Source organism: Ambystoma mexicanum, chromosome 11 (assembly GCF_040938575.1).
Source record: "Ambystoma mexicanum isolate Mex_15411 chromosome 11, UKY_AmexF1_1, whole genome shotgun sequence".
NCBI lineage: Eukaryota > Metazoa > Chordata > Amphibia > Caudata > Ambystomatidae > Ambystoma > Ambystoma mexicanum.
This window is the reverse complement of record NC_090934.1, coordinates 487,132,491-487,204,579: the sequence shown is the minus strand read 5'-3', so window position 1 is coordinate 487,204,579 and position 72,089 is coordinate 487,132,491.

Genomic DNA, 72,089 nt, shown 5'->3' with positions numbered 1-72,089 from the left:
TCTAATAAAAGTACAGAAACATTCCCCACAATGACTGGCAGATGGTAAAATGCCATGTGGCAGCACCATTTTTCCGATTATGTTAACAAAACATGGCATGTGCTTTTCCAACGCAGTGACACTTTAATTTACAAGTGAAATTTTCAGGCCAAACTGCTGATCATATTTTCTCTTTTTTAGCGACGACATATTTCTCTCGGATTTATTCGCTGACATATGTTTTGCGTGTTATGCATGTGCGATTTCTCTTATTTTACAATGAAGAGTTTTTTGCTAGCTCCAAGTGGATTCATAAAGGTCATACCATGACACGTTGACCTTGCTATCTGTTCCAGAAGTGTCCTTATGGCGTAGCACCGTGCACTACGACAGCATGACAGCGACCTAATTATTCTTGAATTCCTCATTTACCTAAAGTCTCATTGCTCATGGTTGAGACCGCAAATCTACTTTATTTGGATTAGAAAGGGTCTCCACATATCCCTGAAAGGCATCCAGATTAAGGAAAGTATGCAGTATGGGAAGGTCCCTGAAATTCTCACCCCTCGACCTTGTGAGGACTGAGGTGAGAGGTAATGCTCTGCTCTACATAGACACCCCATTTTCATTTGACTTCCAAGAGCACCCTCTGCTTGCGAAAGTCCATCATCGATTGAGATTTTGGCCCAGTGATATATGGTTGGCTGTAGAGCCTCGACAACTGAACTCTAATTTTGGCCCAGTGGTTATTTTCCTTCTGCAGTGCCTGTGCACCTGAGCTCTAGTCCTGGCCCAGTGGGTATTGTTGGCTGTAGAGCCTGGACAGCTGAGCGCTAATCCTGACCCAGAGGTTATTGTTGGCTGTAGAACCTGGACAGATGACCTCTAATCCGGTTATTTCCTTTCTGTAGAATTATGCACCTGAGCTCTAATCCTGGCCCAGTGGTTATTGATGGCTGTAGGACCTGGACAGCTGAGCGCTTATCCTGACCCAGAGGTTATTGTTTTCTGTAGAACCTGGGCAGATGAGCTCTAATCCGGGCCCAGAGGTGATGTTCTTTCTGTAGAACCTGTGCACCTGACCTCTAATCCTGGCCCAGTCCTTATTGTTGGCTGTAGAACCTGGACAGCTGAGCGCTTATCCTGACCCAGAGGTTATTGTTTTCTGTAGAACCTGGGCAGATGAGCTCTAATCCTGACCCAGAGGTTATTTTCTTTCTGTAGAACCTGTGCACCTGACCTCTAATCCTGGCCCAGTCGTTATTGTTGGCTTTAGAACCTGGACATCTGAGGTTCTAATCCTGACCCAGACGTTTTTTTTTCTTTCTGTAGAGCCTATGCACCTGAGCTCTAATCATGGCCCAGTGGTTATTGTTGGATGTAGATCCTGGACAGCTAAAATGTAATCCTGGCCCAGAGGTTATTATTGGCTGTAAAACCTGGACGTCTAAACGCTAATCCTGACCCAGAGGTTATTGTTGGCTGTATAACCTGTGCACCTGAGCTCTAATCGTGGTTTAGTGGTTATTGTTGGCTGTTGAACATAGAAAGGCAGCACTTGGACAGCTGAGGTCTAACCCTGGCCTAGTGGTTATTGCTGGCTGTTGCACATGGATAGCCAGACCCTGGACAGCTGAGATCTATTCCTGAGCCAGTGGTTATTGACTGTAGAGTCTGTGCATCTGAGCTCTAATCCTGGCCCAGTGGTTATTGTTAGCTGTATAACCAGTACACCTGAGCTCTAATCCTGGTCCATTGGTTATTGTTGGCTGTTGAGCCCAGATAGCCAGACCCTGGACAGCTGAGATCTAATCCTGGCCCAGCGGTTATTGTTGGCTGTATAACCTGTGCCCCTGAGCTCTAATTGTGGTCTAGTGGTTATTGTTGGCTGTTGCACATAGATAGGCAGAATTTGGACAGCTGAGGTCTAATCCTGGCCTAGTGGTTATTGCTGGCTGTTGCACATGGATAGCCAGACCCTGGACAGCTGAGATCTATTCCTGGGTCAGTGGTTATTGTTGGCTGTAGAATCTGTGCATCTGAGCTCTAATCCTGGCCCAGTGGTTATTGTTAGCTGTATAACCAGTGCACCTGAGCTCTAATCCTGGTCCATTGGTTATTGTTGGCTGTTGAGCCCAGATAGCCAGACCCTGGACGCTGAGATCTAATCCTGGCCCAGCGGTTATTGCTGGCTGTAGAACCTGGATAGCTGAGCTGTAATCCTGACCCAGTGGTTATTGTTGGCTGTTGAACCTGGATAGCCAGAACCTGGACAGCTGAGGTCTAATCGTGGCCCAGTGGTTATTGCTGGCTGTAGAAACTGTACGGCTGAGCTCTAATCCTGGTCCAGTGGTTATTTCTAGCTGTAGAACCTGGACAGCTGAGCTTTAATTCTCACCCAGTGGTTATCAATGGCTGTACAACCTGGACAGCAGAGCTCTAATTCTGGCCCAGTGGTTATTGTTGGCTGTAGAATCTGTGCAGCTGAGCTCTAATCCTGACCCAGTGGTTATTGTTGGCTGTAGAACCTGTGCAGTCGAGCTCTAATCCTGGCCCAGTGGTTATTATTGGCTGTACAACATGGACAGCTGAGCTCTAATTCTGGCCCAGTGGTTATTGTTGGCTGTAGAATCTGTGCAGCTGAGCTCTAATTCTGGCCCAGTGGTTAATTTTCGGCTGTAGAACCTGTGCAGCAGAACTCTAATACTAACCCAGTGGGTATTTCTAGCTGTAGAACCTGGACAGCAGAGCTTTAATTCTCACACAGTGGTTATTGTTGGCTGTACAACCTGGACAGCTGAGCTCTAATTCTGGACCAGTGGTTATTGGTGGCTGTAGAATCTGTGCAGCTGAGCTCTAATACTGACCCAGTGGTTATTGTCGGCTGTAGAGCCTGTGTAGTTCAGCTCTAATCCTGGCCCAGTGGTTATTTCTAGCAGTAGAACTTGGACAGCTGAGCTTTAATTCTCACCCAGTGGTTATTGTTGGCTGTACAACCTGGACAGCTGAGCTCTAATTCTGGCACAGTGGTTATTGGTGGCTGTAGAATCTGTGCAGCTGAGCTCTAATCCTGACCCAGTGTTTATTGTCGGCTGTAGAACCTTTGTAGTCCAGCTCTAATCCTGGCCCAGTGGTTATTTCTAGCTGTAGAACCTGGACAGCTGAGCTTTAATTCTCACCCAGTGGTTATTGTTGGCTGTACAACCTGGACAGCTGAGCTCTAATTCTGGCCCAGTGGTTATTGTTGGCTTTAGAATCTGTGTAGCTGAGCTCTAATCCCGACCCAGTGGTTATTGTCGGCTGTAGAACCTGTGTAGTCCAGCTCTAATCCTGGCCTAGTGGTTATTATTGGCTGTACAACATGGACAGCTGAGCTCTAATTCTGGCCCACTGGTTATAGTTGGCTGTAGAATCTGTGCAGCTGATCTCTAATTCTGGCCCAGTGGTTATTGTCGGCTGTAGAACCTGTGCAGTTAAACTCTAATCCTGGCCCAGTGGTTATTTCTAGCTGTAGAACCTGGACAGCTGAGCTTTAATTCTCACCCAGTGGTTATTGTTGGCTGTACAATCTGGACAGCTGAGCTCTAAATCTGGGCCAGTGGTTATTGGTGGCTGTAGAATCTGTGCAGCTGACCTCTAATCCTGACCCAGTGGTTATTGTCGGCTGTAGAACCTGTGCGGTCCAGCTCTAATACTGGCCTAGTGGTTATTTCTAGCTGTAGAACCCGGACAGCTGAGCTTTAATTCTCACCCAGTGGTTATTGTTGGCTGTACAACCTGGACAGCTGAGCTCTAATTCTGGCCCAGTGGATATTGGTGGCTGTAGAATCTGTGCAGCTGAGCTCTAATTCTGACCCAGTGGTTATTGTCGGCTGTAGAACCTGTGTAGTCCAGCTCTAATCCTGGCCCAGTGGTTATTTCTAGCTGTAGAACCTGGACAGCTGAGCTTCAATTCTCACCCAGTGGTTATTGTTGGCTGTACAACCTGGACAGCTGAGCTCTAATTCTGGCCCAGTGGTTATTGGTGGCTTTGGAATCTGTGCAGCTGAGCTCTAAGCCTGACCCAGTGGTCATTGTCAGCTGTAGAACCTGTGTAGTTCAGCTCTAATCTGGCCTAGTGGTTATTATTGGCTGTACAACATGGACAGCTGAGCTCTAATTCTGTCCCACTGGTTATTGTTGGCTGTAGAATCTGTGTAGTTGAGCTCTAATTCTGGCCTTGTGGTTATTGTCGGCTGTAGAACCTGTGCAGTTGAGCTCTAATCCTGGCCCAGTGGTTATTTCTAGCTGTAGAACCTGGACAGCTGAGCTTTAATTCTCACCCAGTGGTTATTGTTGGCTGTACAACCTGGACAGCTGAGCTCTAATTCTGGGCCACTGGTTATTGGTGGCTGTAGAATCTGTGCAGCTCAGCTCTAATCCTGACCCAGTGGTTATTGTCGGCTGTAGAGCTTGTGGGGTCCAGCTCTAATTCTGGCCTAGTGGTTATTATTGGCTGTACAACATGGACAGCTGAGCTCTAATTCTGGCCCAGTGGTTATTGTTGGCTGTAGAATCTGAGCAGCTGAGCTCTAATTCTGGCCCAGTGGTTATTGTCGGCTGTAGAAACTGGGCAGCTGAGCTCTAATCCTGGCCAAGTGGTTATTGTCGGCTGTAGAACTTGTGCGGTCCAGCTGAAATACTGGCCTAGTGGTTATTATTGGCTGTACAACATGGACAGCTGAGCTCTAATTCTGGCCCAGTGGTTATTGTTGGCTGTAGAATCTGAGCAGCTGAGCTCTAATTCTGGCCCAGTGGTTATTGTTGGCTGTAGAATCTGTGCAGCTGAGCTCTAATCCTGGCCAAGTGGTTATTGTTTTTCTGTAGAAGGTAAGCAGGCGACCTCTAAGCCTGCCCCCTCCCACCTACCACCTTCCACTTGGTGCTGCAACTAAGCGCTGTGCAAAACACCTTTGACATTCACCATAACCTGCAATATGTCAAAGCCTTGAGCCCTGTTTTGCAGCATTCCCTAGCACTTGGCGACTCAGCCTATCCGATTGCTTGAAACATGGGCTGTGTTCCCAAAAAAGCCCATTCTGAGCGCTCTGACATCAGGACTCCTCCCCCAAACCCCTACATACCATGTGCTCTATTCATTTTGTTTGAGAAACTGATTTAACTTATCTGTTCCCATGTTTTTTCACGTACCTCAGGCTTCCCGCCTTCTGGCCATCATAGACATAGAAAGCGGGAAGCGGGGGTCTTTCTTTTATGAAACAGCTCTCTTTTATATATTCATTGCTACATATTTTCTTTTCATTTCTGAACTGTTTGCACTCCAGGCGCATTGTGCTGGTAGCATGGAAAGCTTTTAAAAATTAATTTCATCATGGTCGTCAGATAGCACCACCAGTGGCAGGCTGCTACTGCCGCTAACCACACCACAGCCACCAGAAAAAGAGAATTACCTCCACATCCCTCTTCCTCATTCCAGTACTTACGTGAGAGGTGTCCCACCTCCCCAGGAATCCTTCTTCTATGTCTAATTTGTAAAGACCCATCGCGCCCCTCCCCAGGAGGTATAATACGTCTCCCACCCGACAAGCCATAGTTCAAAAATTGTCCTAGCCCGATCAGGAACTCGCATTCCTTACAGGAAATCTGATCCTCAGCTGCCCAGGTTAGAAGGGGCAGCGTTCCGGAGCATAGCTGTCGGGGCCCAAAGGAGACAGGACATCACTTGCCATAGCGACACAGTGTCCCTGCTAAGCTTCGAGCACAACGGGCGTGAGTGCCTCGACTGGGAGCACCCTGCTGAGAGGACCCGCTTCCGGTTGTTATGTTCCGCCCTGCGTCCCGCTACGCGGTGACGCAGGGCGTGCTTAATAAAAGCCCCGCCCCCGCGTTCGGGAGGCAGTTCCGGGCAAACCGTTATCCAGCGTGGGTGTGAGTCATTGCCAGCTCCCGCTGGAGCTGCGCCACAGGCCGCGCGGCCTACCCGCGTAACGCCAGCCCCCGCGCGCAGGCCGCGAGTCGGCATCACAACAATGGCGACGAGGAGAGACGAGCTCCACAATAAGCTCGGTGCTCTGAAGGCACCACAACGACATACAGCCATCGCGGCTTAATTTTTGGACACCCGGTGGGGGTGCCATCACACACGTGACCCCCCACCCCAAAAAAAAAAAAAAAAAAAAAAAAAAAAAAAATTTTCTCTTTCATCTATTCATGCGCTCTGCCTCCAAGACCACAGCTCTTCCCATCCAACACAGGAGAGCAGCACCACAGAGTGTGGGGAGTGCCAGGCCAGGAGTTGCAACACGGCGCCTGGGCACGGCGGCACCTCCAAGGCAGGCAGACGACGCAGCACAGCATTGGTGGCCGTCGGAGGCACCTACGACAACACGGATCAGGTACACGCCAGCATGGCGGCCGGCACATCCACGCCTGGGCCCTCCACGCCGTCCAGAATTGCGGCAAACCTGTCCATGACGCCGCCTCCACCTCGAACTCAAGGCACTTCGTCGACACTGGTCCAACCGTTTGACCCATTCACGGATCCGTCGTCATGCGGACCCAGATGGCAGCTATGGATCCAGAAGTTCGAGATGGCGATGGAGTGCAAAGAGATCACTGCGCCCAGGAAACTGAAGGCACACCTGCTACTCAGTGTGGGTGATGAGGTACTGCGCATTTTCAATTCGCTGAACGTTGATGATGGCCTGGATGGGTACCGAAGCGCGAAAGACGCCCTCACCGATCACTTCCTCCCTCAATTAAACCCAGACTATGAGACGTTTCTCTTCTGCACCACATTACAGACAGCGGAGGAAACCCTTGATGCGTACCACACCCGCCTGAGGAAGTTAGCCATGTCCTGTGAATTCACAAATGTGGAGAGGGAAATCAGGAGGCAGATCATCAACGGGATTCATTCGGAAAAACTGAGGCGCCTGATACTCAGCGAGAGGGGTATCCCCCTACAGCGTATCCTTGAACTAGGACGTCAGAGGGAACTGGCACACACCAGAGCGGCCAATATGGAGGCCACGCTACACAGGCTGCAACCTGCTCTCAACACGGCTATGGTGGCCCGCATCGCCAACAAACAATCCTCGAGAGACGACAACAGTGGCGGATACGGACAAAACAGGTGGCAACCGCGTATTCCGGGACCCACTGAGTGTGGTTGGTGCGGTGGCCCACGACATGGCCGTCGCAACTGTCCTGCTCAAGGCACCACGTGTGGGGCATGTGGCCGGAAGGACCATTACGCGAAGGTATGCCGATCAACGGACACCCCCATACAGCCTCAGCAAAACCAGCCGGAGAAGATCGCGACCAAGAAAAAGAAGCAAGCCAGTGCCAGAAGGGTCGCAGTGGCCAGCTCCTCCACGGAGGATGAAGGGGACGATGTCTCGGCAATGCTGCAGGCCCCCTCCAAGGACACAGACAGGAAAGGAAGGAAGGTATACCTGGTGTCTGCACTATGCCAGGACCGTGGACCTCGAGGAAAAGCCACCCGAAGGCGCAAATGCGTGGTCACCATCCAAAATCAGTGCGTTCAGATGACCATCGACACAGGCGCTTCGGTGAACGTAATGCCTGAGAGCATTTTCCTGACTCTAAGTCCTCCACCAGAGCTGAAAAGCACCGACACTCTGCTCTATGCATACGGCTGTCGAAAGCCCCTGCCGGTAATTGGCAGGTTCCGCACCACGCTGGAACACGGGGAAAACAGACTATGGTCCAAAGTCTATGTTGTGAAGGCAGGTGTTGAGAGCCTCCTGAGTGGGGACGCAGCGGAGGACTTGGGAGTGGTCCAATTCATCTGCCATGTCAACGAAGAAATGGAGATCGAGCAGATGCTTAACCAATACCCTGACTTGCAAGAAGGCATAGGCTGTCTAAGAGGCAAAACCATCAAACTGCATATTGATGAGACTGTGCAGCCGAAAGCCGTCCGGCACCGGAGAACGCCGTTCCACATGAGAGAACAAGTGGAGCAGGAACTCAAGGCACTGGAAGAAGCGGGTATCATTGAGGAGGTCACAGGGCCCACACCGTGGGTCTCCCCAATGGTAGTCACACGGAAGCCCAAGCAGCCTGGAAAGGTGCGGATCTGCATAGACATGCGCCTCCCCAACACCGCCATTAAAAGGGAACGCCACATAACCCCAACAATCGACGAGATTGTGGCTGACCTCACAGGGTCGAAGATATTTTCAAAGATTGACCTAAAGGCGGGGTATCATCAACTCAAACTCCACAGAGACTCTCGATACATAACAACATTCTCTACGCATCTGGGGCTGCGGAGATACAAACGCCTAAGTTTCGGAATATCATCAGCTGCGGAGGTGTTCCAGCAGACCATCCAGGAGGTCATCCGGGGCATCCCTGGTGTCCTCAACGTGAGCGATGATATTCTGATTCACGCCCCCGACAAAGAGACACACATCAAGAGGCTTCACGCCCTACTGGGCCGACTACAAGAGGTTGGGCTCACAATACATCGGGAAAAGTGTGAATTCCTCAAAGCGGAGATCACGTTCTTCGGATACAAGTTTGGCAGCACAGGCATCTCCCCGGACCCGCAGAAGGTCGCAGACATCCAGGCGGCTAGCCCTCCGATGACACCCACGGAAGTGCGCAGTTTTCTAGGCATGGCCACCTACTGCGGGAGGTTCATCCGAAACCTGGCCACACTATCTGAGCCGCTGCGGGAACTCACGAAAGCCAACGTCAAGTGGGAATGGGGGCCAACATGCCAGGACTCGTTCGAAAGCATCAAGGACTCCCTCTCAGCTGACACCAAGATGGCCTACTACAATACTGAACTGCCCACAGAACTATTCGTAGATGCCAGCCCCGTGGGGCTCGGAGCCATCCTAATGCAAGTCACGAGGGAAGGGGAGAAAAGACCGATCGCGTATGCATCGAGAGCCCTCACCGAGACCGAACAAAGGTACTCACACATCGAAAAGGAGGCCATCGCCGTGCTGTGGGGGTGCCGGCATTTTCACCTCTACCTATATGGACGTCACTTCACGACGATCACGGACCACAAGCCCCTTCTACCAATCTTCATGGGAACCTCAGCACACCCTCCGGCACGAATAACCAAGTGGTTACTGCACCTCCAGCAATATGACTTCAACCTCGTCTACCAACCAGGCAGCGGGAACCCGGCGGATTTTCTATCCAGGCATCCGCGAGAGGCCACTCAACAAGAGATCCAAGTAGCGGCAAAAACAGAGGAACACATATGCCAAGTGGTGCGAGCAATGAGGCCCAGAGCGGTGAGCATCGAGGAAATCGAGGCGGAAACGCACCAGGACCCGTGTTGCGACTTGGTGAAAGATGCCATCCTGTCCGGTGACTGGAAGACTTTCATGAGACATACACACAACAGAACAGCGGAAGCAAAGGGGTTTTTGTCAGGCATATTCACAGTGCGGCAAGACTTGTCAGTCACGGAAGGTGGACTGTTACTTCGAGGAAACCGCATCGTGATCCCTCTCAAACTACAGGACAGAATAGTGGCCCTAGCACATGAGGGACACCAAGGACTGGTAAGGACGAAAGCCCGCATTCGGCACCGAGTATGGTTTCCCCAGATCGAGGAGCGGGTCGAGACACTCATCACCACGTGCCTAGCCTGTCAGATAACAGGGGGGCCGCCAGACCCGGAACCCATCATATCGGCAGAACGGGGCCGCTCTCGCTGGGAGGCCATCAGCATTGACTTTTGCAAGCTCCGGGAGGGCCTCCACTTGCTGGTCGCCGTCGATGACCACTCCCGCTACCCGGAAGTTGAGATAGTTGAGTCCACAGCAGCTGAAGTGGTCATTCCGGCCCTAGAGAAAATGTTCGCAACCCATGGACTACCCATCTCAATCAAAAGCGACAATGGCCCGCCGTTTACGGGAGAGGATTTCAAAAAGTACCTACAAGATCTCAATGTGAAATATCACCACATCACTCCAGACACCCCCAGGCAAATGGGGACGTAGAACGATTTATGCGGACTATCAATAAGGTACTCCGAGTGTCTAAGGCTAACGCCAGCCCCTGGAAAGTTGACCTCTTCCAATTCCTCCGAAATTACCGGGTCACGCCTCACAGTACAACCGGCATACCGCCTGCGGACCTCATGTTCGGCACCGTCATCAGATCCTCGATCCCGCATCACCCAAGCAGAACCCCGGACACGGTGAACGAGGAACGCACCGAGAGAAGGAGGAGGGATGCCAACGAACACATGAGTGGCAAGCGGAGAGCGAGGCCGTCCCATCATCAAGTGGGTGACCAGGTTATCATGCTACGTAACCCTTCCAAGTCAAAACTTGACACAAGGTACGAGGAACTTCCATGGACCGTCAGCAACCGGCATGGAACCATGGTCACTGTGACACGAGGAAACCGCCAAGTGACGAGAAATGCGTCATGGTTCAAAGCCATACCCCGTACACTATGGACTGATAAGGAATGCCATCGGGAAGGCATGGACAATCCACCCAGCGAAGAAGAGCCGGAGGCCATCCCTGAGGAGGATGGAGCGCGGGATGGAAGCTGGGAACCGGTGGATGAACCTGGCCTCGAGGACCCGAACAGCGACGATGGAACCGAGTCTGAAGCAAGGGGGAAGGACCCCCGCGAAGGACGATACCCACTGAGAACAACGACGAGACCGCCAGCCAAGCTAAGTGACTATGTGTGGCAACTGGTGCAATAGTGCCATGAACCCCAATGGCAAGGTGGCTGAGTGTTGAAGACTGAGCGCTTATGCTGGACTTGGCCGTTGTTCGGCTGTTAGAGTTATGTGTTTTGTTTTGTTTTATAATAAAGGAGGAATGTTATGTTCCGCCCTGCGTCCCGCTACGCGGTGACGCAGGGCGTGCTTAATAAAAGCCCCGCCCCCGCGTTCGGGAGGCAGTTCCGGGCAAACCGTTATCCAGCGTGGGTGTGAGTCATTGCCAGCTCCCGCTGGAGCTGCGCCACAGGCCGCGCGGCCTACCCGCGTAACGCCAGCCCCCGCGCGCAGGCCGCGAGTCGGCATCACAACACCGGTGTCCAGGATGCCCGGAAGCATGGGGCTTGCATAAGGAGTAGGGGGCGGTGCACAGTGTGCTCTGTATCCATGTTGTCATAGAGTCAGACCGAGGCTTAGAACCTTTCCATGGGTCCTTTTTTTCTCTCCAATATTTATTTTCATTTTATTCACAAAAACAAGTAACAAAGTCAATTCATATAAAAACAAACAAATATACATAATAAAAATAAATCTATCCAAAAGAAGTGACACAAACTCCGACTTTGACAAAAGAAGAATTATATACCGTTCAAATTCCACCCCTTCAGGCCCCCCCCTCCAATCAACCCGCTAAATGTTACAAAAAATAAAGGCAATTAGTATTGATCAAAGAAACAGATAATAATAAGAGAATTAACGATACATTTTCCAACTTTCCATGGTTCCTTAAGGCGCTCCAGTCTCCCGCACGCATTTTAGGTGCGCTGCTGGGCCTGTTCAGGCTTGTGTGTGTTCATGTGCTGTAGCCATGCACACGCACGGCAGGATAGGAAGCGCATTGTGGGGCCTCCCCGGCTTCGTCCTCTCGGACAGACCCTCTGACATGAGAGTGGCATGGGCTGAGAAGAGATTTTTTTATTGTCTTTAAACAGGCTATGCAGGTGGAGCAGTCGAGGGGTTTTAGGGGATGCAGGGCCGCTAGCCCTTGTTCCTCCTCCTCCTCCTCCTTAGACTCGTCTGTATCCCCAAAGTCTACAGTGGGGGAACATGGAGATGCCTATTTGTATATGGAAGCAGTAACTTTAGTTCTACACTGAGTGGTCCATCCTTTGGGGTTCGCAACACCAGCCCTGCTCCTGTTGCTGCGGCTAGGGCACCTCAATAGGAGGTAGACAGCCTCTGTTCCAGGTCTTGCCGTTCAAACTGTTGTCTGCACCCAGGATTTTACGGAGAGCATGGGGCCTTTGGTGGAAATGTTACATCTCCAGGGAGTCTGGGTTCCCCCCCCTGGACGACTGGCACCTCAGGGCATCCTCCGGCTCAAGTTTACAGACACATTTATGGCTGACCTCCAGGATGTTGAAGGACTTGGAGTCTCTACTGGAGCAAGTCACATTTCTCTCTATCCTAGTTTCCCTGCTTGATAGGGGCTCGGTTTCTGGCCAGGGCGGGGACAGGGCTCTGTTACCCTGGGATAGGGCTGACAACCTGATGAGGACACTCAGGCCTCTATTTGGGGGATCAGGGCACCAGTGAGAGTGTTCCTAAGGTCTCTGGGTCGAATGGCATCCTGCATAATCCTGGTACCATGGGCCCAGTTCTGTCTGCTGCCAATGTTGGATCATCTTCATCGAGAGGGGACGAACTGCACTTTGACAATTGGATTCCAGTAGGGCCATCCTTAAGGCAGAAGCTGCAATGCTGATTGCAGCCTGAGGTCCTGCTGAATGCTTTCCCCTGTCTCAGGCCTGGCTGATCACGGTTGCTCCTGATGCGGACATGTGGGGAATGGGTGCTATATTGGGCGGTATGGCGGATCTGTGATGCTGCTATGGCCTCTGATTGGTGGGAAATGGTGGCAGCCTTTCCGGCCATCAGGACGGCTTGGCCTCCTCTGAGGTGGTGCTGATGGACAATGCCGCAACTCTGTCATATTTCAACAGACGTAGGCGTTACCGATCGCTGTCCCGTGGGAGTCTAAATAGATATCTGGGGTACTGGGTGGAAAGGAATCTGTTGTCTCTGTAAGCGGTGCATGTCTAAGGTCTGGGCTACGCTGTGGCAGACAGGTACTGTGGATGAAAGTCTTCATGGGGGTTTACATGTGCCTATCGCATCTGCCAGATGTCTGGGGAGACATTTGCCCACTATTGTGTAGGCCTCCATATTTGGTGGTCCGAGGCGAGGCTCTCTCTTTCTGGTATGTTCCTTTTTTTGGGGGGGGTGTCCTCCACATTCCATCGTTCTCAGCAAGTGGTACTTCCTGTCATTTGTACCAACCCTGGTTCATCTGGGGAAATTGGATGGAGCCATATGGGTGTCAGTGACTGTCTTGGTATATTTGGAACGTTCACAGGCATTTTGTGAAGCGAACAGCCTCTTTGGCGCATTTGGAGGACGTTGGCTAGGCCTGTGAGCCTCAGTCCCAGCCATTGGTTATTGGATGTGACAGGTGATAGCACTGACCTATCAGTCCATGGGGTTCCCTTATCCTGGAGGCATACAGGGCATTTACTCAAGCTCCCTGGCTACTTCCTGGGATGGAGACTCGGGAGCTCTCGATTGGGGAACTTTGTAGGGCCACCACATGGACCACTCCAAGAACCTTCTCCAGCATTTTGGGTTGGTTTTGCACAGGATGTGTGCAGGGACCTTCGGTTCAGGGATACTGTGGGTTGGTGCCTTATGACCCATGTTTCTGGTGCTGGGAACATGCATGTCTTGTTGGTGAGGTTCTGGCCCATTCAGCATACTTCATTTGGTATACTGCACACGTAACTACTGGGTTGAGGAATAGGGATGTGGAGGTAGTGGGGGATTACTTACCGGTAATCTTCATGACTCCTAGTTATACTCTTACTAGTCCCAGTACTGTAGTTCAACCTCTCCCTCCCCTCCCGACTTGCCTGAATGGAGTTGTGCATTGGGTATGGTAACTGTGGCATGCTGGGTAAGAGATGTATGATTGCTCCATGGGAGAGGCGGGACTTAACAAATTACAGCTAGAAGAAGGATTCCTGTGGAGGTGGGATTCTTCTCACGTAAGTACTGTGACAAAGAAGAGTTGGACTAGGAGTAATGAAGATTACTGCTAAATAATCCCCCTCATTACGCATACTGCCTTCAACATATAAGAGATGCTAAAAGTTAATTTGTCGATTCTTGTCACTATATGTAACCTGTCAAAGGTACGTATCTTGTCAACGTCAATAGTCCGTGTTGGATTTATGAGATTTGAACCAGAAACCTGCAGGTTACACACATGATATCTTTAGCGGTTCTGTTTTATGATACTCGGAATAATAACCTGGACAATAAAAAATAGGTAAAAGTGAAGGGGACAAAATAAAGTATTTTCCATTGTAAGTAATATAAAGATTATAGATTTGGACCTTTCAAATGAGGAAGGCAAAAAAAGTTGTGTTTTAATTATTTTATAAAAAAGAACATTTTGTCCAAACATGTGCATTTGTTTTTTTTTAAAATGAGCTTTTTTGGTTTCTTACTGATTTAGGGGGAGTACTCATACCCGGCATCCAGATCAATTGAGTACTGCTTCATTTACACGAATTTAGTTTCATACTTAAAACTATAGTTATACCATGGGTAATGCCCAGTGTCCCCCCACCACCTCCCGCAGAGCACACTGCTACCATTTTCTCGCCCGGCTCTAAACAACACTGCTTCTGACCAGAAGTGCTAGCCCTTCCTTCGGTTTACGTTATTTTGTGATTTGACTTTTCATATATTTTAAAGTTGCTTTCTTCATTTTCAGCTGAGTTCTTTTCAGTAGACGGTATTTTTGCCGTAACGTTCTTCATTTCTTTTTACTGTGCGGTGTGTATCAACCTGCTGAGCTGTTCTATGGCTTAGTGTTGTTGAGAAGAATGCTGTGGGAATAATGGATACTGAACTTCCTGCTCAAAGTTTAAGAGTTTCCACCCCAGATTCCTCAGGTTAGCTAAATTCTCAACCACAAATCTGGCCACTGGGCAGCACACACCAAGCAAGTGGCTGAGACCACAGTATGGACCGACAGTGGCATTTGGCCCCAATACATCTTTTGACCTTAAATACAAAAAAATGAAATGACTAAGGACCTAATTCACAAAACTTTTAGTGCGGAGCAAAGTGACTTTGCACTGCAAAAATACACTTTGCACAGGGCCTAATTCACAGAGCGTAGCAAAGTGACTTTGCACTGCAAAAGCACTCTTTGCCCCATGCTAAATTAGCCTAATTCACAAAGCAGTAGTCACTTAAAGCTTTTTTTGTGAATTAGACACATTTAGTGCGGTGCAAAGAGTACTTTTGCAGTGCAAAGTAACTTTGCTCCACTCTATGAATTAGACCCGCCCAGTGCAAAGTGTCTTTTTGCAGTGCAAAGTCACTTTGCACCAGGCTAAAGGTTCTGTGAATTGGACCATAAGTGGGTTTATTTCTATAGCGCAAAACGCAAAACAAATGCTATCTAGCCGCTCCATCACAACAAACGTCATATAGAAGCAACAACATAACGGCCCATGCCTCGGCAGTCAGACGTCTTTTAGGTGTCTGAATATTGTCAATACAGAGAAACTCATTTGAGAACTCTGTATCCACTGAAAAACCACCTGCACAGTTCCCTCATAACAGATGTGATGGCCAAAAATAGCACTTGTTTGATCCCAAGGTACAGACATTATCACACTGCACCATGGAAAGTAGCTACATGAACTAGTGTTTCATGCAGCGCTTGCTGCTAACCAAAGCTTCAGTCATTCAAAGAGCTGTAAATGGCAGCTGTTACTATTATGCACCACAATGGGAGGCATGTGGTGGACTGCGAAAACGTAAAAGGTTACGTCAATAGACCACTGAAAAATTTAGTCATGCAGGCCAGACACAGATTAATCTCTCGGGCGCTTTAGCCCACTGAGCTATGCACGCCTCTTGGCTGGATGCATTTGTAGACTTTCAAAGTAATTCTAGGATGAAAGCGACAGCCACCCTGGAATTCCAGAAATGGTTGTCTTTGACTCCCGCGCTGGTTTCTCCCGGATTAGTCATAGCTTAGTATTGTCTGCCAGGAAGAAAGGAAGTCTTGTCAATTCAACATGATTAATTCATCCTGACACTTGCACAATGTATATACGAACAAGCCGAACATAATGGGAAAATGAGAGACACGCTGTAGCAGAAAAATCATCTCGAGGATGCCTATCACCCTTGTTGTTTGGGGATTGTGAAAGTTATTAGTTTTAAATTCCAGAAATGTCTGAAGAATGAAAAACATATTAGCCTCTGTCAATTCTGAAAGGATGCTAATGCTGTAGCATTCAGTGTACATTGTGCCTTCCAATAAGGTGAAGCGGTGTTGCGTCATTACACGGCAGCCTTAATTTTCAGGCTTTTTTATATCGGCTTTTTTGTCCTCATTTGTTTATTGTGCACATTTGTTGATGCTTATGACTCTTATGATTTTCGTATGTAGTGGGTCAGGTTCTGTAGGAATTGTCCCACTATCAGCTTATCAGCTTACATTCTTCAGAGAATACACCCATGTCTTTACAGTAAAAATTAAAATGTGTACTTGATATGACAAGTAATGCATTCATACAGAACACAAGAGCTCACACGATATAACATTATTTGCCCAAGATCACAAGGTTGTTCTGCAATGAAATCCCTCCACTTGTGTACAGTAAATATTAAAATGTGTATTTGATATCACAAGCAATGCATTCATACAGAACACAAGAGCTCACACTATATAACATTATTTACCCAAGATCACAAGGTTGCTCTGCAATGAAATCCCTCCACTTGTGTACAGTAAATATTAAAATGTGTATTTGATATCACAAGCAATGCATTCATATAGAACACAAGAGCTCACACTATACACATTTACCCTAGATCACAAGGTTGCTCTGCAATGAAATCCCTCCACTTGTTTACAGTAAATCTTAAAATGTGTATTTGATATCACAAGCAATGCATTCATATAGAACACAAGAGCTCACACTATACACATTTACCCTAGATCACAAGGTTGCTCTGCAATGAAATCCCTCCACTTGTTTACAGTAAATCTTAAAATGTGTATTTGATATCACAAGCAATACATGCATATAGAACACAAGAGCTCACACTATACACAGTTATTTACCCAAGATCACAAGCTTGCTCTGCAATGAAATCCCTCTATTTCCCATTCCTGATTCTTCCTCCCCCAAGGGCTATGTGCAAAGCAGCTTCAGAGACATTCTGTGTGAGCTGTGTAGAAGAATGGAGAAAGGGCCCGCATCAAGCACTGCTTAAGTGGTGGTCATTCTGACAGCACCACATCCTAATCCCAGCACAGTCTCGCCCCGCAGGTCCTTCATATGCAAACATTGGTGGGGTTCAAGCTGCATGCCTCGCGGCAGTGCCGCCCATGATGGCAGACTTGTGCATTCACTGGGGCGCAAGCTGCAGTGCCGGGGTCCTCTTGTGTATGCATCTCTTCGTCACGGACATGCAGTACAGACACAGAGGCGTTTAATGCTTGGAGCAAAGCTAACCGCTTTGTTCACATAACAGCTAAGAAGGCCAGGCCTTCTTCCCCTGAGCATCAGTCGTCACCGCCTCCGCAGGGTTCTCCAAAGCGACGCGAAATGGTGGCCTGAAAGGAGAATGTTTCAGCGACTAATGTATTTCCATTATGTTTGAACCGCTTATCGTTGCTGGAACCTGTCTCTAAGCAGACAGCCCACACTGCCTGAACTCTCCTTATCAAAATAGCATTTTGTAACATTTGGTGAGCAACCGTGTCCAAAAAATGAATATAGCTATCTGTGGAGAAGAGAAGGAGGCCGTGCAGTCTGCCCCCAACTCTTTCTGGGACTCATACTGGGGTCAATTTAGGCAAATTCACCTTGGTAGTGGATCGCTGGCGGGTATGTGACTCAGCATATCTGGTTAAAACAGTGCATCATTACCAGTTAAACATGGAGTCCAAAGAAAGCAGTTGATTTATAGAGGAGTTCCCCAACTTTGATATGAACGAGAAATGTTAATGTTAAAGGATATTTATACCGCACACTATCACCACTGGAGTGGTCCCCTGGTGCTCTGGCAGCTCTGAAAGATAAGGGGGTGGGGTTGTTAGTGGGGGAAAGCTGGACCAAAGTCTAGCGAAGAAGAAAGTGATGTCCTGTCCGCAGCTTCAGTTAGGTTTGGCACCATTCGCTGACCATGCGTGCAGTTCATGGATCGGTAGATTCTCATGTGCTGTTGTGTGACTATGTGTGACTTGTTTTGTTGTTGCAGTGTAGTGAAGTTAGTGCGGATTGCTGTGCAAGGAAGTTCTTTGTGTTTATTTAGCGTTTGAAAGGTGTATGCAGAGAGGGGAGTTGACGTTTTGGCAGTTGGGTTAGTTGCACAGACTATACTTAGCAGAGCAATCCCCCACCGTACCCCCCTTACATTATGATCAAAGCCTGAAGACCAGGGTCAATTGTCCTAATAATAACCACAGAAACAGTTGTAAAGTTTGGAAAGACAAAGATCACCGTTTAATGGACAAACAAATTGGGGCGGTCCCAGCCACATACACGAAACAAGTTTCTAGTGCAAGGGTGACCCATGCCACTCCACGTTTGCCATTTGCAAAGTAGACGCTGTCCGCTTCTGATTATGAACTGCCAGTCAGTATATATCGGGACCACTGACTTCAGATGACCGAGTCTTAACTGTTCCTAAGGGGGAGTCAGTGCTCGCCATCCGGATTTGACTGAAGTGCAGCCATTCCGGAGCCATTCATGGCCGAAACCGCAGCGTCAAAAATCTCCTCTCCGGCTACCACCATCCCAACATTCTGCAACACTTTGGGGGTGCCCCCCACCACCCTCAATGCCCCCATACCATTATGACATACTCCCAAGGACCTAACTGCAACCTGCCCTTTTCAACGCAACGTGAATTGCTGTGAGGATGACAGCTGTTCCCTTGACGGATAAATACTCCCAAACTGCCTCAAAACAGGGACGTCATTTAGGGGTTGCCAGAGGTCGCAACTGCGACCTCTAAGGTCTCCCTAGCGACCTCTGTGGTCTCCCTTGCAACCTCTAAAAAGGTAATGCAAGCTCCTGGCCTGTGGCTCTTTACTTCTGGGGTGGCTGGCTTTCTTGTTCAGGCCCCTAAACAAAAAGAAGAAAAATAAGAACAGGAGTGCCACAAGTCTAACACTTTCAGCACTGACCCTAAATAAGAAAGAATAGGCATACCAAATAATGTGTCTTTCTGGAATTCTATACAATATTTGCTAGGCTCATTAAATGTTTATTTCAGGCACACTTAATGGGTTGAGTCACTGATTTAGTCTGTTCTTAAACGTCTCACTCAGCCTTTCATCCTTCTGAGGCTGATAAATGAGTACCAACACAGGTTGGGTGATATTGGGCGTATATTTTGTCTATATAAAGCACTTAAGTGTAAGTGCTATATAATAACACATCATTATCATTTGGTCATGGACGTCTGCTTGCATACACAGTAATTTGGTAATATGGGCCTACACACACTGATCTTAATGATACATATGATGATCCATTCTTGTATGAAATGTACATCACATAGTGATATCGTAACTATATTTTTCGTAGTGTACAATGCTATGTGATGCAACTTCCTGTTTTGTCAACGGGTGAAATGTCGTGTTCCATCGCTACCTGCGATATCACTTCGGGGCGGGGTCAAATGACACCACTTCTTGTGATGTCATCAGGGGTCAAGGGTTGTGTGATGTCACTTCCGCTACCCCTGGCATTTTGGTGAAATGACGTCCCTGCCTCAAAATGGGACGGGAGCAAATTTAAACAACAATATGCAATGAATCCAAGTCCTTCGGTTTTAGCAAATTTCTCTAAGCTCCTGTTCAGGTGCCTCCTAGATGTTTCCATCCCCTCAAGGGAGAAGGCTCCACGCCAAAGTTGCCTGGGCGTTATCTCAGACCAGAATATATCTGTGCCAGGTAACTCCTGCGCTAAGATCTGTAATCCCACCTGCATCTGGGCCAGTAAGCGGCTCCTCCCCAATTTGTCGAGGTCATTCCCGCCTAGGTGTTTGACCAAAAATCTTGGGGCCGGCCCCCATTGCAGATGCCAGTGCAACGTGGGCAACATAGAGTGCATCCTCATCCCTGATGTGCCCAGCCAGATCATCTTTGTTTCCCTCCCACTGCTGCGCCTTCTCCTCAGACTCCCATCTGCCAATTCACATGATAGCTGGCGCTGTCATCGCTTGCATGAAGGCCGTGGTGGCAGCCCCAATCCTAAAACTGTGTGGAGTCCAACCCTTGCCATGAATTCCCACCACTCCCAGAGAGGCTGACAGACCTTTCCTAAACTGGAAAATGGTCAGGGGGAGGCATCCATTTACATTAGTAGCAGCCCCCCCGCCCACAGTCTGGGGATTGTTGGCCAAGAACAGCTTTAAAAGATGGACCGGTCAGCTGTCTCTGTGCGGGAACCCATACATCTTGACCCGTTTACCTTTACCTTCCTGATCAGTTTTACACTTCCTCAGATTGATCCTCAATCCCTGTCTCAACTCTTTGGTGAAGAAGAAACACCCCCAACTGCGAGTGCCCTCCCTGACCTGTCATTTTTGCCAGCAGACTAGTTCGCTGACCCCGAAAGCCCCAAAGAATGCCAGTGCAAATGCCACCATAAATAAGGACAGCTCATAGGTATTGAAGCATACTTCCTCCATGGCTTTGAGTAATTTCTCTAGCAAGTTGAAATCAATGGGTTAGTGCGTGTCCTGCTAGGGGCCCTCCCCCGACCCCACCCTTTCAAAGCCGTTATCACTAAAAACCCCTTAGTAGGGTTGCTTTTTCCTAATAATTTGCTGTAAAATGCAACTGCTGCCAGGTGGCCTGTCGCCAAGGTCCTGGTTTTACCTTCCTTGTGCACCCACACCACAAACGTGTGCACCCGCTCTTCTAATGCAAATTCAGTGCAGTCCAAAGCCTGTGATACACTCAGAAGCTTACTGTAGCAATGCTGATATCTGTACCTAACACCTGGTGTGAGTGATCGCTCCCCTAAGTGCTAGAGCGCCTTGTCCACGACACCAGCTGCCACCACTCGCTCTGGAACTGTGCCCCTTTCTCCTTGGCTGCAGGACGGGCCTTCTGAAATTTGCTCCACTGAAAATGAGAAAAAGCATCAGCAGCAATATTAACAACACCCTGCACATGCTTAGCCCTAAACTCAATATTTCTGTGCAAGTAACTCTCCACTAGTTTTCTCAACAGGGTCAGCACTGCCGGGCAAGATGCAGATTGTAAGTTAATGGCTTGCAGCAAGGCCTTGTTGTCAGACCAGAAACGCACCCTTTTGTTTCCAAATTCCTTTGGCCATACCATGAGAGCTACCACGAAGGGGAAGGGTTCCAGCGCCTTGATATTCCTGGGGCTACCCTTCTTGTGCCACTGGTTCAGCCATCTCTGTGCACACCATTCCTGACCCAGATTGACTGCAAAACCTTAGCTCCCTGATGCTTCTGAATACATCTGCAGCTCCCGGCTTGTTTCCCAATGGGTTCTCCATAACTGCACCCCATTCAGTATTTGTAGAAATGAAAGCCACATTTTCAAGTGTTCTTTTAAGCCGGAGATGAGACGGGTATGGTGGTGCTTCTGCTTAACCCCTGCTGTCACCCTTGACAACCTGCATGCAAACACCATGCCCACGGGGGTGATCTTTGAAGCAAATTCAGTTTCCCCAAAAGTTATTGAGATGCCCTCTGCCCTTTCCTCCCCCTTCTGATTTGTAAAATCTTGAGACGGGGTGTGTACCGCTGCATTTTGCGCATTCATGTGCATATCGACACCTTGGTCCCCAGTTGCAGGACCCTTTGTTAAAATATCGACAGCAGTACCCGAATGCTTTATGACCCTCTGCGGCTGATTGCCCAGACCGGGACTCGCATTCTTGTGACCTCACTCTTGTCCCCTCTTTGGTGAAAGGGCCGCCCGTTTGACTTGTGGTTGTGCTCGTACTTACTGGTACATGGTTTTTGTGCACCCTTTGCCACCTCTCCCATGACCTGACTGGCCCTTTCCTTACCACCCATGAAGGAAACCCAACCCTCCATGTCCTTTTGGTCACAGATCATATCAGGGACCAAAGCCATCTTGGATCTAAAATCACGGTCATAATCAATCCAGCCAGTGGAGCCATACTTGCTTTGTTCATTAACAACAGTGTCCCTATACTACCATACGGCCAGGCCCTGTTCTGGATATTTTACCATCAACACTGCTGTTAATAAAGTAAATGCCTTGTTCCAGTTAAATATGTTTTCATCAACCCTATGTTTTTTCTGCCTTTTCTTGTCCTCCTCTTTGCTAACTGTAATGTCTGTGCCCGCCGTTTCAACAGACAATAATGAAAAAATGTCAAACAATTCCCTTGCCCAAATTCGCTCCTTTACCTGCCTGGGAAAATGCCATGCCAAGGAGTATCTGCCAGACAATCTTGGTGCGATGGTAACTAAGGGGGGAGGGTGGTGCTAACATCCATCCCCTTCTTTGGGAACACTTTGTGCCAACCCACCCATCACTGTATTTGGCTGTTCTGGAGAGAGGGCCCCAAAGGACCCTGCAAGAGTTGATGATTCCCTTATCCCTTGTTCATGTATAACCGCAGCACAATGTGACCCATGGACCCCTGCTGCTGTCCCAGTGTCAGTACTTACGGTGTGCCTACCATCATTTGAGTATCCAGAGAGGGCGGTGTACCCCTCACCCCTGGATCGCGGCGTGTTCAGTGGGACCTTCCCAAACTCCCCTTGCTACTTGGATGGTGTCCCCTTCCTTAGGTGTCTGCACCACACCCCGTAGCAACCTTAGCATCTCTTCCAATGCCTTACCAGTTGTTTTCTTTTCAACTTTGTTACCTGTAGGCCACCCAAATGCCATACCCTCTGGCCCTCCGACCATATGGGCAGGTGCCGGCACTACTGCCACCACACCTGTTGCCCCCAATCCTGACCCGCCAATTGCTGCCATAACTGCCAGCTGTTCAACCACCGGGGGTCCCGCAGGGCCGCTAGCTCCCTGTGATAATATTTGTTCCTGACAGTTAACAATTCACTTCTTACCCCTTGGCTGACGATTCCTTTTGGTTTGGGCCTTTGGAAGCATCTCGCTTGGCGGGGGTGTGACCATTGTTTTGGGCGGGCAGATCTGTGCCTGAACAACCTGCTGGTGAGAAGGTAACACATGCTCATCCCGCTGCGTCTTTTTTGTCCAATCTTTTCTTTTACTGTGCATTTTCTCCTGGAACAGTGCCCATAAATCGCCCTCCTCATCCCCTTCGTTTTCACTGAGAGTGTTGGAGACAACCTCGATGCTGTTGAACATGTCCGGCGACCCTTCTCCTGTCATTGCCAGAACTGGAATGTTGGGGGAAATAATTGAACTAGTATCATGCCTATCCCACTTTACTGTGAGCCCCAGTAAGTAACTTCTATTTAATCTCCAATCACTGTTTTATCTTTCAGTGCACTCTGCACACAAATTTTTCACGTCGACCCACACAGCAAACCTTTCCAATGAACTCCTGTTCTTCCTTAGTGTTGTGATCGGCCTGTCAAGCATCCTTTACCCTTCAACAGTGACTGGCACCTATGTTCAGTACATAAAACCTTCCTTTAGCTGTAACTCACAATTTACCTGATGTATACGCTCCTTATAAATGCCCAATAAACAAATGAAATTAATTCACAACAAACTGTGCTGCAATGATCTTCAGAGGAGGATCGTACTACAAATGTGCCCAACTGCAATGAAATAAGAAATTGCAAAAATTGGTCCCCTTAGCTGTGATTCACAATCTACTTGGTGTATATGCACCTCACAAATGTACAATATACAAATACAATTCACACCCCATCCCATTCAAAACCATCCAAGGCTGGAGGCTGCTTGAGGTCATACCTGTGTGCAGTTTCTCATTCATCATTGTGCACACGATTTACTTTCCGTATTCAAACCGCCAGGGTATCGTGCAGTGTTAGACTCCTGAAGTAATGCTGTGAACCAAGTGGGATATTTTTCAATAAAGCTAGGCCAATCCGCGTCCCCGCACCCAAGCATGGCCTCTGTGCACCGTCCCCAGCGGACCTGCGACAGCACAGTGACCGATGAAGCACAGAAAAGCCCCATCGTTTTTCCAACACCCACGTGCTCCCCATGTGGAACAGCGACCATGTTTATGATAAAATGTTTCTGCGAGCTCACGGCCACTTGAAGAAAGGCACTGTAGAGAAAACATTGGCTGTGAGTGCACACAACAAATCCCACAAACCGAAATGTCTGCGAGCGCCCCCAAAAAACTGTAAATACAACGCAGTGCAATGCAAATGCAGCACAGCGGCTGTAAAAGATAAATCAGTGCAATGTAAAAAGCAGCAATTTTGAAAAGAATCCCCACACCCAGCGTGGAATGCTCATCATGGCCACTGTGACGTAACCCCGCCAACACCCTAAACAAGCACTTCCCTAGCAACAAAGAAATACACTTTTTGGATTGTTTTGGGATTGCTTTTGTCTTGTTTTCAAGCTTTGGATTTTTTTTGCATTTATTTTGGATTTTTTGGGGATTGTTTCAGGGCAAGGATTTATTTGTCTTTGGTTGGAGGATTTATTTTGGATTTTTACTGACTTGTTTCTCAGTAAAAACAATCCACTAACACTAATTGGCAGGCACACATTTTTACTGGATTTACTTGGGATTTTTTGACAAGCAAGGATTGTTTGGTTTTAAAGTGGAGGATTTTGGGGGATTTTTTCAACTTGCTTCGCAATAAAAATCAATCCAGCAACACTACACATTTTTACTGCATTTATTTTGGATTGTTTTACAAGCAAGGATTGTTTGGTCTTACATTGGAAGATTTATTTGGGATTTTTTCCAACTTGTTTCTCAGTAAAAACAATCCAATAACACTAGGTACACATTTTTACTGCATTACATTTTGGGATGTCAACCTTGTTTAAACGTTGGTTGCATTTATTTAGGATTTTAATGTGGTTAAACATTTCACAGAGTTTATCTATTTGGGATTTTATTTGTGCAATAAAAGTTCCACTGCACTTAACTATTTCTTTATCAAATAATGCCCAGTCCCTAAGCTTTAGATTCAGGGTATACAAATTCGCAGCCATAGGAATAGCACTCTATCCATTGTCTTTAGGGGCTTTAGTGGCTTTGTCAATGCATGTTTTAAACATGGCTTCAGTGGCTTTGCCGATGCTTGTTCTTCAGTAGCTTTATCAGTGGGACAGAGTCAGATTAGGCACATTAGGTGACTAACCAATGATATACTCTTAAATAAGAAAGAAATGGAAATAAGAGATACTAAATGTCAGAAACATGCAATTATGGTGAAATATTTTTGAAGAGACATCGCAACTTGGATTTAGCGACCAAGTGTGGGCTATCAGGAGAGTCACTGGTGAAGCCCAAGAGGAGAGTAGTGTGCAATGGGGGTAGAGTTGTTGTGGGACTCACAGATAACATTCTACATAGCTCTGCAGTGATTAGAATGAAGTTGGGGGTTCAAGAAGGAATCAAGTTGCAGTGTGCATGGGTGTTTATGTATGTAGTTTTCGGTGGTGAGAGAATGGCAAAGTGAGTAGGTTAGTGGGAAGTGGAGGCAATTTGGGAACCTCAAAAAGTCCTGTGTCTCTGGTCGGTGTGATCGACCAACTCATTAGTGTTTTGCTCAGTGCTCAACCAAAACTCTTGACGCTCTGTACTCTTGCCATTAGTTAGGCCAGCAGGATTCTTGTTTTTCCTCGTTGACTTAGGATGGATTTTGGGTGCCGGTAATTCACAATGGCTTGAGGGGTGTTGCACCCATGCTTGATCGACCAACCCATTAAGGTTTCAGTCAGCAGAAGCAAAGAAAGTTATATTGTGATAAATGGGTTCCCTTTCTAGATCCAATATGAAGGGCATGCAACAGAGCCCAAGTGGCACCCAGCAGTATCTGTTAAATTTGTTGTGGTCTTAAATACATGGGCTGGTGTTAATGCCCCATGTCTGTTGTAGTGAAATTGTTAAACTGTCCAGATTGAGACTGGTCTCGAGAGTTTTTGCAACGTCATGCTCAGGTGGTTTTCGAGCGCATGGCCAATACTGACCCGACTGAGTCCAGTCTCCGGTCAACTTTTGATATTTGTGATGCTGTGTTGTATTATTATTGGTGAACACTTTGGCTGTGTGTGGTCTATGTGACAACTTTGATCTACGGCAGGAGCATTCATTAAAACAGTATTTAGAAAAATCTCTGAATCATGTCATAGACAAACATGTTTGTTTACAGATTAGTATTTTTGATAGTAAATTGGGAAATCGGACCCCAGTGAGACAAGGAAACTGGATGCACAATGTAGGCCAGGCTTATTGTCAGGCCTGGCTGAAGAGGTATGGGGGCCTAATTCAACATGATGGGTGGGGGACCCCTGCTTAGAGTGGAAAACAGTCTGAGGCACCTGTGGGGTGCATACATTATAATGGAGAGAAAGAAATACAGCCATGGGTAAATAGCCACTGATTTTCCCCATTCACTTGCACAATCCAAATGCAACATGCCTGAAGATCCTCTGTCTGTTCTCCCTTGTCTTCTCCCCTTAATTGCACTGGTAAAACTGCAGAATCGCTGGCAGGCCTATTTGCTGTGTCTCAACTGTTAAATGTATATTACGCACGTTCTCTGCCTGTGCAGACTATTACCGTCTCAGAATTTCAAGTGCTCTGAGCGACTTTTGTTTTTTCTCCATGTTCCCACCCTTCTTGAGTGCTTTGAAACACTTTCCGGTGTATAGGTGCTATATAAATAAACAATACAACACAAAACAGTAGATGGCCAGCCAGAGGGAGCTGAACCACTAAATCCCCACTGAAAAGCTATAAATCCTTCTTTGTCAGCAAGTGGCTGATGTGGAGAAACCTGTGTTAAAGGGGACAAGGTAATAAGAACGCTTCTGTATAGCCCAAGGGAAGTGACGGACAGAAGGGCTTCAGCAAACGCATCTTGTAAGGCAAGCGCTGAAAAGCACACATTTAAAGCCGCAGAATGAAAGTAATTCAGAAAGGAATATATTTCTGTGTTATAAGACTGCTGATTAGCAACATGAGGGCACTGGGGGCTCCACTCACCGTTACCAGAGCATACTAATCAAGGACTAGTTGGACAAAGGAACAGAAGTGAAGGACCAAAATCCAATTATGTGCTTTTATAAGTTACTCACATACAAGAAAGGAAAATACTAATTGCCATAAAAATAAAATGCATTTTTAGTAAATGCTTTTTGTTCTAAAATATTATGTCTGGGTTATATGTATGTTTGCGTTATTATATTTTTTGGGGGTAGTCAGCTTGTTTTGGGCTTGTTTTGAAGGGGAATTCAGCTTATTGGCTCCTCTTGACCTGGCAACACACCAACAGCAATGGCGGATCGAGTAAGCGTGGGCGCCGGCTTTGGATCGAAAAACAAGCCGGAGCAAAATAAGGAGGCGGTGCACACTGTTTTGGGGTTATTTATTTTGTGAGTGAGGATCGTCAGAGGCCCAAATAACATACTTGTCTGGTTTCTGAAATAATAGCCTAGATCCAGGAGGGGCTGTTGGGAGGGGTTTAGGGACGGGGCGTCATGTCCTGCTCGCCTCAGTTGTTAAGTCTCGCTTAACGGTTGAAATGTAATGTAATCCCCCCTGACCCTTTCCCCGTGGGCCCTCTTGCTCCCTGTGTTGGGGCTGGGTAGCCTGTTCCCCCTTTCTCCCACGCATGATTTTGTGTTCTCCCCTCTCCAACTCTCATGCTCCATGGACCATTATCCCTCGCTCTGCGCCCTGTACTTGGTCTGCGTCTTCCCTCCTCTGCTCCCTGGGCTACTCCTGAGTCGCTCCCTCACTCTCTTGCTCCCTGGGAGGGATCTGCATCACCCTCTCCTTTACTTGCTGGGCTGGGTCTGTTCCCCACCTCCCCCCTTGCTCCCTGGAATGGTTCATGCACCCCCACCTCCAAGGGCTGGGTCTGTGCCCCCTCTCTGTTGCTCCATGGGCTGGTTATCCACTTGACTCCCCTGATCCCTGGGCTGGGTCTGGGTACCCGTCCGGGTTTCTCCTTCACCCTTGCTCCCTGGGCTGGGTCCCCACCTGACTCCCTTGCTCTCTGGGCTTGCCCTGGGTCTCCATTTGACTTATTGGCTGGTTCTGTGTCCCCACTGGACTTCCTTGGTAGCTTAGCTTCATCTGGGTACCTCCTTCACAATTGCTCCCTGAGTTGGGTCCCCAGCCTCCTCCCTTGCTCACTGGGCTGTGTCCCCACCTGACTCCCTTGCTCCTGCGCTTAGCCTGAGTCCACATTGGACTCCCTGGCTAGTATTGTTTTTTTTTAATCCATGCATGTCCACTAATTGTAAAGCACCCAGTTCTGGGATTGCTACAGTCATGCTTTTGTGCTTGTACACTTTCAGGTTGAACCTCATTGTGTCTCTTTTAATAAATACAATTGAATAAAAAGCTGGTGTTCAATTATTATTATTATTTTTTTTAATACATAATATCCCATTAACCTTGCTCGACTTTCCTCTCATTGTACCCAAATGACTACTAAGACCCGATGAGTGTAATCACTTTTGGAGGGTTTCTTTTCAAGGTTATAGTTAACATTGTTTTGGGAATTTTATAGGATTGTTTTCTGATTGCATCGTTTCTACCAGGGAGGATTTCTAATTGACATATTTTGGGTGCATTAAGACAAAAGGAAACAAATGCAATCCATTTCTTTTGGGATTGCATTGCTTTTGGATTTTTAGTGAATTGTTTGGGATTGCATTGCTTTTTGATTTTTAGTGAATTGTTTGGGGATTTCATTGCTTTTGGATTTTTAGTGGATTGTTTAGGCATTGCATTCCACTGAGATTGCTAATTAACATATTTCGGGTGCATAAAGCCAAAAGGAAGCCAAATGCAATCCACTGAATACAATTGGATTTTCTGCATTTAAAGAGGATTTAAAGAGGATTTAAATGTTTGGGAAAATCCAGTAGCAATGCACTTTCAATCCCGATTTATTTGGTAGGGTTAGTAAAATACACTGAGGGGTGGCTGCCATTCAAGTTAGTGGCTTGAAAATTAAACCACACAATGTCAGACAAACGGAACGACAGAGGCCTGCTGCAAACTAACCCAAGCAAAAATGTGCTAATCACATACGTAGCTAACTATGCTGCGGCACGGCAGCCCTCTGGGGTAGCGTAATTCAACATAGCACATTCAACAAAGCCCCCAAGCGAATTAAACCCGCAAACACTGAAAACAAAAACAAGTTAAAACATTACGGCACGGGGGCGGTGCATAGAAAACTAATGTGAAACAACATTAAAAATAAAACAGCACTCCCATAGGAAACGCCCTCGAGGGCCATTGCACCATCGAGTTGACCATTCCATCCACCAAGGCAAAAGATTGGAATAAACCCCCTCATCATGGTGGCCACATAGGGAACACAGAACAAGTTAAACCCAACTCAGCACCCATCCACCAAGGCAAAACCTTGTAATAAGCCCCCCGCAGCACGGCGGTCGCACAGGGAACACGGAAAAAGTGAAACACAAATCGGTACCCAGCCACATTTTGATGGGAAGCCGCAGCCTGCCGAAACATTCCCCGGGCGAGGGATAATAGGAAGCCTTGCCCTCCATTATCAAAACCTTGCGCCCAAAGGCAGGTCAGCTCGCTCTGAAAAACATATTTACATCGGCAGTGAAAAGCTGTTTCCTCAAAAAAACTCCTTCCTGGATCTGGATCAATGAGATGACTTCAAGCGGGGGCTAGGGAAAAGTGAAAGAGCCACCGCAGCCCCCACCTTATGAGAATTCCCCAGAGCCCGAGACCGCATGTGTCTGACCCGGGGATGCCCCTTTCGCCTCCGAGGGGCAGGAGGAGGCGAAGTGTTTAATATCCCCAGGAGGGGTGGCCAAAGGGGCAGCCCGCTGTGTAGGGTGTCCCTCTAGTGCCCCCTCAGGGGGCTGGCCAGCCTCTAAGCACATAGGTTCACGTCCGAAAATGCACCTTGGCACTGGTAAGCACAATCAAACCTGTCTTTAGAAGGAAGAGGCAGCATAGGTGGTCAACTGCCACTCAAAATGAAGACGCTGAAAATAGGATGATCTGGAAAAGAGACGTGTTTTTAATTCACGTCTACTCTTAAGATGATCCTCGCTTTGTCTGAGTTATATCACATTCAGTGTTTGGCGGTGGGGTTAAATAAACAACCAATATAACAATGCACAATAAAGGTCAGCCAGCTTAATTTACAGAAAGGGAGTTAAAAAGAAGTGTCAGACATTTTTAGTGATACGTATTTTGATAAAAGTTTCAATACATTTTCATTAACTGGAGTTTGTAGTTGACGTAAACATTTCACATCCTGAACCTTCTTGCATTATAATCTAGAAAGTCCTACATATTTTAGACATTCATAAACCCCTAAAGACAGATTTCAACCAGATCTGTGTCTCCCTTCTTTTTTTGTTTTGTTAATGAACATAATGGGCGCTGCCCCCTTTAATAACAGAACCTGCAGCTCAGTGAATGATGCTTGTCAGATATTTCCTGTCGAGAGTAGTATGTGATTGGCTAATTCCCTCTGAGTGTATTTGCCCTCTGATTATATATCAGGGTTGTCCAACTCCAGGCCCCAAGGGCCGGAAACATGTCAAGATTGCAGGATACCCCTCATTAATATTCATGAGATGAATTTGCATAAAATGAATCTAAATGTAGGCAATTTTCTGTCATTAATATTAATGAGATATATCCAAAAGGCCTGTCAGGATACCGTCCCTCTTGGTCTGGAGATGGACAACCCTCCTATTGGTTTTTCCACTCTTGAACTGTGAATGTGTAAAATTTGCTGTGCCCTCCACAACAACAACTTGAGGGGAACGATTTGCCCAAGTGCTGCCCTCTACACTTAGGCAAGGCAATTGAAGAAACAAGGCTGACTGGATGTATCTGTGTGCCAAGCTGGACAGGAGCAGAAGCAGCACTCTGAAAGTCTGGAATCTTGATCTCACTCAGATGAGTCTGAGAGTTGTGGCATTCTTCTCCTCATACAGGTCCCCAGTCCCTCATCAGGTGACCTTCTTGGGCAACGTTTTAGATGTAAAATCCTTCAAGGTACAGGCAATGGCCCCATGATCCTTAATGAAAGACCTATAATTTCCAGTGATACCCAAGGAGGCTTCTACCTGTACCTCTCGGGAGGGGAGATACCAATCCATCACAGTTTGCCCTTTGGCCTGAAGAGGTTATTTCTTACCGCTGCCTGCTTGTTGTCCTAAGTAAGTCACAGTACTCTACACTATCTGTCACTTAGATGATAGTCAAGCCAAAATGCCATATGGCTTGAAACACCTATTTCAGGTGGGATAGATTGGTATATCCATTTCATTGACAGTTGTCAGTTTGGATAGATGGTCTTCCCAGGTATGGCTAAAGACAGCAAAGTCATCTAAATAGGCAACGCTGTAATACTCTAACCCAGATGGGACCTGATTTACCATCCTCTGAAAGGTTGCAGGGGCATTTTCTTTAAAGATATATTTTCTTTAAATGCAGTGCCCCTCTGGTGTTAAAATGTATTATAATAATAATTCTGGCCTCTCCTTCCCTCTGTCAGTCACGCCTACCTGTGAGTACCCGGCAGTGAGGTCAAAGGTACTAATGTACTTGGGAGTGCCCAATCTTTCAACTAACTTGTCTGCACGAGGTAGGGATTGAGCATCTGTCTTGGTGGAAGAATTGAACCCTATCTAGTCAATACAAAAGTGGATTTCAGTTTCCCAATGTTGGACTTTTTAGTTACCAGCACTAGAGAACTAGCCCAAGGCTACAGGATGGCTCCATGACCCCCAAGTCAAACATCTTGGAGACCTCGTCCTTGATGATGTCTATTACCTTGCCAGACGTGCAGTAAATTCTGCTCTTTACCAGCTTACTGTCCCCATTGTCAGTATCTTATATGCACCAATATATTTTAACTGCACTCAGTGAGAACAGACTTGCAAACTGGCACATCAGCTGCTGGCAGTCTTGTGATTAGTGCTCAGTCAGGTCTGGGGAGATCTGGTCTCCCTCCAGAAACCCATGATGGAATCTGCATGCAGTAAGTCTGGAAGGGGATTTGCCTCCTCCACAGCCTCATCATAGAGTATATTCTGTCACTGTGGCCTTTTGATCATGCCATTGCTTTACAAGCCCTTGGCAAACTTTGAGATTGTGTGTACTCGCGTCTCTGCATGTGGCCACTTATGACCCAAGTGCATAGTCCACTATGTTGTGGGAAGGAGTTTTGGGAGGGCATCCTTTATGAACGATACTTAGAGGACCCCCAGCAAGAGAGCTAAACAGTGGCTCAAAGGGACTGAACCCTACACAGCACTGATGCACTCCCGAAATATGTCACGCTCACCTAATTCCCACGGAGGCGCAGGTCTGGCTTCGAGTGCTGATGCTTCTTCAATGGTGAAGTGCAGGACTCTGATGATGGACAGGAAGGGCCCCTCTACTCTGGCTTTTCTGGCTCGCAGGAATATTCCCCTGTGCGTGAAAAGGGAGTATTACCTACTGATGGAATAATGCTCAAGCCTCCCACTCCCTTCCAACACTCCTCGATACCCTTCCACGATTCCCTGTGAAGTCTTACCTTAGGGTCTGATGCAGGGGCGCGTTGAAACCCAGTTACTTCACTGGATTGAGGTTTGATGGGAGTTCAAAATAAGCTTGACTATTCAGGTGAGGCGCTGTAAGAGTTCTGTTGTAAGTTCAAAAGTTCAAGCTTAATAATAATGTTCATTGTCTTATTGCAGCAAGCGCTAATGCTTATGTCTTTTTCCCCTTGGGGGCCGGGGTTCGGAATGCCGGAGATATGGCGCCGACCCGAAGTGTACGTTCTGGATGAGAGTTCAGGTAATGTCTTTGCTTTCGCTCATTCAATGTCTTTGTCTTTTTTACCCCATTGTGGCCGGGGTCCGGAATGCCAGGAAGCGGCAGGACCCGAAATGAAAAGGGAATGACCCAACAGGTAAGTCTTAGAAGGAAACTGAGCTTTTCCTATTTCCCTTCCTTCTCTCACCTTGTTTTCTTGTCTTTTCTCTCTAGGCTCTGGGAAGTGGGTGCAGATCCGGATGATCGCTACTGAAGATGGAGGCGCCCAGGAAAGGTGAGTGAAATGCAGCGCTGCAGCGATCGAAGCGAAATGATTTTAAAATGATGTCTTCCCTTTCAGGATCGTCGGTGTGATGTCCCCGTGATGCAGCTTTAGCAGGTAAGGTCTTCTTTCTCCTCAATTCTCTCTTATCTCCCTTTGCAGGCGACCCAGGATGCTGACAGGCGTGGCTGAAGTCCAGATGCAGGAGCTGACACAGTGAGCGTCCAGCTGCAAGGAGCAGAAAAACGCGAACCATGAGTTGCTGATCGGGCGTGGTTTAAATAGCTTTGGAAGAAGTTCCAGGCATGTATCCTTCCACCGATCAAATATGTATCCTTCCCCGACCACACCCAGGTGGAAAGTAGTCCCACAGGTAAAGTAGTTCCATTCAAGCCTCAAGAGGGCCTGGATGTAGCAGCATGGTCTGCATCAGGTAAGTGCACATTAAAACACTTGAACACATGTCTAGCTTTATGAGCCTGGCGCCTAAGGTGCCAGGACAGGGGTCCAAAATGAGCCTGGCGCCAGGACTGTGTCCAAAGGGCCCCAGCTTGGGCCCGCTGGCACTTCCCTGGGGGGAATGATGCCTACCTCTGGGGTTGCTGGGTCGGACCTGGCTCCTTGGAGGTAGGCATCATGACAGTACCCCCCCTCAAGGCCCCTCCCAAGGTTGTTCCCTCCGGGGGTTTTGGCTTGTTCGGAAATCTCCGATGGAACCTTTGTATTAATCGAGGTGCGTGAACATGGTTACTAGGCTCCCACGATCTCTCCTGAGGTCCATATCCCTTCCAGTCAACAAGATAGAAGAGTTTTGACTTTAACACCTTGGAGTCTAAAATGTCTTTAACTTCGAATTCTAATTCCCCTTCAATTTGAACTGGGTCTGGAGGCTTGGACAGTCGGGTCCCTGGTTGTACTGGCTTCAAAAGTGATGAATGAAAAACTGGATGAATACCCATGTTAGACGGTAAATCCAGTTTAAAGGCCACGGGATTGATTATAGCCTTGATGGGATAAGGTCCTATGAATCTGGGATTGAAGGTTCACGGGCCCTTGAGGGGTAAATATTTCATTGCTAGCCATACCTGGTCTCCTACTTGGTAAGGAGGAGTTTTACTTTGGTGCAAATCAGCATTTTCTTTATACTTTTCTTGGCTTGCTGTAAATGAGTTGCAGCTTCTTTGAAGGCTCGGGTTATTGTGGAATGCAGATGATTTACTGCGGGCATTTCCAGGGTCAGAGGTGGATCTAGGTCAGAGGTCCGAGGATGGTGACCATACAAAGTATAAAAAGGAGTTTGTCCGGTTCCAGAATGCACTGAATTGTTGTATACATATTCTGCGATCCAAAGGATGTCTTTCCAATTTAACTCGAATTGGTGTAACATGCACCGAAGATATTGCTCGAGAGTCTGATTGGTTCTCTCGGTTTGTCCGTCGGTCTGGGGGTGGTGGCTGGTGGATAACCGCACATCTATTTGTGCTAGTTGACAACACTTCTTCCAAAAATGGGAGATAAATTGACTTCCACGATCCGAGACTAATATGGAAGGAAAACCATGTATGCAAACTATATTCTCCAGAAATTCCTTGGCCAAGGTGGAAGCTGAAGGCAAACCTTTTAAAGGGATAAAGTGGGCCATTTTGGAGAATAGATCCACAATTACAAGGATATTGTTGTAACCAGCACAAGGAGGCAAGTCAGTTATAAAGTCCATTGACAAGGTGTGCCATGGTGCCGGTGGAATATCCAAGGGTTGAAGTAGGCCGGCTGGCCTTTTCTTTTGACCCTTGTTTTGGGCGCAAATTCCGCAAGACAATACAAAAGACTTTATGTCTTTTCTCCAAGAAGGCCACCAGAAGTGGCGTTTGATTTTTTCCTCCGTTTTAGCGATACCAGGGTGTCCTTCCATTAATGATTCATGATGATGGGCAATAACAAGTTCTTGCAATTCTTTACTTGGCAGAAACAACCGCTCCTGGAAGTAGGGTAAATCATCCTTAACGGTGTAATGAGGACCCTTTTGACTCCATTCCAGTAAGGCTGAAGAGTCTAGAAGTTGTTTTACTTGCGTTTGGATGTCCTCAATAGTTTGCAATGAAGTTAGGCCTAAGATTCTTTGTTCAGGTATGATTGGCACAGGTTCTAAACTTGAATTGGGTTATTCCATGCCAATCCGGGATAAGGCATCCGCTTTACCATTCTTGCAGCCAGGGCGATAGGTAATTACGAAATCAAATTCCGCAAAGAATAGAGCCCATCTGAGTTGTCGTGAAGATTGAGCTTTGGCCGTCTTTAAATATTGTACATTTCTGTGGTCCGTAATTACGGTGATGGTGTGTCTTGCCCCGAGAAGGTAGTGACGCCAAGCCTTGAAAGCAGATTTTATAGCCAGTAACTCCTTGTCGGTAATTGCGTAGTTGATTTCAGGAGGAGAACATTTCCTGGACCAAAAGTCCACAGGGTGTAGTTGGTTAGTTTCTGGGTCTCTTTGCGACAGGACAGCTCCCATAGCCGAACTGGATGCGTCGGTTTCCACAATGTAAGGGAGATCTGGGTGCGGGTGCTTCAATACAGGTGCAGAGGTGAATTTGGTTTTCAGGTCCTGAAAGGCTTGTTCGGCCTCAAGAGTCCATTCAAAGCGTTTGTTTTTCTTTAGGAGAGCTGTGATGGGTTGGACTGTTCGGGAAAATTCCGGAATGAATCTTCGATAGAAATTGGCGAAGCCGAGCATGCTCTGAACTCTCTTCACCGAGCTAGGAGATGGCCATTTGAGGATGGCGTCCACCTTTCGCGAGTCCATTCGGACTCCTTGAGGTGTCAGGATGAATCCGAGAAACTCAACTTCTGTGGTATGAAAAAAGCATTTTTCGAGCTTTGCAAATAGTCTGTGCTGGCGCAATTTCTCAAGAACTGCCCTAACATGTTTTCTGTGATCGGATTCTGAAGAAGAGTACACCAGGATGTCGTCAATATAAACAATGACACAGACATCAATAAGTTCCCGAAGAACATCATTCATAAAGTACTGAAAGTCGGCAGGTGCATTGCACAAACCGAAGAGCATCACCTGATATTCGAAGAGCCCAAATTTGGTGCGGAATGCAGTCTTCCATTCGTCGCCTTCTTTTATACGCACCAGGTGATAAGCTCCTCGGAGATCTAACTTGGTGTACACACAAGCGTCTTTCACCTGGTCGATAAGCTCAGGGATCAGGGGCAGAGGATAACGATTATTAATCGTTATTTGATTTAGGGCGCGATAGTCTATACATGCTCTAAGGTCGCCCTCTTTTTTCGGCACGAAGAACAGAGCTGAGGCGACAGGAGACTTGGACGGGCGAATAAAACCATTGGCTAGGTACTGATCTAAATACTGACGCAAATGCAGGTTCTCAGGTTCCGTAAGAGCATAAATCCTACAACAAGGTAGTTGAGCATTGGGTACCAGATCGATTTGGCAATCATAAGACCGATGGGGAGGTAACGTGTTAGCCTGTTCCTTCTGAAAAACATCTTGGAATTCTTGGTATTCTGACGGTAGTTGTACAGGGGTGGAAGTTGCTGAGGCTAGACCCATAAATGGATTTCTTGGATAACAAGTTGGTTCACAATCAGGAAAACTTATCTTCTTTGCTCGCCAGTCGATTCTGGGATTATGTGTTTCTAACCAAGGAATTCCAAGAATTACTTGAAATTGTGGGGCCTTGATCACATCAAACACGATTGCTTCCTGATGTCCATCCTGACCCACCAGTGTCATTTCAACAGTGGAATGCGTTACAGGCCCTGAGGCTATTTCGGTTCCATCTACTGTAGTAATGACATCTTGGGTTACTTTCGGGCGGAGAGGGAGCTTAATCCTGGAAGCCAATTCACGATCTATGTAGTTTCCAATAGCTCCACTGTCGATGTATGCTTTTACAGCATGCAACTGCTGAGGCTGTTTTGGGTCCACGAGCACCATTGGCATGACAAAATGCGAGGTCAAAGAGTTTGTTTTCAAGCTCGGCAAGCAGACCCCTACGCTTGTCGGGCTAGGTCGTTTCCCGAATCAGGTGTCAATAAATCGTTATCAGTGGCTCCAACCACCTTCTTAGGAGGTTTAACCTGACAATTTCGAAGAAAGTGACCGGAAGTCCCACAATACAGACAAAGTTGAATTTGCCGCCTTCTCTCTCGTTCCTTCTGCGTTAATGGTCCTTTAACACCGCCGATTTGCATAGGTTTGGATACGTCAGTACTCTTGGAGTTAGCGTGGGTTTTGATCGGTACTCGGGTTTCGTACTTGAACCGATCTGCTTTTCTATTTTGAAGTCTGTGATCAAGTTGAACCACCAAGTCTATGTAGTCTGCGCAGACCTGGGGTGGATCTACTATCTGAGCTAGAACATCCTTATGCTCTCCGCGCAGGCCTCGATGAAACAATGTGATCCTTTTGTTTTCTGGCCATCCAGTTTCCACAACCAGTCTATTAAAGGTGGCAACGTAGGATAGGAGATCCTGATTACCTTGTCGTAAGGATAGCAGTTCGTTATCAAGGGCCTTTCCTTGAGAGTGTCGAGCAAACAATCTTTCCATGCTGGCCTGGAATCCCTGAAGATCCTGGAGAATGGGATCATCCTGATTTACCAATGGAATAGACCAATCGGCAGCACTGCCACTGAGGTAAGATAGTATAAAGGCTACCTTGGTCTGGTCGTTAGGGAAGGCCCCGGGTCTGCATAGAAAGTGTAAACGACATTGGTTCATAAAGACGGCATATTTCTTGGGATCCCCCGCAAAACGTTCGGGCGGGGCCAAAGGCATGTGTCCAGGTAGATTGATTTGTAAAGGGTTATTCAAACCCATTGATGTGGAAGTACCTCCGGAATTAGGTAAAGGAGTGTGCCCTGTCTGGGCCTGCAATAACCTTTTGGCCAGGTCATCAGTTCTTTTCTTGGATAGGATCAGTTCTCTTTTGAGAGCGTTAGTCTCCTGGCAGGCTGAGTGCACTTCTGCCCGTAATTCCCCCAAAAGCTGGGCCAGCTGATCTGTCTCGGAAGTCTCCATAGCGCCCGGGTGGGAAATTGTGGGTAGGCTTTGCGTTCTGTCACGCTCACCTGATTCCCACGGAGGCGCAGGTCTGGCTTCGAGTGCTGATGCTTCTTCAATGGTGAAGCGCAGGACTCTGATGATGGACAGGAAGGGCCCCTCTACTCTGGCTTTTCTGGCTCGCAGGAATATTCCCCTGTGCGTGAAAAGGGAGTATTACCTACTGACGGAATAATGCTCAAGCCTCCCACTCCCTTCCAACCCTCCTCGATACCCTTCCACGATTCCCCGTGAAGTCACACCTTAGGGTCTGGAAGGATGAGTTCTCCATCCTGCTTCTGATGCAGGGGCGCGTTGAAACCCAGTTACTTCACTGGATTGAGGTTTGATGGGAGTTCAAAATAAGCTTGACTATTCAGGTGAGGCGCTATAAGAGTTCTGTTGCAAGTTCAAAAGTTCAAGCTTAATAATAATGTTCATTGTCTTATTGCAGCAAGCGCTAATGCTTATGTCTTTTTCCCCTTAGGGGCCGGGGTTCGGAATGCCGGAGATATGGCGCCGACCCGAAGTATAAGTTCTGGATGAGAGTTCAGGTAATGTCTTTGCATTCGCTCATTCAATGTCTTTGTCTTTTTTCCCCATTGGGGCCGGGGTCCGGAATGCCAGGAAGTGGCAGGACCCGAAATGAAAAGGGAATGACCCAACAGGTAAGTCTTAGAAGGAAACTGAGCTTTTCCTATTTCCCTTCCTTCTCTCACCTTGTTTTCTTGTCTTTTCTCTCTAGGCTCTGGGAAGTGGGTGCGGATCCGGATGATAGCTGCTGAAGATGGAGGCGCCCAGGAAAGGTGAGTGAAATGCAGCGCTGCAGCGATCGAAGCGAAATGCTTTTAAAATGATGTCTTCCCTTTGAGGATCGTCGGTGTGATGTCCCCGTGATGCAGCTTTAGCAGGTAAGGTCTTCTTTCTCTCCAATTCTCTCTTATCTCCCTTTGCAGGTGACCCAGGATGCTGACAGGCGTGGCTGAAGTCCAGATGCAGGAGCTGACACGGTGAGCGTCCAGCTGCGAGGAGCAGAACAACGCGAAGCGTGAGTTGCTGATCGGGCGTGGTCTAAATAGCTTTGGAAGAAGTTCCAGGCATGTATCCTTCCACCGATCAGGTATGTATCCTTCCCTGACCACACCCAGGTGGAAAGTAGTCCCACAGGTAAAGTAGTTCCATTCAGGCCTCAAGAGGGCCTGGATGTAGCAGCATGGTCTGCATCAGGTAAGTGCACATTAAAACACTTGAACACATGTCTAGCTTTATGAGCCTTGCGCCTAAGGCGCCAGGACAGGGGTCCAACATGAGCCTGGCGCCTAAGGCGCCAGGACTGTGTCCAAAGGGCCCCAGCTTGGGCCCGCTGGCACTTCTCTGGGGGGAATGATGCCTGCCTCTGGGGTTGCTGGGTCGGACCTGGCTCCTTGGAGGTAGGCATCATGACAATATATGAACAGGAGGCATGGCAGGAAAATATCCATTTTTTTTCCTCTGTGGTCCTTGCAAGCCACCTATACTGCCCTTTGGGGCCTTGTCAAACCTTTCAACATGCCCATTGGTGTGTAGGTGGAAATCTGTGGATTAGCACCATTTTCCCCCCACATCGTCTTAATATGTGCAGCTATGAAGTTGGAGCCCCTTGTCAGAAATTACCTGTTTAGGGAACCCCAGACAAGAAAATATCCATATAAAAGCCTTTAATATCACAGAGACTTTGATGCTTCTCAAGGGTATTGCTTCAGGGTACCAGGTGGCATGACCTACCATGACCAAAATACACTTGTTCCCAAAGGTGGTCTGTGGATCCAAAGGACCCACAATATCCATGCCTATTCCCTCAAATTTTCTCTGAATTTACTTATCTTGCAAAATACCTCATCTCCAGGATTGACCCAGTTAAGACCTTTGAAATGCATCCTTCTCACCATTCATGGCCTGAGTAGCACTTAAAACAGTGCTGATTATTTATCTACAGAAACCCAATGCAGATCTTTTTACCCCAGTCAACTATCCACCAATAATTAATCTCCACTGAGATAGAAAGTTCATTGAATGGGTTGTTACCAAACAATTACGAATCTTCAGTGAAACAAACCAGCTGCTGCATGATAAGCAATGGGCTTCTGACCCATAAGAAGTACATAATCTACGATGCTAGACAACAGACAGGGATCCTTGAACCGAATAGGTCATGGTGGATCGGACCATTCTGCTTTCCTATCTGCAATTCAGTATTGGAACTGAAGGAACACACTTAAATTCATCATACTCTTCTTGATAGACTGCTCCTCAAAGGTGAATATGGGCCCTTTCTCTTGAAAGTCACAAATCAGTTATGTGAGTTTACACTGTGATCTTTATCACTACAGTAATTTAATGATTACATTCGACCATTGGCCACACTCATCCTTCACTTCAATTTGTCTATCAATATCTACACCATTTACACACAGGGGAGAATCTAGTGCCACTTCCAGCTACACCTATTTTTAAGGATTCTACCAGCCCTTGACATTATTTTAGGCAATAGCGCTGTCAAAACTGGAGTACGGCTATGGTATCTATGTCAGCCTCCCAAAAGGAGATTGCTAAAGTACAGGCCCTCCAAAACAGAGTTACGCACATGGTCCTGGACCTGGGCCACAACAAACAGGACCCCATCTCTACTGGATATCCAAAGTCTGCATGTCCAACACTGCACTCAATTCAATGCTCATTTCATCATCAGGAAAGACAACAGGAACTTGAGCTCCACTTACACCTCTAAATTCTTCAATAAAAACAAGTAATATAGAGTTCTGTAGTCCTGCTGCCTTCAAAGGTAGGACATTGGGAGTCCAAGACAGAGTTTTCATTGTGTCTGAACTTATCAAACCTGTGGTTCTCCCTTTCTTTACCTCCTTCCCATTCTGCACCCCTTTTTAACCACAGTGGTCTGAAATATCTTTTTTGCATGCAGCATAATATAAAACACCTAATACAATTTTTAAAACATATTACTTGCTAAATGAGTAATTCCATTGGCTGTCGGTAACTAATAGCAAACGGAGAACAATGTCAAGCTTTGTGTATTGGCCTCAGCGCCATTCCTTCTGAGTGTCTTCTAATTTGGACAGTCAAATTCCATCATCTTATTTATTACTGTGTTTATCAGTGAATCTATCTATGCATGGCCACCTGTGATCCCTTTATTCCACTAATGTACAGATGATGTGCTAGGTAGGTCATATGGGTGTGGCGGTGCTCTGGTTGTAGTAAGTACTGTTACATGGCACCATTTGAAAATAGCAGCCCGTGACAGAATTCCCATCTCCATGCCAATAGACAAAGTATGGTTGTACACACTTGCATTCTGATTGGGGGCTTTTAGTGACGGGAAGAGAAGACAGACTATACAATGTAAATTCAGAGCAGTTACAGCCCAGCCAGATTGCGAGATGTGTCCCCCTTCTGGTGTTCCTGAGCTGTAGTTGATATCAATATTTCAGTCCACATCCTTTCTGAACAGATCGGTCTTTGAGAGTCTTATGCATTGCAAATGATTTAGCTGTGCTCTCATTGATCGAGAGAGGTACAGTTACACCTCAATCTGCACACAAAGGACAATCATTATGCACTTGTGCAGTGGCACTGGGCATAGATACTTTCAAGAACACCTAGGAGAAATGAGTGTTTCTCTCCTACAAACTAAGCTTGATTGAGACGTAAGGCTGTTGCCAGGAGTTGGCATGTCAATTGAGATACACGTGCACAAAGCTATCCATGCGCACACATTATTCCCCAAAGAACGTTGCCCACCAATGGCTGCAATTTGCACCAGTACAACATAATTGTTGCTGCAGGTGATCTCATAAAACCAGAAAACTTGCAAAAGTCTCCTAACAGTGTGCAGGTAGTAAGGATGTTATGCCCATACTGTACTGCTGTACTCCTTAGTTCCTTCTTCTACGCAGCTGTGGGATTTGGACTAGCCCCAACTGCCTTCAATCAACCCTGGATCAGTTCTAAAATACCGGATGTGGAGGTCCTTTGACTATTCAGTACATTACGGAGAGTTCTTGAAACTACAGCAAATTAAAGATAAAAGTATCTGCTCGGTTGATCTCCTCCTTCAATGGTTGGGTGGTATGAACCTTCATTCGAATGTTGTCTAATACTTCAATGATTAAGCTCGAGAGGGCAGGCCATACCAGCCAGAAATGGCCTGCCAACGCAAAATAACAGCTTGAGTGATTTCAGGGCCATTACTGAGGGTCCAACAATACTGCTGGCCCCACAGGGGCTTTATTACATTAGCACCCCAGAGTAAAATCTGTTGTTCTGTTAATGGGCATTATTTTGAGGAAATAAAATTGCCTTGGGTTAACACAACTCATTTCTTTTCTTTTAAAAAAAAAAAAAAGACTGCAAATTTGATGGCCATCGTGGAAATGATGGACTGGTCTCAAGGAGGAGCCCATCTTCTATGTCTGTGGCAGCCCTGAGGCCTGAGAGGAGTGGTTGTTGGGAAGAGGAGGGCATGTGAGAGGCCGCATCCCTCAAGGAAAGTGAGTGTTTTCATTTTTGGAAAGGAGGTTCATAAGAAGGGAGAGAAGAGTGGGTGGCAGGCGACTAGTGGTATGAGGTGAGCATGAGCAGAGTGCAAACAACCAAAAGCTTAATTGTAATGCAGTTTTATACCCTGGGGCAGCGATCGGAGCGGTGTCCACGGGGGATGCAAATGCATTTTAAACATTTTGAAAAATACACAAATGGGGCAAAATAAAACATTGCATGCAGTAAAATGTTTACTACGTGCTGAATTTCAACAATACTGCATGTTTGGCATTGATTTAACAATTTGCCAGTGGTATTCCTACAAAACAAATATCTCCATTTCTCATCATGAGGCCACTGGTGTCTTTCCAGTATGTTGCCTTTATACAAGGATCCTGGTGTCAATTTGTTTAAACTTCTTTTGAAATGTGTCTGTTTTTTGTAAGTTGCAAGTTAAAAACAAGCAATTTAACTTTTGGATTTCAAATAGCTTCTCATTACAAAATATCCCAGGGTGTATTCACACTCCTTGGTTGTGCCTCTTGAATTTACATTAGCAGACTGCATGCATGTTACTAGGTCAGAGGTTCTTGGTCAGCAGCAGGCTCGGACGGGCCCCGAAGGGCCGGCCTAACCATAAGTGTAGGCCACTTTTCTGGGACAAGGTGGGACACATTAATTACCATCATAAATACTACTATGCTAATGACACTCAGTTTTTTCTCTCTTTCACATCCTTCACTCGTGACATTCATCACAAACTCTCATCCTACCTCACTGCCATCAAAACATGAATGACCTCCCACATTCCTGAACGCCAGGAAAACTGAAATTCTATTTTTCCCTGCTAATGTCCTCTCCCCTCCTTCTATTCTCTTTCCTCCCTCCCATCTCCCTATCTCCACCTTTGCCCGCAATCTTGGTCTCCACTTTGACACTAATCTCTCCTTTGCTCACCACATCTCTCTTACTTCCCGGGCCCGTCGCTTCCATCTCTACAACATACACAAAATTCATCCCTCCCTTACTTTCCATGGCACTAAACTTCTAATATCTTCCTTAATCTTCTCTCAACTTTTCTATTGCTCTGTTCTCTTCTTTGGCCTTCCTTCCTCACGTCTAGCCCCTCTTAAATCAATCGACCATTCTTCCATCCGTTCACTCTGTCTATCTTTCCCTTCAGGACTCTATCTCTTCATCCCTTACCTCATTGGGATGGCTCTCCTTTCACTCTCAACTCAAGTACAACTTCCTCTGTCTTGTCTTCAAATCTCTCTACGGACTTGCCCCCTCCTATCTTGCATCCTTCCTCTCCTTCTATTCTCCCTCTCGTTCTCTCCGCTCTGCTGATCACTTCCGACTTACTGTGCCGCTCGCCCCTTGTGCACAATCCCGTTTCCAATCCTTCAAACTACTTGCTCCTCTTCACTGGAACCTTCTTCCGATCTCTCTCTGCTCCATTATTTCCTACTTCACCTTCCGCTCTTCTTTAAAAATGCACCTACTTCAGTCACATGCCTGACTGTTAACAGCTGATTCTGAACACCGTCCCACACTGCGCAAGTTTATATTACTGACTGTTTCTTTGTAAATTGTTCTGCATATTGTTCTTTGCTACATGATTCTAAGAATTGACTTGCATTGCTTATGTTATGTATTACATATTGTTCTCTGTAAAGCGCTTTGGTTAAAAGCGCTATATAAAAGTCAATAAATACAAATACAAATACAAGGGAGTCACGGTATGGACCCACATTCAATGATGCTTTGTCCAACCCATATAATAAAGCTGGTTCAATCTTGCCCAGGTAAAAATTAGGATAGGAAGGATGGAAAATCTGTAAAGTTTTCCATACATCCGTTTCATATGGGCTAACATGGGGGCTAGTCTGCCCTTTATTGCTAGCTTCCAAAGTCCCACCTTAACAGCAATCAGCTGAGAAAAACACCTTCAGGATTCAAACGAACTCTCCGCATGGATTTGTGATCTAAAAGAGAAATCAGCTGTACCAAATTAGGTGGTATTTTAAATGTAAGCAGTTTATTGCATAAATGTTCTCGTACAACACAATCAAATGCTGATGTCAAGTCTAGGGAGGCCGTGCATATATTGCCACCTTGGTTATGCTTGACATTGTACAACAGATGTTTAAAAAAAGTTGCATTGAGTGACGTACCCATATTTCATATAAAACTCACCTAAAAGTGCGATAAAATGTTATGTTGACTTAGAAAAGAAGTGAGGTATCTCAGTAGCAAGATAGAAAAGACCTTGCTTACTAAATCCATCAAGGCACTTGGCCTATAATTACATGGATCATTCAGATCCCTTTTTGTGAATTGGAATAATAATGGAGTATGACCAAGAATCCGGTATGATATGTGTTGTACATATATGGTCAAAGTACTGTAAGTGATTTCAATCCAGCACTCCAACTAAGTCAATGCCTAGTATTGGATGCCCAATGGAAACCCTTATTTATATATTTTTATGTCAAAAGTTCTTTTAATTCTGGATGATGTACCCTTATACAACGCCCTTCTCTTTGAATCCCCCCTGCCTCACTGAGCCAAGAAGTAGGTTTGTTTTGCAAATTAAAAGATTTATTTGAAGAATTGAACAATATATAGATTACACTTTTATGAATATGAATAATATCTGACTATCACACTTATGAATATGAACAATGATCAGCAATGGGTAATATGCCAATATCAACAATCTCTTTAATCAATTAGGAGTAGGAATAGGAAGAATAATATATAGCAGAAAATACTTTGCATGGGTTCAAGAAATTGCAATGATGGGAAGGAATGCAACACAGTAATAAACTTGATATGAATGTAACCAAAGACAATGTAATCACCCTTTCCCTCTGTTACTACTCACTCCCCCCAATATGCAATGTGAAGATATGGAATGAGGGCACACAAGTTTCAGGAATAACAATCAACAATTGCAGTTTTAATCCCGATTCCCCCCGGCAATCTTAGAGACAACTGTAATGATTGGAAGGCTGAGGATGTCAGCTTCAAAATGACGTTTAAATTTCGTTTCTAGGACGTACGGTTCAAAAGCTACAGAGGATTTAGTAGAGGTCGATTTTTCTCAAAAGGAGTCAAGATTTCAAATGAAATTGCACTTTGAATTACAAACAGGTTGGCTTACACTAACAATTATCACAGGATTAGATGGACGAGAAAGGATTCAGAATGGACAAAAGAGATTCTACAATGCAGTCTGGATATGTTTGAATAGGTTGGATGGATTACTTTAAACTAAGAGATGACTATGGACAGTTCTACGCTAAATACTCACAACTCTGGTTTATTATGGACCCGTCAAAGATCTATGCCCAACCCTCTAAGGATCTGATAGGTCAGAGAATTCCCCTTCTCCTGATTTGAGAAAGTAACAGTGTTTCATGAGGTGTCATTATGTGTCAGAGTGATGCTGCCATTTACAATCTAGGGAAGAACCTCCCCTTTGCTTTTACCCAGAAAATCTATTTTTCCCCAAAAAAATATTTTCAATATGCACAACTTGTTAATAATACATAATTACATGACAGATTGACTAAGGTACGTTTCTGTCAAAATCTTACCTTCCTATGAGTTTTGGTTCATAAATGACAATTTTTCGCACTTTTGGTTGGTTACACATTTTCGGATCTGTACAATTTTTTATACATACATGCACATACCCTCTGGGCATATTCCTGTAATTTTTCATGTTCCTAGCATAATCACAATAGCTACAATATGAAGAATTTCGTGGTTCAGTCTCAGAATGTCGCACAGATTCCAGATTGGTTTTAAACTGTGAGTGAATTTTTCATTTTAATAATCTCTAAATTTCATATTTTTGTCAGTACGGCACAATATTTTATAAGTCTTTTCCCAAAACATATATTTAGTCCAATTTCAAATCCACATTTTCAGTCTGGCCCGCCTCCAAGCTTGGCTGAGTCAGAGTCACAAGGCTTGTCTTCCTGCCAGGGCAGTTGATGTCAGTCACAGCCGAATTAGCATTTCCATTCATTTCAAGGACTCCATTGTCTCTTTCCCAGAGCCACATGCCAGAGTGCCCCTCCCATTTCCTTTCACACTTGCCTGTCAGATACTCAGCAGAGAACAGGAGAAAAGATTCCTTTGTTTAGGGATAAGGTGTGGAATGTGTTTGAAGCTCAGTGTGGAAAACCTCTTGGAAGTTTAGCTGAATCAGGTTTATATTTTATTTTATTTTATTCAGATTTGTAGAGCGCACTTCAGCCCGGGGGCATCGAGGCGCTGCCCTTATAGTCCATTTTAACATTGTCCCTTGTGCAAAATTACAGTTACAAATTTAAAATAAGCAAACATATCTTCATTTCCAGTCTTTTTCACCATGAAAATCAATGTGTGGCACCCTATATCGCATTTGATGGAAATCCCTTCTTCTATTCAGTTTTTGAGACACAAGTTTCTCCTGTCAGATTTAGAAATTGCCAGCGTCTGACAGAGGTGAGTAACGGTATTGCACCCATTTTTGACAGATTTCTTTCCAGCAACCATCTTCAAAAGTAGACTTTGTTCAGATAACATATACTTCTGCTGACATTATATTTATGTGGATTCTTGAAGTAGAATGATGTTCAACACCCAACAGGAGGTTAGATCTTCTGGGTGGTTTGTGAGCCAAGATTTTTGCAAATTTGACAACCAAGAAAAAATGTATTTTCACAGAGCTCTGTGTTTCTTTTGCAATCAGCCTTGCTTTGTGGGCAACCAAGTGATTGGTTTTGGCAGTGGTCTCCTGTGTTACTACTGACATAGGCAAAAGTGGATGGCAACCTATTTTTCTGATTTTTATTACACATTCCTGGGTGATTTTTAGCGAGCAGCATGCTTTCCAGTGGCCATTTCTGATGTTTCTGCTGCCAGCAATGCACAGTAATGTTGCAGGGCCCGGGCTAGTGGGTTGAAACATCCCACAAGCCCCCCCTCTTGTGATTTGGTGTTGATATTCCATCAATGGGAATTCATAAGACTGGGATGTCAGTTTCATCTCTTCTGATTCCACAAATGGCAAAGTTCCTCATCTTTTCCTCCATCAGGGGTGGATCGATCGGTTCTCCTCACCAGTCCGGATGTGAGTATTGAGCGATACTCCGAGCCCCTCGGATCTTTGCTCCCGGTCCCCGGGTAGTTAGTCCTCCTTGGTTTCCGTCTCCATGGTTTATCAATCCTAGGATGACAAAGCAAAAACATATTCATAGATATTTCCCCACCACTATTAATGTAGTGGGGCAGACACATACATTTTGATAAATCAGAACACATTTTTATTATTGTATTTTATAGGCTATATATGGAATATTTTAGAGTTGGAATTTTATAGATCTGGAGTGGCCCCCTCTGGGGTTCCAGAAGACTCCTCCAGTTGCTGCAGAATGTGCCTAGGATGGCAACACGTTAGTTGATTAATATGGACCCACTTGTCTTCCCCTTCTGCCAAACTGCCTTTGGGGATTCGGAATTTGTAGGCGACTGGTGAGATTTTGTCTACAATTTCAAAAGGACCCCTCCAGGTAGGCAAACATTTTCGCTATTTGTCCTGGTTCCTTTGGAAATTGTATAAGTAGACCTGGTCTCCTACATTGTATTCCTTTCTGGTAGTCTTTAAGTCATAGTGGGTCTTCATAATGTCTGCAGATCTCTCTAGATTTCGCTGAGCATAGGCAAAAGCATGTTGAAGGTGTTTTCTCAGATTTTCAACATACTCATGAGTTGTGGAGGCATTGATCAATGTCTGCTCTTGAGTTCTGTAGAGCAGATGCTGGGGAAGCACCATCCTGCATCCAGTCATAAGCTCAAACGGTGACATTTATTTGCAGATGAAGGGGTAGATCTGATGGCCATTAGGACAAGAGGTAATTGAATATCCCAACTTGGCCCAGAATCTGCCACAAATGTTTTTAATATGCTCACAATTGTCCTGTTGTATCTCTCGACTGCACCACTAGAGGCTGCCGGTAAGCAATGTGTAGCTTCCTTGTAACCCCAAGTATCTCCCACATCTTTGTCATTACTTGGCTGGTTAAATGGCTACCTCTGGCTGACTCGATCCTTTGGGGTAGTCCAAAACACGAAAAGATGTGGTTGATCATTAGGGCAGCTGCTGTTTCTGCCTTGCAGTTTGGGGCTGGGAGACATTCCACCCATTTACTAAACAAGCATGTCACGGTCAACATGTACTTGTTTCCCCTAGAGGAGCGCATCACGGGCCCGATAAAATTGACTTGTAAATCTGACCATGGCAGTGTCATCCCCCTCTTTTGGAGAGGTGCACGGTGTGTGAGGGATGTTGGCTGAAATTGTGCACAGACAAGGCACCCCTTCAAGTATTGGTCGAGGTCCTGCCCCATGTGTGGCCAGTGTGCAACCTCTCTTAAGATTTCAAGGGTTGTATGAAACCCCCTATGACCGGCTGTGGCCGCATCATGGGCATGACTTAACATCAGGCTTCGGAATGAGGTAGGGACCACCCACTGATCATGGCCAGCTAGGGATCGCCTTACCAACATACCGTCTTGGATTCGGAACATTTTTGGACCTTTCATCAAAACTCTGAGGTCCTCTTTCCCTAGGTAATCGGTATCCATCAGGGGAAAGTTCTCAGTGTCCTCAATGTGTTAATAAAACTTACCAATTATTGGATCCCCCTTCTGAGCCGTAATCAAATCAGCATCTGGGGTCTCCTTACTCCATTGTGCAGTTGAGAGATCATTGTGAGCATTTGTCTGGGACCTAGTGATAGCAGTGACCTGGATTTCCCGTAACAGGGACACGATCTATATTAGATCCCCTTGGATGGCCCCGGTTTTGGCCAGCTGATCAGCTAAGTCATTTCCAGTTTTGTCTGGTCCCTCTACTTTAGAATGACCCTTGATCCTTTTCCAGTAGATGGTCATCCCATTCGAGGTGACCAGATCATCAATATTTTGAATTCATTTCCCATGTTTCAAGGGTTTATTATTAGCACATAACATGCCTCTGGTTTTCCAGTTAACCAGGTGCTCCACGAACCCGTTCCGTACATAATCCGAATCTGTGATTATGACCAGTTTGTGGAGTTGATGTTGGACAGCAGTGAGAATGGCTTAATGCACAGCCATCAACTCTGCCACTTGACTACTTCGGGGACCAATCTTGTACCCAGCGGAGGGTTCTGGGGTCTCATTCACCCATGCATTCCCTACTCCGGCCACAAGTTATTTTTCCCCGTTGTTGTCAACATGGTAAGAACATCCATCCGCATAGACAGTGGGCATTTCCTCACATGTGTCTTCTTCAAATACTTTGTGTGGGGAATTGAGGTATGCCTCCATGTTGTCCTTGATTTTTAGACTTTCGTCCTTGAGACAGTTTTCTCTGGCACAATCATGCAAGTCAGCCAGACCTTGCGCGAGGGGCCTCTTCTTGTTTTGGCCATATCTGACCTCCACAGGCAAGCCTTGCATTGACAGAATTCAGGAAGTAATTCGGGAATTACTCACATTTCCAGCCCAGATTCTGTCACTTTGGAGATATTGCAGAGGCTAGTGTGGAGTCTCCACTATGATGTGTTCGCCCTGGATAAACGCGCGGTAATTCATCAATGCCCACACCGTTGCCAGGAGCGCCTTCTAACAATCTTTGAATTTCTCCTCCACAGAGGATAAAATTTTACTCGCATAGGAGATTACTTAATTGACCTTATCATGCTTTTGGTATAATACTGCAGTCAAGCATGTATTAGAGAATCCTGTCTCCAAGAAGAACTCCTTGTTTCTGACAGGGTAAGCTAGGCAAGGCGCTTGTGAGAGGCTTCTTTTGAGTTGTCTTACTGCCTCGGCTTGTTCTGGACCCCATTCCCACATGACCCCCCCTTCAAAAGATGAATATGGGGTCTTGTGATCTCTGCGTAGCCCTGAATGAACTTTCTACTGTAATTAGTCAGTCCAAGGAGGCTCCCTAGTTCCCGCGGGGTCTTTTAATTTCTGGAGTGCTTCCACTTTCTTTTCCTGGGGACAGAGACCCCGAGGAGTAATCTCATGCCCCAAGAAATTGACACGGGTTCTATACCACTGTGCCTTTTGAAAGGAATGTTTTGCTCCGGCAGCCCTCAACTGTGTCAGAACATAACGGATCTCCACTATGTGTTGCTCCACAGTTGAGCTTTTGATGAGAACATCATCTACATAGGCCAGGTTACCCCTCTCACCCCCTCTCACCCAGGTCGGGCATGGCCTATGTAGGAAAATGTTGAACTCATTGCCGGAGTTGAGGTATCCAAAGGGAGTCCGGGTCCATGTGTACTGCTGCCCCCCCAAAGGTAAAGGCCAGCTTGTATTGCTCCCTACTGACAGGTACAGTCCAGTATCCATTGGTCAGGTCTCTTTCAGTGAATACCTTTGACCCCTGGATCTGGGCCATCTTGGTCAATGTAGGGAAGAGGCCACCAGGAAGTATGGACCCGTTTGTTGAGCTCCCTAAGGTCGGCGCAGAGTCTCCACTGGCCATTTGGCTTCAATATCCCCAGCACTGGATTATTGAAGGTGCTGTGGACTGGACGGATTATCCCACAGGACTCAAGGTTCTTAATTATTTCAGTAAGGGACTCCATTGATGCGAGAGGCAAGCGATATTGCTTCATAAAACACTGGAGTCATCGCAGGGTCTGTGGGAATTGTTGTTGTGTGGATGTTGGTGCGACCACAGTCATATGAGTCCACCGCAAAGAGATCTTGAAAATCCAAGAAAACTTGTTTCAACTTTTTCTTCTGCTCCAGAGTCTCACAGGCATCAGCTAGGTTGACTCTCTCTTCAACCATCTGCCTGAAGCCTGGAAAGACTTCTGGTTTCACTATTTCAGCAGCCTCCTCCAGCTAGGTGGAGAAGTCCCTGGTCAAAATGCTGATTTGGACTGGTGGCTTCAGGTGGGAAAGGCAGCTCTCAAGGACCTGGAAAATCACCTCATCCCTCCTGAAGTCACAAGTCACATTTTCCTTACCATAAGGGCAGGAAGTGTACACCAGGAAGTTCCTCCCCATGCCGGGTAAAGATCCTGTCTGGTGTTGTGTTGTCATCACTGTCACTGTCAAAACAGTCCTTGGGGATTGGTCCTAACAGTCCATTTCCCAAATCTATGGAAAAATGTCGGTCATCAACCGACATTCCAATAATGGTGCCTACGGCTAGAGTGATACTCTTTAAGTCGCTGTATCCACCTCTATTGGAATGGTGTCATGTTCTATGTTGACTAATGGTGTTGGGTTTACCCCCAATCCTTGCTGTTGGAGAGAAGCATTTAGATGAATATAGGCATCAGGGTTTTTCAATTTCTGTCCTCTTTTAACTTTCACTTCCAGGGAGAATTGTCAGGTCCTTGCTGGGATGGTGACTTCCTCTCCAATCTGAATTTCAACTGCATAAGGCAGCAGTTGAGCTGACCTAAATGCTTTCTCTGGGTCATCAAAGCCCATGGGATTATCCGCTAATCGGGACCAAGCTTTGAAGTTTATTAGGTCCAAACTAATGGCAAAGCGATTGAGAATGTCACTGCCTAAGTAAAAGGCGGCAGTGACGTCTCGCACGACCCAACAATTATGAACTATGCTCTTGTTGCCTATGGAGATTTTGAGCATACACCTGCTTGGCAGGAGATGTTTGGAATTGGTTGTTTCCAGATCAATTTCCCATTTGTCTATCAGTTTGAATGTGGGAATGGTTGGATCTTTTGGGAGTTGGCAGAACATGGCTTCGCTGATGAAGCTCTTACTGTTGTTCACACACACTCGGGCGAGAACAGAGTCCTTCCCTTCATTTAACTGAACAGGGATGAGCAACTGCTCTCCAATTTGCTGAATATCAGCCAGGCTCTGAGCTGATTTCACATCTTTCTGGACTATAGGAGTGGGGATGTCTGATTGTGGATTGGTAAAGAATTTCAGAGTGTTTCCTTCCAGTGTGGAATGCCACCTTAAACTGGAAGGAAGGTTGATTTTCAGAAATAGAGAGGACCCCTCATCACCAGTTTGTTGTCCTACTGCTATTACTGTCACGTCTGGAATTTGGTTGTTCTGGAAGTGAAATTCTACTTGGTCAGATTTTTGTTCAACCATGTGGCATGTGCCATTTAAACTAACATGGTTGACACTCTGTTTTAACTTTAGAGGAACCCACCAACTGGTGCCGCCAGTTTACTTGTTTCAAATGTTGAAGTTAAGTTGGGGGCTTACACTGTCCGGTTGGGGGGATAGTGAGGGAGGGGGGAGGGGATACCTTTGGGCCTGTTGCCCAAGACTGAGGATATATATGGCACAGAGTAATGGTAGGATGGACTTGGAATATGTCCCTCTTACCTGCAAGGCAAAAAACCTGGGGTCATCTTCGATTCCACACTCTCCTTCTCTCCTCACAAATCTGACATCTCTAAGAAGTCACACTACCAGCTACACCTCCTCAGAGGTATCCTTCCCTTCCTTTCCTTCCACCAGAAGCTCACTGTCTCTAGAGCCCTGGTTCTCTCGAAGCTGGACTACTGTAACAGCCTCTATCTAAATCTTCCTGCCTCTACTCTCCGCCCTTTGCAACTCATCCAGAACAGAACTGCAAGACTTGTCCTTGGCCTCAAGCCCATGGACCGTATCTCTCCAGGAGTGAAATCACTACACTGGCTCCCAGTGGCTGCGAGGATCAAGTTCAAAACTCTTTGCATTGTCCACAAGGCCTTCTGGGGCCTAGGGCCAAAATACCTTCAACTCCCTCTTCCTAAATATCTTCCTTCTCAAGCTCTTTGCTCATCCGCCTCCAACTCCCTCATGGTCAGCCGCTTTTCCAAACAACGAGTTGGTGGCAGATCTCTCTCCGCTGCAGGGGCCTCCCTCTGGAAAAGCCTTCCTGCCCCCCTGAAACTTGAGGAGAACCATCTCCGGTTCTGGAAGCACCTCAAAACCTTCCTCTTTGCCTCCGCTTTCTCTCCCCCTCTCCCCTGCTAAAGTTACAAATCTGCAACTGGGCCACTCACCTTCTCGGTCCTTGGCCCAGCCACTCTACCCTGCACTGCCTCCCTGGCACCCCCTGCACTATGGGACTGTGTCTGTATCCCTACAGCCCCTCCTTCCCAGCACTTATCTGCACTTACTCGCACTGCCACTAGCTGGCCCTTGTTACTTTCCTGTATGCTATTACCATGTACTGCACTTTCCCCTCTCCCTTTCCCCTTGCACTTCTCCCTTGCCCGTCCGCCCTTGCACTTGCACGATCGGAATGAAACCTGGCCTAGTAGGATCGTTGTATGTCTCCCCTTGTTTGCCCCCCCCAGCCTCATCGCGCCTTGAAACACTTGTGTATAGGCGCGTTATAAATACCATATCATATCATATATCATATCATATCATATCCCTGTACAGGGTGAACCACATCAAGAACAAGATCGCAATGGGTCATTCATGGTCAGTGGAAATGGTAGCGAGATAATGCTACATATACTGTTGTTTCAATCATTGGGGATCAGAGATATTGACCTAGATGGCAACTAAAAGCCAAGGAATTAGGTTGCTAACCTGGAACATTAGGGGACTGGCTCACCCAATTAAGGCTAGAAAGGTGTTAGCATATGCAAATCGACATAAGGTGGATGTTCTCTTCCTTCAAGAAACTCACGTCACAAAGAAGATCGTGGACACATTTGCTCGTAGCTGGGGTCCTTTTAAGGTGGCTACAAATTATTCTACGATGGCTAGGGGAGTACTCATTATTGTTCATAAAAGCCTAAATTTCCGAATGACCAACTCCGTCATAGATGACGAAGGGCGCTACGTGATACTGTGGGTGCAAATGAACAACCAGGAGGTCATTATAGTCAACACATATGGCCCTAATCTGGATGATCCAGCGTTTTACCTGCGGATAATGGAGCGCCTGACTCCTGTGGGCACCGCGAAAGTGATGTGGGGAGGCGATCTGAATCCAATACTGGATCTGGGTCTTGACCGCTCTACGAGACAATGCACACAACATACTAAGGTGGCACTGACTCTGAAGCAGGCGATGGCCACTTTGCCGCTTGTGGATGTTTGGCGTGAAATGCATCCAGTGGAAAGAGAGTATCAGTTTTGCACAGGTGCTCATAGATCCTGTTCGAGGATTGAATATTGGCTATGCTCCGGGGGGTTGATGACTGATGTGGAGCGTTGTGAAATCTTACCCAGTACACTATCGGACCATTCCCCGGTTCTCTTATGGCTGATACCAAGGCACGAGACTCATTCTACTAGAAGTTGGCGTATGCTAAAAGATGACTCAGTTGTAGACCTTCTACGAATTGAAATTGAGGAGTTCTTTCTCCATAATGAAGGGTCAGTTAAATCACTGCAGTCAGTCTGGGAGGCGTTCAAGGTGTGGCTGAGAGGCCAGATGATGGGAGTATCCTATGGTATCTTGAGGGATATAAGAAAATAACTCACCCAGGCTGAGAATGACCTGCCACAGCTCGAGGTCTCACAGCTCGCCAGTGCGGGGAGAGAACACCTCCTCAAAATTCAAGCTAAACTGGATTTATATAATGCTCTGGCCGACCGAGAATTGTATTTCCTTTTGCAACCTAGCCGGGCACGACATTACGGCGAAGGGAACAAATTCAGCAAGTCTATGGCGATGCTAATTAAAGCTGAGTTGGGTGACAGGCAAATCACCAGTATCGTTGACTCGACTGATTCAGTGCAGACTGCCCCGGAAGCAATTAACGACGTGTTCAAACAGGACTACGCCTCACTATATACCAATGCGGACTTGGTCGAGTTGGAGAACCTCAAGAGATACATAGACACTATCCCTCTGCCAGGTCTAGATGAAAACGATAGGTTAAAGCTGGATCTTCCATTGACAATTGAAGAGATTGAACGAGCCATCATCGATTTATGTGCTGGGAAAGCTCCGGGGTCGGACGGGATCCCGGTCGATTATTATAAAACATTCAAGGTTGAAATGGCCCCTAGGTTGCTTGCGATATGGGAAGATTCTGTGGAGAGAGGCATGCTTCCAACTACAATGAGGGAAGCAGTGATTTCAGTTTTGCTTAAACCCCATAAACCACCCCATGATCCCTCTCCCTACAGCCCATTATCCCTTATTAACACGGACACGAAAATCTATGCCAAAGCTATAGCCAACCGCTTGACCCCATACATGAATAAAATAATTCATACCGAATCAGGTTTTATTCCCACACGGTCAACTGCTCTTAATTTACGGAGGTTTTTTGCTATCACATCACAATTAGATCCCAAGGCCAAAGCTACTGCAATCACCCTAGACCCCGAAAAGGCATTGATTCTGTCTCCTGGAATTATATGTTTTTGATCCTTGGCAAATTGGGATTTGGTCCATCATTTCTGGGGTATATACGAGTTCTTTATAGGCAGCCAACTGCGAAGGTCAGAACTAACAATACCATATCATCCCCCTTCGCATTGGAAAGAGGCACTCGCCAAGGCTGCCCTCTCTCACCGTTTATTTTTGCACTCACTATTGAAGGTATGGCGGCCAAAATTAGACACGAACATACATGGGAGGGGCATCCGTATTAGAGGTTCCCACACAACTCCTTTCCTTATACGCTGATGACACTATGGTCTATGTGCGGCACCCCGAGACACACCTCCCCCCTATTATTGATGAGATTTCTACTTTTTCCAGGTACTCGGGCTACAAGACAAATCAAGCTAAGTCCGAGGTTATGCCACTGACTCCAGCCACTGAACAGTCACCAGCTTTGGCGGGGTTTAAATGGTCCCCCACCACCGCACGATATCTAGGGATAATAATGGCCACGGATAGGCACCCGCTGCTTACAAATAACCATGAAACGTATTTGCACACTTTGGAACACAAGTTAAAGATATGGGGGGCTTTACCAATTTCTATCTATGGTCGAATCGCCCTACTTAAAATGGTTGTGGTCCCTAAACTTCTTTACTTGTTTTGTGGCGTTCCCGTTTGTCCAGGAAAGGAATTCTTTCAGAAGTTGCAGAAACTCTCTACTCCGTTTGTATGGGGGGGGGGGAGTCAGGCTCAGCTGGCCGAAGATGTGTGAGAGGTATGAAACTGGTGGTCTAGCGGCCCCTGACTATTTGCTCTATTATGACCCGGCTCAGGCTCACTTTGCGCGATACTGGGCTACTACAGCTGAGCCACATGCCCACATGCGCGCCGAAAAGTTTGCAGCGGCCCCTTCCAATATACAGGCAATGCCGTTCTTTACTGTTAAAGGGAATATTACAGATATAGATCTGATGGCCTCAACGGCCCGTGCCTGGTCGTCTTTATTTACTAGAGTAGTAAGTGAGATCCCTTATTGGCCATTTCTCTCCTTGTGGCATTACCCTGGATTAGAGCCCACATTTGACACTGCACTTCAAAAAAGATGGGACCCAGACAAAGAGATGAAGCTGAGAGATCTTTACCCTGGGGGAAGTTTGCTACACTGCAACTAGTGCACGATAGAATGGGTGCCAGCCTTACTATTACTTTACAATACTACCGGCTAAAGGCAGCATGTAAGAAAAAGTGGCCCTCTTTTCCAGATGCTCCAGAACCCCACCAATTTGTTGCGGCTACAATGTCACAAGATGGGTTTACAGGTACTATATCTAGCCTCTATAGGGCAGCACAGGTACATACTCCCTCTAAAAATCACATGAAACTAAAATGGGAACGGGATCTGGGTATCACTATAGAGGATGACAAATGGTATAAATATTGTCAACACACTAAATCCATTTCTCTTAATGCCAATTTCTGGCTAATACAATGTAAGGTCCTTAATCACCTACACGTTACACCGCACAAAGCCTCCATATTTAATCCAGCCCTGCAGGCAACCTGCCCCAAATGTAATTCCAATATGGAAAATTCAATCCACATGTACTGGTACTGTCCCCTGGTTAAAGCATTTTGGGAACAAGTTGCTGAGTCTGTTAGTGAAATTGTCAGGCTTTCTATTCCAGCAGTACTGCTAAAATACCTGCTAGGTGATATTGGCAAGACATCCATAAAGATCCGCCGTTTTGTGGCTGTTGCAGCTGTGGCGGCCAAAAGGAATATCCTTTGGGCCTCGAAAGCTAGGAATGCCCCAAATCACAAGACCTGGCTCAGGGACTTAGTGTATGTTCAAGAGTTGGAGGAGCAATATGTTTGCTCCATGCCTGCAATTAGTAGACCTAAAGACATTTAGGCCCCACTACGGAACTATCTATGGGACACTCGCAACAATGATGATGTGACCAACTCTGTAGATCTTCATGGGTCTGCCTGACGAACTTGTTTATTAAACTCGTATTGTAAGTATTGTGATCAATTTGTTGGGTCGCTGAAGAAGGCGATGATAAGGACTTAATTGCATGCCTTTTGTCTATTGTATCCACTGTGCTTGTTAATTAATTTGTTATGGGGGGGTACGTTTATGGGGATGCAACAGTTTATTTTTTTCTTACGAAGTGCTAGGGCTCTTAATTTATCTTATTCATAGAAGGTGCTGAAGGCCTGTCGAGTGTGTCATTAAGAAGGAAAGCCTTAATGAGTTATAGTCCATTTAAGTCTGACCCGCAAATATATATTATGATTTTTGTTGTACGACCTTCGCTCATTCCTGGTATTTCTTTTGGCATTTGTTGTTCAGTTGGTTTAAAATTTCAATAAAAAGATTTGTAAAAAAAAAAAAAACACTTTATTGGTCGGCTAGTCTGGGTTCAGAGGACCTTGCTTACGCAATCTATTAGGGGTGACAAGCTTCGCAGGAGGTCATTCCCTAGTAAACAAGGGGTGCCCTCTGGAGTCACAACTATGACCGAGTGTTTCACCTTGTGTTGCCCAGTCTGGATTTGAATCCTTTGGGACCCATTTTTCCTTGGGAGGAGTTCCCCCATCTCTGAAGGAGAAGATCCTTTTCCCACGATCCTCTGAGGATCCCTCTTCTTCAAATTGGAAGATCTGTACCTCCTCCACAAAATGGGTCTGTTTGGGTCCTTTGTTTCTCCTACCCCCTCTCTGCTCCTTGGGTGGCTTTCAGGGGCAGGAGATTTTGGTTACAGTTCCTGGGATTCCAGGGGCTCTTTACAAGTGGGGAAGGAAGCTTCCTCAAGGCTTTACACCCCCCTTCCCCTTGTGCCTCCTCCCTGGGAACCGGTAGGTTGTCGGGGTGTGGCCCCCGTAATTTTTCTGGAGCACCAGGTCTGGAGTTTGAGGCATTCTGCGCCTGCATGCTCATCTGATGGTTCTGCTGAGCCCTCAGCATGCAACCCAGATCCTGTGTCATGTTTTGGACCTGGTGCTCTAGCTGTGAAACCCGCTCAGGCTGATACAGAGTTCTCATTTCTCCCCTGGACTGATCCCGGGAAGGGTAGCTATCCCTTCTCTGATAATACCCCGGGTTGGGAATATTTGGGTACCCCTCCACCCTTGGCCTCCCCTCTCCCGGATTAGGTTGTCAGGGCTCAGGAAAGTGGGGAAAGAAGGAAGGATTATTTTGGGTTGGAAGTTTTGTGGGTACCTGGGGAAAAAGTTCTGCCCAGGATTTGGGGAATTTCTGCCCTCCTGGGGGAAGTGAGGAGGGAAGTTCCCTGGGTTAGGTGCTTGGATGGATCCCCCCCTGGGCTGGAGGAATCCACCCATAACGCAGGATGGGTCGGTTCCACTTGTAGCGGGGACTTATATAGTCAGGGGAGTGAGGGATCCCATTTGTGGGACTACCTCCTTGGCTCCCTGTCTGTGACTGGCCCGGGGGCCTTCTGGGTTTGGGATTATTCTGCTGTGCAGGCATGTTTTTAGGCCCCCCCATCTCCAAGTCCAAAATGGGGGCAACCTTTACCTCTGCCACCTTAGCAGCAGCAGGCGTGTTGGTTGGTTTGGGGCTTTTCTGAGCATTCTTGTTTTCTATGGGCTTTTGCACCTCATAGATTCAGGTGGCCTGTTCAATGACCCAGTCTAGTGATCTTTTCTCATGAAAATCTCTCTCTAGCTGGGTCATGATGTACTTTGGTAGAGCATGGGAAAAAAGTATTGACACATTCTTTGCTGTCCGTGCGCACCCTTCTGGTAGTCTGCGCAAAGGTACGCTTTAATTCCTGCACAAATTCTTGTGGGGCCTGATCCTCCCCACATTGTAAGTTGTAGGCTGCCTTGCGAGCCTCTTGGGGATTTCTGTGTACAGAAAAATGCTTCAAGATGGCCGCCATATATGTGGACCATCTAGAATGATTTTGGTCCTCCAGGCCCGCAAAGAAACTGGAGTATTCTGGTGAGAAGGTCCATTTCACACACTGAATGCAGCTACTGCTATCTTTCAGATGGAAAGTTTCCATACTCTGCTCAAAGAGCTCTAAGTGTTCCCAAACAGAATACTTAGCGTTCTTATGATAATGCGTGATGACCCTCCTTATCGCCTTGATTTGTTTTAAGGGGTCCTTAAGCAAGGCCCTTTTTGCCTTTTTGGCCTTCTTGGTTTGGGTAACCCTGGACCATTCATCTTCTGGCTCAGAGGCACTGCTCCCAGAGGTGCCCGTCTGATCTTCCAGGTTCTCCCGGATTCTGCGAGCCTGGGAATGGCTGGCAGAATGTGGGGACCTAGTCTCCTGTGTCCTGGGGCGCTCAGAGGAGTCTTATAATTCCTCCTTGATCCCAGGATTTGATGGGTACCCCCCCACTGTCCTAGCTGGGCAGAAGTTTTTAGGATGCCCTTAGTGGGCCTACTCTCCTGGAGTTCCCCACTAAACTTCACATTACTTGGGTACCCATACCCAGATGCCCGCCCATCCACTCCTGGGAGGTACTGGTCTATGAGCCCCATACTTCTGACTGGATAGTAATCTGCCATCTTCATGGCCCTGGGCTCATGTGCGCCAATGGACATGGGGTGACAGAGTCCAGGGACTGGGAGAGATGAAGGCCTCTGGTACTAGGGTTCCTGAGGTTATGCTCAGGTGTTTCCCTTTCCCAGCAAACCTCATCTCTATCAGCCCCTGCTCCCTGTTGCCATGCAAGAACCTGAGCTTTCTGTTCCTCAATCAAGGCCTTACTAGTCTCTATCAGTCGCTCTTGCATGGCTACCTGCCTGTGGAGCCTATCATTGTTCTGACAGAGAGCCTCATTTTCTCTCTGTGCTTTCTGGTTTGTCTTTGAGTACTGGGCCAGTCTTTGCTGCAGGAGGGTTACCTCCTGAGTCCTGTCCATACTGACCTGCTCCTTCCTTGCCAGAGAATCTTCCACCGTCCTGGTGTGCTCTAACAATCTATCATGCTCTTTTTGGAGGTCACCCAGTCCTTGGAGGGCCAGGTGATTTTCTTCCAGTTTCCCTTTTAAGTGACAGACTTCCTGACCTAAGGTGTCCCTTTCCTGCGCAAGAGCCTGCCTCTGTGCCTCCAGGTCGCCCCTCTGTCTTTGAAGGGCACCAGCTTTCTGGCGCTTTTCCTCAAACTCTGCCTCGGTGTCCAGGTCTTTCAGGATCAATGTGTTGCTCTCTGCCTTCTCTCTATCTAGGTGGCTTTGCAGGTTGACTATCTGCTCTGCGCATGCCCTGTGAAATCCAGTTGTTGCTCCAGCTTTTTCTGGCTCTGCAGTAGGGAGTCCAAACCTTGTTGGTACTCCTTCTACAAGGCCAGAATTCTGGTATCTTGGTCTGCCTTTTCCTGCTGCAGGATACCCATGTCCTCTTTTATTTTAACTATATACTGCCTGCTTTCATTTTCTAATTCCTGGCTCCTCTGCAGCCTCTCCTCAGAAGAGTCCAGATCGGATTGGGCCTTTTCTAATGGCATCAGTTGCCTACTTGTCAGATCTTGGCCTTCAGCATATTTATCCTGTATGGCTCCCATAGATAATATAGATATGCCGCTATCTTGGCAATCTTATTTTGTTCATCCTTGGCCTTAGGGGCCATATATAGTTCACTCAGGGCCACATGTAACGGACCCTGATCTCTCCAGATATCTAACCCTGTTGCAGTGATCTGTTGTGTGATTTCATGCAACCACGCATTCTGGTCCTGCTCAGTCCATTCACCTCTCACAAATACCTTATGTAAAAGGTGTTCTCTAGCCATCTTGATGTCTACCAATGTCGCCATTCTGGAAACTGATTTCCTTCCTGACTTACAGAAGTTTATCATTTTATCTTTGCAAAACAGACCATTTCCTTTGATCGTTCCCTTTTGAGGGGTGCTTTTACAGTGTAACACAGTGTGGTAGCCCAACAGGATTTATGTATCGTGTCAGTTAGCACACTGTATTAAGCTTCACAAGTGGTAGATCTAATCCAGAAATCCCGCTACGAGCCCCCAATCTGTAAGTGGTTTCAATCCAGCACTCCAACTAATGTCCAATGGAAACCCTTATTTATATATTTTTATGTCAAAAGTTCTTTTAATTCTGGATGATGTACCCTTATATAACGCCCCTCTCTTTGAATCCCCCCGGCCTCACTGAGCCAAGAAGTAGGTTTGTTTTGCAAATTAAAAGATTTATTTGAAGAATTGAACAATAAATAGATTACACTTTTGTGAATATGAATAATATCTGAATATCACACTTATGAATATGAACAATGATCAGCAATGGGTAATATGACAATACCAACAATCTCTTTAATCAATTAGGAGTAGGAATAGGAAGAATAATATAGCAGAGAATACTTTGTATGGGTTCAAGAAATTGCAATGATGGGAAGGAATGCAACACAATAATAAACTTTATATGAATGTAACCAAAGACAATGTGATCACTCTTTCCCTCTGTTACTACTCGCTCCCCCCAATATGCAATATGAAGATATGGAATGAGGGCACACAGGTTTCAGGAATAACAATCAACAATTGCAGTTTCAATCCCGCTTCCCCCCAGCAAGCTTAGAGAAAACTGTAATGATGTTAAAACAGGTCAATTGCTTTTAAATGTGGTTGAATTGAATGGGAAAATGCTAAAATGATTTTAATTCGCTACATTAGGATTCAGCACTAGTGAGAGTTGCTCTGGATTGGGTCAGGTAAACACTAGCAATGACTGTAGAATGATTAGCAGATGGAAAACGAAATTCAGAAGTCGAAATCAAGAAATAGCTGTTTTTACATGTGGTCAAATTCGTGGCAACTTTTCTGCGTGCGAGAAACGCGATTATGGAAAAACTATAATGAATTGGAATGTTGTTTTGGGTTCGTTTGAAAGGTGAGGATGTTAGCTTCAAAATGACAGAGGTTTTAGTAGAGGTCGATTTTTCTCAAAAGGAGTCAAGATTTCAAATGGAATTGCGCTTTGAATTACAAACAGGTTGGCTTACACTATTAATTATCACAGGATTAGATGGATGAGAAAGGATTCAGAATGGACAAAAGAGATTCTACAATGCAGTCTGGATATGTTTGAATGGGTTGGATGGATTACTTTAAACTAAGAGATGACTATTTACAGTTCTACGCTAAATACTCACAACTCTGTTTTAAAATGGACCCGTCAAAGATCTGGTCAAGGGTTTGGACTTCACTCGCCACTGGCAGGTCTCAGGCGCTTGGTTCTGCTCTCAGCACTCTGGTCTCTGCGCGGCCTCTTGGACTGGATCCGATGGGTTCTGGGTTACAGCTCTGCTGGACTGATCTGGATCTTGGGTTCTAGCAAAGGTTGTTGGACAGAAGCAGCAAACAGCTCAGCCAGACTGTTGAATGGGTTAGGCCCCGTGGAAGTTTAGGGTTTAAATCAGGTTGCTAGATTTTAAAGGCCAGCTTGAAAAGGGTTCAGCTTTTTGGATTGGCCTTTCTTCTTCAGAGTTCTGGAGTCCGGATCTAGGTTCTGGAGTCTGGATCTAGGTTCTAGAGTCTGGATCTTCTAGGTTCTGGAGTCTGGATCTTCCTGCAGGGTGCTTCGCCAGTGGATCAGTTGATGAGTGAAAGTGTGTGTCTTGCCTGTCCTCATCAGTCCCTATTTAATCATTTTCCAAAGTGGGTGGGGAGACTCAGGGGGTAATTCATAGAATTTAGCGCACAAGTGGCGCACGCGGCTGGTGCACAGTGTGCGCGTGCGAATCTGTGCGCCAGCTGCGTGCGCTAAAATCCATTTCCGCGCACAGCGTATTCATGGATTTTAGCTACCAAAACCAGCCGTGGCGCACAGTGGTGCAACCCTGTACCAGTATGCATGGCCGCCACACAGCACACAGCAAGCGGGGAACGTGTATTACTGGGGTGCGCGGGAAATTTCACACGCGATTGGCCCTCTGCCAGTGGGGTACGTGTATTACTGTATTACTGGGGTTTGCAGGAAGTTTCACACGCGATAGGGCCTGTGCGAGTGGTATACGTGTATTACTGGGGTTCGCAGGAAGTTTCACACGTGAAAGGGCCTGTGCGAGTGGGGTATGTGTATTACTGGGATTTGCGGGAAGTTTCACATGCGATTGGCCCTGTGCGAGTGGGGTACGTGTATTGCTGGGGTTCGCGGGAAGTTTCACACGCGATTGGCCCTGTGCGAGTAGGGTACGTGTATTACTGGGGTTTGCGGGACGTTTCACACGCAATTGGCCCTGTGCGAGTGGGGTACGTGTATTACTGGGGTTCGCGGGAAGTTTCACATGCGATAGGCCCTGTGCGAGTGGTGTATGTGTATTACTGGGGCTCGCAGGAAGTTTCACACGTGATAGGCCCTGTGCGAGTGGGGTACATGTATCTCTGGGATTTGTGGGAAGTTTCACATGCGATTGTCCCTGTGCCAGTGGGGTACATGTATTACTGGGGTTCGCGGGAAGTTTCACATGTGATTGGCCCTGTGCGAGTGGGGTACATGTCTTACTGGGGTTCGCGGGAAGTTTCACACGCGATTGGCCCTGTGAGAGTGGGGTACGTGTATTACTGCGGTTCACGGGAAGTTTCACACGTGATAGGCCCTGTGCGAGTGGTGTACGTGTATTACTCGGGTTCGCGGGAAGTTTCACATGCGAAAGGGCCTGTGCGAGTGGGGTACGTGTATTACTGGGATTCGCAGGAAGTTTCACATGCGATTGGCCCTGTGCGAGTGGGGTACGTGTATTACTGGGGTTCGCAGGAAGCTCCACACGCGATTGTCCCTGTGCGAGTGGGGTACATGCATTACTGGGGTTTGCGGGAAGTTTCACACGCATTGGCCCTGTGCGAGTGGGGTATGTTTATTACTGGGGTTCGCGGGAAGTTTCACATGCGATAGGCCCTGTGCGAGTGGTGTACGTGTATTACTGGGGTTCGCGGGAAGTTTCACACGCGAAAGGGCCTGTGCGAGTGGGGTACGTGTATTACTGGGATTCGCAGGAAGTTTCACATGCGATTGGCCCTGTGCGAGTGGGGTACGTGTATTACTGGGGTTTGCGGGAAGTTTCACATGCGATAGGCCCTGTGCGAGTGGTGTACGTGTATTACTGGGGTTCGCGGGAAGTTTCACACGCGAGAGGGCCTGTGCGAGTGGGGTACGTGTATTACTGGGATTCGCAGGAAGTTTCACATGCGATTGGCCCTGTGCGAGTGGGGTACGTGTATTACTGGGGTTCACAGGAAGTTTCACACGCGATTGTCCCTGTACGAGTGGGGTACGTGTATTACTGGGGTTCGCGGGAAGTTTCACACGCGATTGGCCCTGTGCGAGTGAGGTACGTGTATTACTGGGGTTCGCGGGCCGTTTCACACGCGATTTAGCTGTCATAGCAGGTACGTGTATCTAGTGGGGTGCACAGGGAGTCCACCACGTGAATTGGCAGTGTGGGTCCTCCCAGGTGTGCCCTCCACCCCATCCACAGCCCCTGAAGGCAACCCACAACACAGGGGACTACCCTGCACCCCTGGGCATGCCCCCCAGCCAGCACACATGTCACCTTCCACTAGTGATCACCAACTCATGTCCCCCAGCACGCCCACCCCTCAGCAGTGACAGGCACCTGCCAGCAGGCCCCAACTCATGTCCCCCTGCAACCCCACCCCCCAGCAGTGAGGGGCACCTGCCAGCAGGCCCCCACTCATGTCCCACTCATGTCCCCCTGCACCCCAGCCCCCGGCAGTGAGGAGCACCTGCCAGCAGGCCCCCACTCATGTTCCACTCATGTCCCCCTGCACCCCCACCCCCCAGCAGTGACAGGCACCTGCCAGCAGGCCCCCACTCATGTCCCCCTGCACCCCCGTCCCCCAGCAGTGAGGGGCACCTGCCAGCAGGCCCCCACTCATGTCCCCCTGCACCCCCACCCCCCAGCAGTGTGGGGCACCTGCCAGCAGGACCCCACTCATGTCCCACTCATGTCCCCCTGCACCCCCACCTCCCAGCAGTGAGGGGCACCTGCCAGCTGGCCCCCACTCATGTCCCACTGCACCCCACCCCCCAGCAGTGACAGGCACCTGCCAGCAGGCCCCCACTCATGTCCCACTCATGTCCCCCTGCACTCCCACCCCCCAGCAGTGACAGGCACCTGCCAGCAGGCCCCCACTCATGTCCCCCTGCACCCCCACCCCCCAGCAGTGAGGGGCACCTGCCAGCAGGCCCCCACTCATATCCCCCCCTACACAAAATAAAGAAGCACAATCATGGGCCCCTTCTACACCACAAAACCACATCACGCCACCCCATTCTTGAGACGCAATGATTTCCCAATCCACCCCACACTGACATGCCTATCTCAAGACACAAACCAAAAGTCAACTATGTACATCAACACATGTCCGTCACACAGATACACTGGTTGGCATTGATTGTGTAAACCCACATTTTCACATGCATCAACCCAATGAGCGAATCCCACACATGGAAATAAAATATGAATATGTATTATGTACAAAAATAAATAAATGAAATGAAATCATACAAAAATAGCAAACATAAAATGAAAAGCATGTGCAAAAGATGAGTGAATGAAAATTATAAACAATCCAAAAAAATTTGAAAGAAAAACAGTCCAAACTCTCCCTCCACCAACGCAAATCCAAAGGAAAGGTAAACAAAAAAAATCCATTGGTTCATGTTCATAATGAAAAACAAAATTCAAATTATTCCATAGTCCAACTATTTACAATACATTGTTCCAAAAACAAATCCATTACTCCATGTCCATAATGAAAAAAAATATTCTAATTAATCCATGATCAAACTATTCACAATCCATTGTCCAAAAGAAAAATCCATGAATCAATGTGCAAAATCCAAAACATAAATCAAATCAATCCATTGTCCAACTATGTAAAGGGTCCATGAGCCCAACCAAACAAATGAAACCTACCTAAGAAACTACATAAAAATAAAACTATATACAAATGTGTGTGGCATTGTCCATTGACCACAAATAAAAGGAAAAGGAAAAGGAAACCTAACTCTAAAAACTATTTACAATGGCAGCAGGCTAGTCCGACGGCTCACTTCCCGATTTCCCGGGCCAGGGCATCATCGAACTCCTGCTCGATGTCCCGGAGGCGGTCCTCTTCCATGGCCCTGAGGGTTCTCAGGGACGATGACATGTGGACCTCCAGGTCCCTGCGAATTGCCTCAAGGCACTCGGCCCGCCTCAGAGCCCTACGCATGGAGTTCTCCGCCCTGACCATTGTGAGCCATGCCTCTTCTGCCCGCTGCCGCTCCGCATCTATAGCATGGCCTAACCGCTGCCACACAGACGACACTTCCAGTCCTGGCTCCTCCTGCCCTCTGGCCGATGCCTGCCCCTCCAATGTTGAAGGCCCCGAGCCATCATGCCTCCCACCTTGTTGCTGCTGCTGCTGTGCCTCTGCCTGTGCCCTGGCTCTTGCTGCCTGCACATCCTCCTCCGGCTGGGGTGCAGTTGTTGAGGTGGCCACCCATGCTGGACGTCCGACTCCCGACTGTGGCAGGGATGTGTCCTCCACCAGCCTGGCCGCAGGGTCAGAGGCAGCTCCACAGGGTACCCAGGTGATACATGGGTGGGAAGATTCCATGGAGGAAGACTTGCGCATAGGGGGTTTAGGTGAGGAGGGGGTCGGAACAAGGTCCAGCAAACGGAGGAATCCGGCCCTGGTGACCTGTCCCAGTAGGTCAACGCGGTCAACAAGCCATTCGAGATGACGTGCAGTCTCCTTATGAAAAGACTGCAGGTCACCTCGCATGGCCCGTTGACACAACGCCACCCCACCCAGGACAGGCTCAACCCGGTCCCGGATAGCCACGTCCGCAGGGAGAGGAAGGCCAGTTGCTCTAAGCGGATCCCCTCCCTGAAAGCGGGTCTGGACGTAGGCATCCCTGCTGGTGCGGGATGATGCAGTCACAGGATCGGGGACAGGATTACACACAGGCACCTCCGAGGGAGGCCTGTGCTTCCTCCTGTCCCTGTCCCTGCACTGCAGCACTAACACCAGTGGAATCCCCACCTACAGACCCCGTGTCTGTCCCTTGCACGGCCTCCTACTCCACCAAACCCCCCACCAACCTGGATGACTCCGTGCCATCTTCCTCTGTCGGACCCTGTGGGGTCTCAGCTGTCCTTTCTGCTGCCGAGGAGTCCAACTCCGACCTCCGCCTCTTGGACCTACCCTCGCAGCTGCAGCCTGGGACGCGGCACCAGACTCCTCACTCCCTGACGAGATGACAACCTGGGAGGGGAGCCGGGCCTTGCGTCTCCGGCTGTCGGTGCGATCCCTGCCACTGTTCTCCACAGAACCCTCTCGCCCTCTTCATCAGTTGACGCTGCAGACAGGGAGAGATAGGACACAGGCATCAGGGCACTGTACAATGGACTTATACACACATGACAGTTGCACATGAGTGGCAGTGTGAAACTTCAGACATGGCATCACAATCCTCAACACACATGTCATTTCAACTCACACACATTAGCAATTCCACAGCCATATCCCAACAGCCAGCACCATCCATACACATACAACAGCATGAGCATCCAAAGGTGAGCCAGACATCACATGAAACACAGGGAATGCAGTAGACATGCACACACGCCACCACACTTACATGCATGTCTACATCTCCTCCAACTGTTGCAGTGATGAGATCGCCATACATGTCAGATCTGCCATTCAGCCTTCTACATATCAGTGTCACATGCATCCATGTTGCATCACAGTTGCACACTTGTCAAATACACACACATGCACATGTACACAGTGCAGATACATGCATTAGGAACCACCATCCATGCCACAACCATGCCAATGTACATACACAGAAATTCAAACATGTGTGCTCCCACACCTGCATTTGTCCAGCATGCTTACCAACACATACACCATCAATGTGTCTCACACCTGAGAGGACACACATGTGGCAGCCTCAAGCCCATGTTCATACACATCCCTACGTGGCCCTACAAAAACACACGTGCAACCTGCACACTACTGGCACACCACGACACGCACAGCGTCCAATCACCCTGCATGTACACTTACCGCTCGACTCCATATGGGTCTGCCTCTCAGGGATCTGGACGTAGAGCGCTGGGCATATGCATTCCAGGACACTCATTTGGTGGTCCGACAGCTTGCCCCGGCGCCCCTTAATATCCGCTGCCTTCGCGAGGCGCTGGGCCTTGTTGAGGGTCCTGGACCTGAAGTCCTCCCAGCGCTTCTTGACATGATGTAAGTCGCGGACTGCCACTACCTCCGCATTGATAGCAGTCATGATGTCCATCCAGATCCTGGTCCGTCCTTCATTGACGGAGCACAAACTTCCAAAGAGGGCATCATACTGCCCCAGGACTTGCTCCACCAGGACACCAACTTCCCTGGCACTGAAGCTGGTGGCCCTCTGCCTCTCTGGCTCGGGTTGCCAGTGCTGCCAGATGGTGTTGTGCTGGACATGGCAACCCCAGAGGCAGGAGTGGGTGGGCAATTGGGTCCTGGGGCTGGGCTGTGGAATGATGGAATCCCAGTCGTGAGTCTTCGGTTCCAGCAGGGGTGGTCACAGCAACTGCACCCCTGGCTGACGTGCAGGCAGCAAATGGCAGGGCACGTGGGCAGCAGGCAGTCAGGCAGCAGCAGATTGTAGGTGGGAGTGTGCTCGGGGATCTGGGGGGCAGTAACTCTGCCTTCTGGGCAGGAGCGTGATCTTCTGTGTGTTTTTGCCAGCTTGATACGGAGTGATTTGGCACGTGAAAAAATTGCACGTCAGCGTGTAATTGGAGGAAAGGCCCTTAGCGCGTAAGCGCGTCAGCACACATACGCGTTTTCATGGGACCAAAGGCCCTTTGCGCATAAGTGCTTCTCGTGACGTGGGCATAGTGGTTCAGCGCACGTGAAAAAACTGCACGTCCGCGTGTGAATGCGTGTAATCCGAGGAAAGGCCCTACGCGCGTAAGTGACGTGACGTGCGCGGGCGTTTCCCTCAGCACGGGTTAAAGGTGAGCGGGGCCAGCAGTTCGCTGTACGTGCCTTTCGTGGAGACCGACGTGTGAAGCTGCTTCGTGTTGTTTTGCACGCCGTCGAGGACGAATCTCTTCTTTTGGCGGGGGTATTAGCTACGCATGTTTTTCATTATCATGCTAGTCAGACGGTGAGTCGCGCACGCTATTTTTCCCACTGCGGGTGCCCCTGTGTATCGCACGCGTTTTCGAGGTCATAGTGGCCTGCGTGTCCCACGCGTACTCGTTTTTCGTGTTACTGGGTGCCACCGCGTACTGCGGGAGGTTGATTCCACGCACGTAGGCTGCAGGGTTGCGTGCACGGTTTTACTGCAGTTTTGGGGTGCCTGAGCGTAGCGTGACCCGTCACTACATCACCGGGGTCACATACAGCCTTGCAGGTGCAGGGGGGCTGTTAACATCTTGCATCCCACTCCCTTCACCCCATTTGCCCAGGTCAATTGTGGTGTACACCTCCCATTGGCACTACTCCATCTGTGCCGGCACTACTCCATCTGTGCCATGGTTGGGAGGCCACCAAAGGTGAGGGGCGCCTCAGCTGGGCGTACTCCTCGTAGCGGGCATGGTCAGGGACGTGGCCAGAGTGACCAGGGAGTCGGGGGACTCCGGGGTGTCCAGGATGGCCGCAGAGGGGGAAGAGGCAGGGGTGCGCTACTTGAGCATGATGTGCCATGTGTCGGTGCAGTCATGCCACCACCCCCTTGTGGTTCTGGGAGATGCAGCTTCTGCATCTGGCACTGGCGCCTGGGTGACCTGGCAGTCCATTTCATCGACTGCCACGGGCCCAAGGGTAGTGGTAGCTGCAGGTGCAGCTGTGGACACCACCACCCAGGCCCAGGGTCTGCCAGCGCAGGCTGCGTTGGCAATTGAAGAGCCCTTGGAAGATTTCCAACAAGACCGGAGGGAAACCGTAGGGTCACGCAGGGCTGCCCTGACCAAGACACATGTCCCTGGGGCAGTAATGTCATCTGCTGCCCCGAACAGCCGGGTGTTGGCAAGTGCAGGGGCAGATGCAGCCAACAACACCCCGATTGTGAGTCTGCCAACCAGGACAGTTGCGGTCAATGACCCTGCCACAGCGGATGTTGATGCGCAGGGTCCATAAGAGGGCACCCAGCTGCCATTGACACAAGTCAGCCCTTTGGTCGTCCCTCCACCTGCCACTCCCTTGGCTCAATCCACCAGTCCTACTGGCCATACTGATCAGGGCGGCATCAGCCAGCCAGGGTCTGCGCCACAATCCAAGAGGAGGAAGGTTGCACCTGAAGCACAGGCTGGGACCCCACCCACAGCCATGACCTCCTGCACGTCGAGGAAGGAGCCTTTCTGCAACCAGGAACCGGACTTCCTCATGGGCTACGTGCGGAAACACAGCCGTGACATGCTAGTGGGTGCTAATTGTCAGACTACGGCTGCCCACCGTGATACCCACTGGAAGCAAGTTCCGGAACATGTGAGTGCATTCGGCCATGAGGTGTGCACGGCGCAAGAGTGCAAAAAGCGTTGGAATGACCTCAAACGCAGTGCTAAGGCTAAGCGTGCCTCAAATTACAACTTGACTCTGGTGACTGGCGGTGGGCCTGCACCGGAGGAGGAAGACCTCACTCCGCATGAGTCACTCGTTGCGGAGTTCATACCATCTGAATCGGTCAAAGGAGTGGGAGAGATGCCGGACTTTGATGCCCAGTCCAGTGAGTGTTGATGCGTGTTTGTCGAGGACGTTTGTGTTTTACTTGTGTGATGTGTTGTGCATGACTGCCACTACATGTCACATGTACATGGTTATGATGTGTGAGTAATGCAATGCTTCCCTGATGCATGTCTACTCTGCTGGATGGTGGACATGTGGAGCAGACGGGGACTGTCCACATCACCACTTTTCCACCATAGTCACATGCTGGTTACCAGTATGCCCCTCCGGTCCATGTTCCAGCTCACAAACACTTCTGCATGTAGCGTGGGGTGAGCTTCCTCTCAGCCCAGGAACTATGCATAGCATGACTGACGTGCATGTGTCCTCTGCCTGCAAGGGGGTAGCCAATGTAGGCATGCTCCCTTGCCCCTCAACCCCCTGCTCTGCACCCCAATTCCATTTTAG